Source organism: Dipteris shenzhenensis, chromosome 2 (assembly GCF_047967505.1).
Source record: "Dipteris shenzhenensis isolate YYH24624 ecotype China chromosome 2, Dip_SZ_1.0, whole genome shotgun sequence".
Classification (NCBI taxonomy): domain Eukaryota; kingdom Viridiplantae; phylum Streptophyta; class Polypodiopsida; order Gleicheniales; family Dipteridaceae; genus Dipteris; species Dipteris shenzhenensis.
In genome coordinates this window covers 32,646,551-32,715,525 of record NC_141597.1, presented here as the reverse complement: position 1 = coordinate 32,715,525, position 68,975 = coordinate 32,646,551, and the positions used below count along the sequence as shown (strand labels likewise).

General features: G+C 42.7%; 1 protein-coding gene across 1 annotated transcript; it reads left to right on the top strand.

Moving 5' to 3' along the window:
* Positions 1 to 8,355: 8,355 nt before the first annotated feature.
* On the top strand, positions 8,356 to 33,954 carry LOC147904634 (protein S-acyltransferase 21-like). Its single transcript, XM_087387720.1, has 9 exons — positions 8,356 to 8,781; positions 9,680 to 9,793; positions 9,900 to 10,316; positions 10,471 to 10,539; positions 10,650 to 10,721; positions 31,150 to 31,278; positions 31,368 to 31,448; positions 31,575 to 31,769; positions 31,977 to 33,954. Exons 1-9 carry the CDS (start codon positions 8,737 to 8,739, stop codon positions 33,249 to 33,251), a joined length of 2,397 nt encoding a protein of 798 aa, XP_087243846.1. The 5' UTR covers positions 8,356 to 8,736; the 3' UTR covers positions 33,252 to 33,954.
* The last annotated feature ends 35,021 nt before the right edge of the window (positions 33,955 to 68,975 follow it).

Genomic DNA, 68,975 nt, shown 5'->3' with positions numbered 1-68,975 from the left:
GGCGCAGGAGAGCGCTAGCCTTGCCTGTAGATGAGGGCACTCATTTGTCGGGTGGTTGCCCATTCATTTTCCACACCACATGTTGTCTTGCCTTGGAAATAAGTGCGGGTTACTTGGGCATTCTCTGCCCAGCTCACCCTTGAGCTATTGGGCTACTCAGTTCAATAGGTCCATGGCTACATCCTCTATGTTTGAGCCCTTAGTAACTTGGGCGACATCCTTGGCCTCAGCAGAGCTAATGGTCTTGCCCAAATGAGACACTATGGAGGGGGCAATAGGTGATTTCTCGGGCTGTACCTTATCCTTCATGTTGTCATATCTAGGAGCACGGTAGTCTTGCTTCATAACTTGAAGGATGTGGGATTTATGGTGAATAGATGATCATGCAACTTATCATCCCTTAATTCGATGAGGAATCGATACAACAGTTGCTCGTCATTCATTCTCTCATGTGGTTCACAACGAGAATTTAGACGTTTGATTCTTGCAATATATTCATGAAGGGTTTCGTGTTCCTTTTGCTTTAACTTCGTATAGTTGGTTGATTAGACCCTGTGGGAGCGAATCCCACTATAAAGGCCTTCCTTAAGGTCTCCCAGCTGATCTTTTCTTTAGGCCCTAGGGCTTTGTACCACTGGCTTGCCTTGCTAAAAGGCTAAGCCCAAAAGCATTCACTTTATCCAGGTCACCAATGTCTCCAAAAGTCTTGCAAATCTACTCAAACCTTTCAATGTGGGAGACATGATCTCCTTCACCTAAGAACGTGGTGTTGAGCTTAGATATCATGACTAGGGCACCTGTGTGAGGCATTAATGTCCCTCCCCATGACTGCTTGCAGTGTCGCCCCCCTTCCTAGTGCTTGCACTAGGATCCTCATTGCCTCATCAGCGACGAGTACCGTCTATGGTGCAGGCGGAGGTGCTTGAGGGATTGGCACAATACCGAATTTGGGTGGTCCCTGGGTCGATTATTAAACTTTGTCAGCCTGATAGGAATCAGGATGGATGGTTTTGGCCTCGTGGGACCTCGAGCCGGCATGCACACACTAGGCTCGGGTCTACTGGTCTTACTAGTATGGACCTTGGTACGAGTATGTTCATGTTTGGAACCAGTCTATAGGATGAAGCCGTGCAAAAGGAAGTGCTCTCCAAAGCTCCCCCGAGCCGTGAGACCAGTGTCAACAGATGTAGCAACTAAATGGGGCCAAATAGGTGGGTATCCAAGTGAAATGATTTTAGTTCTGGTGTCGATCGTTGTGGCAATCTAGCAAGAACAATTAGAGAGAACATTCCAAAAGGGTGGTTTGCGAGGTCTTTGATGAAGAAGAAGATGGAAACTCCTCCTCATATGAGATGGTGTAGATTGGCTTGTTTTTTACTTTACATTGTGACACGTGTCCGATATTCCACTTTTTTCATTTTATTGCAACATCTGTTTGGTAGTATATTTTTGGTTTTTACATTGTAATGCGACATGTCTTTGTCATTGCAAGTGATTGGGGGTGATAGTTTGCTTAAAATTGTATGTCAAGTATTGTAGCAAAAGTGAAAGTCATATGTTGAATGCGTGCTCAATGTGAGGCATATGTATAATTTTTTGGTTGAATATTTATATGTAGACAATGCTAATTGTATGATGATTCAACTCTACGTGATCGTCTTGTATTATAATGTTCATAAGATTATGTACTACACGATCGTTTTGAAATTTTTATCGCTGGCAAATGGAAAACACATGCTTTGTCAGGAAATCGGTCTGCATCCAAATTTTAGCTTTTTGTAGAAGAGGTCGTTTGCTTGAAATGGCCTTTTCCAAATGGATGGGACAATGCAATGCTATGTGAGAGGACAGGAGGTAAAGCGCTATAATGAGGGAAAGTCATAGGATTGTGCCAAATGGGTAATTGCCACCATAAGTGGCTAGCAGCTAAACATCATTGCGAGCACATGAAATTAGGCTAGTGAGAATAACATAGAAATCTCATCTAGCATGGCTCAGAGGCTCATCATGCATGGATGCATGATCAACTCAGAGATCTAGGAGACCAATGCACCAACAAATAAACCTATCAAAGCCAAAAACACATGGCTCCCACAGTACATCCCCACCTGGCTCCAAAGACTAATGAGGAACATGGAGCCACACACAAAAAATATAAAAGAAATACATCATTTTAGGAGGACTATCCAAGGTGGAGGACCTTTATTGACTCAACACACATGATTTATTGCATTCATTTTTAGGAAACACCCCTAGGGCAGAGTACCCAAATATATTATGCTTTAGAAAGCAAAATCATGATCATCATCCTCTAGATGCGGGATACTGATTGTAAGAGCATGATCCTGTGTCGGCGGGTCATCTTCGTCTGCATCATCACTAGTGGCGGACGCCACCCAACTAGCATGATCCTTCGATTGTTGTTGAGTAAGCTTCTGGTAACACCTGTCCTCCATATGACCGAGCTTGTTGCAGTAAGTGCACTTGAATGGCTTGAATGTCTTTCCTCGTGCTGTGGAGTCAATGGCCTAGGTCTCCATTTGCTGGTGGAGGCAAGTGCTTGTGTCGTATCCGCTGAATAGGATGGAGATTCTTTGTTGTGGCGATCCTTTTCAAGCAAAAGAGACACCATATCTTCAAATGTAGTCGATGCAATGCGAAGTACTTCAAGGGCATTCTTAAAGCGAGAAATCCCTTCCATACTTGTCATCCGAATAGCCATTTTGTCCTCGTCATCCGGGCAACACTTCAAATTGGAGAGTTGTTGAACTAAAGATTGAATTTTTGCTATATGCGCACTCAAAGTATCAGAGTCTTCCATTTTCAGCTTATAAAATTGCATTTTTAGAAATACCTTGGAGTTATTGATCTTGTTACCAAATATATTCTCAAGGCGTGCCCGAATCTCCTTTGCCTTGGACTTGAAGTCAATGTGATGAATCAATGAATCATCTAGGCAAAGCTCGATGATTGCAATGGCCCTCGAATTGTGTTGCTTCTAAATCTTTCGTGTTTGAAGCTCCGTTGATGCCTCAAGTGCTTCATCATCTTCGATGGCATCCCAAACATTCTCCTTCATGAGAAGGAGTTGCACTTTTGTTTGCCATGTGGGAAATCCATCCCCCTTGAATTTGTCCACAAGGAGAGAGTTGGTGGAAAGCGAACCCATAAAGCTGGCAACTCTAGGAGAGAGAAGAGTGATGGATAGAATGAAGGGCACAAGCGAGCTCAGGGAGAAATGGCAGGCTGAGGAAGAAATGGGAGAAATGGCGGGCAAAAGGAACAAAAAAGGGCGGGCACAATGGAGATGTAGGAGAGGAAAAAATGGCGGGCAGAATACGGGTAGCAGCTCCAAGAGAATGTCAGGCAGAAGGAGCAAATGGAGGGCTAGAGCAGAGTTCAATGATGAAGAGGATGGATAGCTCCATGTTGAGCTGGTTGCATCATGCTTGGGCTGTCAAATCATTGAGCTCCAGAACAAAATTCGCGCACAAAAACAAATTTCGTCACTTCTTGCAAGGGCTGTAACTTTTCACAGAAAACTCAGATTGCAATGATGTTTAAAAAAAATTTGTAGTACTCAAGATCCTCTACAACTTTGTTGAAGACACAAATCCGTGATTCTGCTTCTAGATCAGAATAGAAGCGTCACATCGTCTGCAGGTCACAAAAAGATGTAGCTGAAGGAAGGAGAAGAGAGGTGGCAAATCATGGCGTGGAGAAGAGAGCTCTAGATGGAATTGGAGAAGCCGTTCCTCCAAGGGGAATGAGGGAGAGAGGCCTCAATGTCCTCAATCTCTTACCTCAACCTCTTGAAAGATAGTCTAGCTCTGATACCATATGAAGATGCAAGACATGGAATGGAAAGGAAAAGCAAGACTAGGAAAGCATAATGGAAATGAAATAATGCGAGAAAGAAATATACAACTAAGCAAAGTACTTACATGATCAAGAAAGGCATGAGGCTTGATGAAAATGACAATGAAAGTACAATGCCTTTGTATACAAATGTACAAACGCATGTACATACATATGTAGGTACATATGTATGTACATTCGTACACACGCATGTACATACATACATGCCTACATATATAGATAGGTTCATACGTACATATGTATGCATGCACGTACATATATATGTACACATGTACATCATATGCATATACATACGTATGCATGTGTGTCGTACACATGTATGTATGTATTTATGTACATGATCTATGTACATATATACATATATATGCATAAACATGCACATATGTGTACATATGTACATGCATACATGTGTATATATGTATGTGGATACATACATATGTAAATATATATATACATATGCATATATATATGTGTGTGTGTGTGCGTGCACATATATATACATATGTGTGTGTGTGTAATGTATATATGTATGAGCACACATGCATATATACATACATATGTACCTATGTTCATACATAGATACATATGTACGTATGTATGTACATACATATGTGCGTAGAATTGTAGTGTAGTAAAACTAAACATAAGGCTGAGGAAGCATTTCAAGAATATCATTAGAGACCGGGATATAGTAGTTAGAGGTATTGAGTATCACAATTCCAATCTTACTCATGGCACACTTATATGATTTAGAGTGCATGTTGGACTATTTATATGTATGCATGTATGTCATACGCACATATGTATGTACATACAGACATAGGTATGTATGTATGTATGTATCTACATATATACATACTACATATATGCATACGCATGTCCAATACGTATATTCTAGTTTTATTATCAATCACTTCAAAATAGGCTTTGTCTCATTGTTGGATAAGGACATCCATGCCCTTGAAGCCTTGGGATTAGCAAAATTCTAAAGGGATATATCTTTTGTTATTGGGATTCAATGGGCTTTGAAGGAAAATTCTTTGGGTGGTCAAAGGCCCATAGGCAAGGTTGAGGGAGTTGTGGGAGAGAAACACTAAGACAAAGGCCCCAAGAGCATAAATGTGAGATTTTGTCCCTATGTTAAAGGATCCTCAAGTTGTACAACCTATACCAGATCACCTTGGGGCATGTCAAGGGATTGAAAGAGCACAAGAGGCAACTTGCTATGTCTTATAACCTGGTATCAATGTGGATGGCGAATAGAAAGCATTTACAGGCTATAGCTTGCAACTCAGGCTAGAAGTCCACAAATGAAGTAACCAATTGATGGTGAGTGGGTTAGAGCAGGGACGATGCATGATCAAGATTTAAGAGAGAGAGAGAGAGAGAGAGAGAGAGAGAGAGAGAGAGAGAGAGAGAGAGAGAGAGAGAGAGAGAGAGAACCCAAATAAAATGAAAGCTAAGGGGTAGGGCCACCAAACGAGCATCTATACCAAAGGTTGATATATGTGATGATACCCAAAGGGTGCATTTTCTTAGGAGTGAGAGAAAACCTAAGTAAGGGGAAGTGTGTGGCCTCAACTAATCCGTTAGCTATCCATCCAAATGACTGGACCACCATCAGATTACTGAGGATAAACAAGTTCATCTTGTTTAATAGTGGCTCTGGATCTAGTGAGTGACAATTGTGTTGAGGAAGAAAATTAGTAATGGATCAATACTGATGCTCAACATGATTAGTTTATCCAAGTAACTCCCTCCTCCTTTGTAGTCTCCTTGAGGTAGCTTGCCATCTGACAAGTGCTGCCACCACTCAAGTGGTCCTTTCATCAAATATAGAGGAGGATGTGTGCGTCCCTCATGTGAGTGGACGTCCACCCATGGTTGAGTTTGTCGAGTGATTCTCTACTACATCTAGTCCACTATTTCCCCTAGCTTGGGTCGTTGGAGAAAAGGTTTGTGATCGTCCTCTAATTAGGCTTTGACGATCCCTCTCGTGCTCTACTTTGTGTTCTCATTAGCTGATCTCTATGTCTCTAGGGCTCAAGGAGGAAAGTGGCCACACGTCACGATCGAGATATGCCAAGTACTATTTGAGAGGGCCAAAACTAATAGAGATGTCATCCACAGATCTCGTAGCACATAGGGTATATGAATGCAAGTTGCTTCTTTGTCTCTATTTCTTGCATATCACAAAAAGTGTAGACGTGGAAGCCCTCTGCCCATCCTGTCTCAACCCGTAGCTTGTGAGAAGATACTCAAAACTACCCAATCGAGATCTCAATGCATGTGAGGGGATACTTGGAACTACCTTGAGAGAAGCTTTCTTTGTATATGTCTTATGGATGCCTCTAAAAATAATGCTTTGCTATATTTTAAAAAAGGAATTGAGAAGCATACATAAAATCAAAAGACACTAAATGCACATTAATTGCTTCCTCTCCACAGCATTGAATTGTTAAGTTGTGATTTCCAATGTTTGGGGCATTGTATTGAGAAAGCATTCCTAGAACATATTGTAACTGATGATTGTTGCGAAGAACAAATTGGCATCAATCAAAGTAGAGAGGTACCTAGCCATGTCACATCTTGACATCTCCCATGATGGGCCATTCTTGGCCTATGTGAATGACGAATTGATGTGTATAGTTGATATGCCTATCCCGGTTAGCAAATGGCTAGTGCAAATAGTGGCATTAAGGGATTCTCATATTTTTATGACTTTATGACTTTAAAAGAAAAGCATTGAGTAAAATATATCTCATGGAATTCAATAAATAAGCATTACTTGCAACATATTAGAAATCATAAATAGATGATAAAATAAGAGCCTTTGTGATCAAGATTGTAAGATAGTGTGGTGCTTGCTAGTGGCATTTCGACCATGCTTGCATTGATGTTTAATGTGCCAAATTAGTCAAGGAGCATTGATACAAAAGAAGAGGCTACGTTTTATGAGAGTTGTGAACCCACTAGAGCATTTAGTTGTATATAATAGAGCTTGTAAGTTATTGTTCAAAGTGAAGTGTCTACTGAGGGGGGGTTTGTGTGTGTGTGTGAGAGAGAGAGAGATAGAGAGAGAGAGAGAGAGAGAGAGAGACGCAAGGCACTATATGAAGCCATTTGGACGGCAAGGGTGAGTTGGGAATGGCATCTTACATAAGTGGGCCTTAAAATTGAAAATTGGGATTAGTTTAAAGGGAAAAAGTGGGGCTTTGGAACATGGTGTGTGAACTTTGAGGATGGTTGACTTGAAGAATGGAATAAAGAAAGGCAATTGGATCTATGATGAGGTCTAAGATTGCGACAAATCAACGAATCCATCATCTATAAGTAGAAATGCCTTTGAAATGTAAAAGTGTTTCCCATGACCACATTTATTAACAATATTAGGGGGTTTGATATAGGAAGCACACAAAATTGCCATTTCTCCATACCTTTCCCCCATTGTTTGAAGGTGGTGGAAAATTTTCCCTCAAGTTAAAACCTTGTTGAAGATAGGAGCGTTTGGTAAGCGAACCCCCTACATTTTTTAAGCATTGGGAAAGTCATTCAAGAGTAAATGGAAGCTCCACTAGCATGGGATAATAAGCAACTATCAACTTCGAATATTTTCGGCTCAAATTTTTGGGAGTTCATGAAGCTCTCAATTGGTTATGACTTTGTGCTTTGAAGTGGGGGAGGAGAAGTTAGAGGGGGGGAAGAGAGTAATTGAACAATGTAGATTTGACTTGTGGGACATGCACTTGTGAAAGGAGTTTGCATATGTGTGTGTGTGTGTATTTGGGGGGGGGGGACTTGCAAGTACTTGGGTGGGTCAATGGGGTGTTTAGGTAGGTGTGTGCCATAAAGAGAGGTGCACTTTAGATTGGATGAGGAGTGGATAAAATAAAAAGAGTATGTTGGTGATTTGAGGAGCGCTGTTGTGGTCGTGTTCATTCAAGGGGTATGCCTTGCACCCTTCCTTGGGAGAAGATTGTTCAAAATCTTGAGAAGAACTTTGCTGGTGAAATTCATTCACCAGCATATACTTCCAACTGCTGCATGCATCTCATAGGTATAAAAAATAACAGAAAATATAAAAATAAAAGTTAGGCCACACCTGCAGACGATAGATGACATATGATAGGTGCTTTTGGAAGCGTGGGCAGATGAGAGGCATGGATTTTGAGGGTGAGCAACTCCTTTGTCAGCTATGATTTCTTTACTAGAGGAGGTTTGCCTATTGCCAAAGGAGTGAGGCTGGAGCTCGAAAGAGGGGCTAGCAACCATTTCTTAACCAGAGAAGGTTTCCCTATTGCCAGAGGAGTGAGGCACGAGCTCGAAACAGGGGCGAGCAAACAGGGCGAACGAGGGGTGCGACCCAGGGATACAACTAGCCTTGTGGGCTCCAGGAGGGAACTGGGGGGGACCAACCCAAGACAAACCCCATATCCATCCATCCTTGGATCTCTCGCAATGCGCTATTTGATTTTGTTGTCGTCACTTACATCGTGGCTCTCATGTGCACTGTTCCGCGTTTTTCAAGCCCCCGCGGCCGGCATCCAAGTTCCTCACTGCACACAATCACATGCAAACAAACAAAAAAAACCCAGCTTCAATCGCCAGATTCTCGTTCCTTTTGCTCACTCCTGTCTCCCCCATTTCAACTTCGCCAAATTTCTTCCCTGCATTTACACGAAAACAGAGCTCCCCTCGCTCCACCTCATGATCGTTGACACATGCTTCGCTTCACGCTACAAATGGTCCTCTTAATAATCTCGAATTGAAGCATTCTCGCAGTGCTTCGCATATTTATGTAGTGCCTCGTACTATTGAGTGGCCGGCCACTCCACTCTGGTAGCGGACTTTGCCCTAATGGTGCGGCGCCATGGCTGGCAACTTCCCGCTCACACGTACCAGGTAGGATCATGTCCTCTCTATGCCTCCTCTGCGTTCAAATTTATGCTTTCTATAGAGAATAATATATGCTGGAGTCGTCCTTCAGCGTCCGCTTCACGAATCCTAGCTGAACTACGTCTTACAACCAACCACCCTTTTGCAGGAAATCGTCAAATTAGAAGCGAAAGCCCTTAGCATTTCTCGTAGCCCATTTTTTCTAAACGTTGCTTGCCAGAGAATGCTCTGATGGGCTAGTGAATGAATTATAGGGTCCTCCATGGATTTGTTTCGGTCATTTTAGCGGAAGCCCAATCGATCATTGGTGGAGGGGGTATGTGTTTTCTGCTGGCACAGGGCCTGACCTGCGGCAGGCTTATTGGGCCCGCGTATCAGCCACTATGTGTACGTTTTTTGGCGGCACGTTCCTGGCATGTCTGACCATCCATATCCTGTCCAGGAGTCATCATGCCAAACATTTTTATAGGCTCCATCTTGCCTACCTCTTGATTAGTGAGAACACGATGGTCTGTACATTTTAAGAGGAAAGGATTTGACTTTTATACGTAGGTATACTGCTGTAATGAGCCATGGGGATGAGAACTTCAAGTCAAAAAGTGTGTCGTTTATAGACTTTTGGATGTTGGGATTACTGCTCTTACTATCTGTCTCTTGTCCGAGCTTTTCCTATTTAATGATGCCTGACTCTAGGAACACACTTAAACTTCTATGACCACGAATGTCATAAATGATGCAGCACTCGCAAATGTATCAAACGGCGTCATTTCCAAGCTACATCTTCTGAGCAGGGCTAACTATTTATCCTGCAAGTTTTTTCAAGACGTGAAACTTGCAAAGCATGAATCGCAAACTCGCAACAGTGGATCAGTCAATATTGATGAATGAAGCTTTTGTCTTTCAGGTTGTGGCAATTACTGTGTTTTTCCTCCTAGCAACGGCTTTCTATGTGTTCCTTGCTCCCTTTTTGGGGAATTCAGCTTTGGAGTACGCTGCCATTGCAGTTTATTCTTCAGTGGTATGCTCCTTTTCTGGAGGATTTTGGAGCACCTTTCAGATGGAATTTGTGTGGGATTTTGAAATTATCATATATTATAAAATATTAATATGGGTTTACCTTACAGGCACTTGCAGTTTTCCTCCTCTATGTGCGGTGCACAGCTATTGATCCAGCAGATCCTGGAATTCTTGATACTAGTTGGAAGTCCATGTCTAAGCAGGAAAAAGAACCTTTATCAGAGGCATCGTTGGTTCTTTCTTTAGCTCAGGGTGCGGCTGGGCAGTCTCCTCGATTGTCAACATCTGGAAGGACCTCCACTGTACCTCGGTATGGTAAACATTTGGACACAGCTGCCGGTTCTAAAGAAGGGAAAAGATGGTATATGACCAGGCTTTCAGGGGATCAAAGGAGTCTGCCTTTCTTTCCTAGTCTAGGATGTTTGCTGGGATGGCTTGTAAAAGATGATTGTAGGAAGGACAACATCCAGCATCAGTCTGCTGCAGATGAAGATGTGCTTTTTTGTACGTTGTGCAATGCAGAGGTGAAACCTCAGGCTTATTTTAGCAAAAGCTTTCTACCACCTCTTCTGTGCAGCTCCTTTCACTTGATTTATAGGAACTATGATGAGTGTGTGGAATGTTATCCCGGAAGCTTTCCCTAATAAAATATGTAAGAATTTTTTGTTGGCACTGCAGGTACGCAAGTTCAGCAAGCATTGTCGTAGCTGTGATAAATGTGTTGATGGTTTTGACCATCATTGTCGGGTATGGGCCTGCGATGCTCACATGCAGTGCTATTCATGCGTGTTTGGTTTCTTTAATTTTTAAGATGAAGATGTGTGGCTTAAATTCGTTACTCAACTAATGGTATGCAGTGGTTGAACAATTGTGTTGGAAAGAAGAACTACGTCACATTTGTTTCCCTTATGGCTACATGCCTTACTATGGTAAGCAACGAATGCCATTGTCTTCCTGTTGTGCATTCTGTAGAATTTCGACTGGAAGGAGTATGCTCACGTTTTATCGATATGCCAACTGAACATAATCAACAAACAAGTGTTTTGTGTCAATTTGGTATGGTTGGATAGTATTTAAACTTGAGAAGATGGTTAGAGCATTGTGTTTATCCCCTCATAATTTACTTGACCTGGAAGTATTGTTTTAAAATTCTCAACTTTGGAGAGGGAGAGATACTTATGTCGGGTTTAAAAAGCTGATGTAATGCTGGTTGGTGACACCCCAGTGTGAAGAAGGTTCAATTTGAAATATTGTTGAACTTGTAGAGATCTTGAATGAACCTTTGTATAAATGAATGCTCAAGTATGTGCGGGTGTGTGAATTTGTATGTGTGAGCATATACATATATAATGTTCTACACCCATCGTTGTGCGCTGATGACATCAAGGTGAATGTAACAATAGCTAGCCCCTGCTATGGGTGGAGTTTATGGTTTTCAACCTTGTGAGTGACTATCGTGAGATTGAAACTGCATCGTGTCTTGTGTTTTGAGAGGACGAGCTTGGGTATGTTCCTGGATTCATGTAGATATATATTAGTATCTGTGGCACGTTGCATTTAAACACAGGTATGCCATTTGGAATGCATTTGCTTCATGCCATGGGGCTGACTGCTCTCATATCTCCTTCCACCATTCCTTACCTCCCCGCCCATTCCACATATTACCAATATGACTTCGACCATTCCTTGGATCTCACATATGGCAGCTCCCTCGCCACTCTCTTAGAGGACATAGACAGCCAGCCCACTCTTGATGCCAAAGCCCAACTCTTCGCTTACTACATCCACACATCACATGATGTCATACTAGTGGAGTTCACAGCCCGTCCCATGCATACAGACATCTCATTCCAGGTCATCACATACCTGGATAGGGTGCAAGATTGTGACAGGCAGACAATAGCTACCATGGAGAGCCCTCTCATCCTCTATGCAGCTAGCGGCCAATGGAGATACGAGTTGTCGGTATTCACAAGCCCCCAGATGGTATGTCCATTGATCTCTCTTCGAATCAGTAATCCTCAGATGCACGCACTCTACGACCTAACATGACAGGAGATCCATTGGGTTATCAGGGATAGTCTATGGCAGGTTTACATTGAGTAGATAGGCGTCTGACGCAGCCGCATGCTACTAAGATGGACCTTCTACAGAGAATGATTTCCCCCATCTCACTCAGGATGGTTTCATCCGATGACCAAGATATTTGCAAATTCATCTATCACATGCACGGATAGCCATTGTGAGCTTCAGACATTATCCCACAGGTTCCACGTTGAGACTGGATGAGAGGTCAAGGCTCCGCAATGCCATGATAAGCTAAGACCCTATGTGACATGCAAGAGTTGGAGACGGAGGAGCACAATATGCCCTTTGTACTATGAGATACGTGGGATATCCCATTACCTCTTTGAGCATGGGTTTCAGGACATGCGACTATCCAGATCAGAGATGTGCTGCCCTCTTTGTGCTAGATGTCACATGACGTGGACACACGCTCATGCAACTGGTCATTGACTATCCAGATCAAAGATGGGTTGCTCTCTTTGTGCTAGAGGTCACAGAACTTAGAGACACACTCATGCGACTTTGTACTAGAGGTCACAGGACTTAGGTACACACACTAGCGCACGACCAGGATCACATGCAATAGTGGATCACAGACTTCTTCAGAGGAGATGAGTCTACACTCAGCAGCACCGTAGAGCACGGGATCCCAAGCTAGCTCCTCCTACACGCCAGACCCACGAGAGGACATCTATTGGTACAACAAGCAGACATCCTATTCATGACACCTACTTGCAACCTCATGGAGAGAGGCCATCTAGTGGTGTTCGAGAGTGAGACCTACAGAGTAGCTAGAGGATGGTAGACACAAATCTCAGACATGCATCAGAGGCACTCGGACTCTAATTGGGACCTCCCATGCCCATTCACATCTTCAGTCTGTCATAATAAAGCCGAGTGTTTCTGCTCCTGCACACAAGGCATAGGGTAGATCAAGGAGTGATAGTTGTACAGATATTACAGCTCATCAAATCCTAGACATTGATCAAGGGTATATATTCTCAATATTTTGAGGTTTCCAATGTTTTAGCATTATCCCTCAAATACTTCAGCTGTCTCATTTATGTTATTTGCACTTCAGGGGGCCTCTAGCTCCCCTACACGATATCCCATTATCACTAACTTTTTTGACAGGGCTTCTTGTTGGGTTTTTATCTTCATACTTGTACCTTCTATGGGAGTGCTGGTGGTTGGTAGGTGGGCCGGGGCACTTTTTACTTCCCTTATGGAAGGTTTTTTTTCCCCAGGCTAATAATAGCCCATGTGACCTCATTCTGAGGCTAGGGGCACTCTGTTTTTAGCCTAGTTAGCACTTCGTGCTTAGAGGTGTGCTTAGTAGGCACAAACCTATCCTTTGGGTTGTGTGCATATCTTTCCTTTGTACTTGCACATCTTTTATTTTCTATTGCAACACACTCCAGCAGTGAGAGCTTCACTCCCACTTGTGTACTCATTCCCTTGCTTTCTTGCTCCCGTATTTCTTACATTTGGTATCAGAGCTCAGGCTCCACACTCCCGTGAGCTCCCCCACTGCATTCCCCACGCGAGGAACACTCAGAGACGACATCGAAGTTCTGATTTTTTGCTGCAGCAGCTGCAAAACAGTTGGCCGCCCTCTTTTTCAGCACCTGGGAGCTTGCTCTCGCACTTCCGTCGCCGAAAACTTCTTCGGGGGGCCTTCTAGAACTGGTGCGCAGCCTTCTATTGCTGGTGCGCAGCAAAAACAGCGAGATCCCGCCCTGTTTCAGCCACCCGGAGGCTCCAAAGTTGGTGCGCACTGTTTTTCTTGCTGCAGCCGGCCTGTTCCAGCCCTGTTCGAGGTCGCTACTGCCCAAAACTGCTGCGCACTAGTCTTCTACAGCCCGTGGGTAACAGCAAACTCTCTTTTCAGTCGTTTCCTTCCTTCCCGAAGCTTGTGGGTACCTGCAGGTGTCCATTTCAGGCTTGGAAATTGGGGATTTCGACTCCCGTGAGGTGCTGTAACAGAAATCAGCGTGTGGACAGCTTACATGCACTCTATTTGTTGAGACATTGCCTTCCAGTCAAGGGGCTTTCTGTATTTTCTTTGTTGTATGCCCGGTTTATGCTTGGTACAGCAAGAAAAGTGCCCGTCCACTCAGGAATTGAGTGCGAAATTGGGGGATTTTATGCCTAATTCAGTTCAGAATTTTTGAGGTGCATTTGGAACAAAAAGGGGATGCTTTGATCTCAGTTTTGACACTGAGAAGGGATTTACAGATTTGGGACAGCAAGTTAATGCAGTGACATTGCTTTTGTGCAGTGGAAGGGTGAAGTACTGAGGTTGTGCCCGTCTCGGAAGAGATTTTTATTTGAGGTCTCTATTTTATTTCCTTGCAGGTGATCTTTGCAGTGACACATATTGCCATGGGGAAAGATGGTGTGCTTGATTTACTTTCAGCCGAGAACAAACTTGATGGCAGTAACAACTACCCTTTGTGGTCATACATGATGAAGCACATACTTGTAGCCAATGGGCTGAGCAAGATTGTCGAAGGTACTGAGGTTAGACCTGGTACACGTGCTACATCACAGGATGATGACTCTGCTACTACTTCTACTATCACATCTGGTAGAAGGATACCTCCTCCACCACCGGTACCATCCACTGAGGCTTAACAAAAGTGGGATGAGAAAGATGCAAAAGCACATGCGATGATTGCATTGTCTGTGAAGACTGGTATTATTCCACATATACGGTCTTGCCAGACGGCAAAGGATGCATGGGATTGTTTGGCTAATTTTTACCAGGTACGAAATGAGGCCAAAGTTGCCTATCTCAAAAGGCAACTAGAGCATCTTGTTATGCATGAGGGAGATGCTATGGATGATTTTCTCACCAAGTTCAAGGACTTGCGTGAACAGTTGATCTCTCTTGGGGAGGAGATGTCAGATGGCTCCTTGGTCACCATTATCCTTAATGGTATTCCTGATTCTTATCAGTCTCTTGCGTCCACGCTGCGTCTTATCATGAAAGGGAATCCAGACTCTTTCAAGCTTGATGACTTGGTGCAGGTGTTGTTGCAAGAAGAGCAATCAAGGGAGAACAGGAGTATCTTGAAGGAAGGGGATCAAGCCTTTTATGCAGGGCAAAAGGGGAAGGAAAAGGCTGAAAATAAATGGGCTGGAAAAGGCAAAACAGCACATAATCAGCCCTCTCCCAGTGTGGAGAAAGAGGATGCAAAGGGTAAGAAAAAGGGCAAGTGTCACTATTGCAGGAAGCCAGGGCATTACATCAGTGAATGTCGCAAGAGGCTTGCAAAGGAGAAGGAAAAGGGCACTAAATCTGAAGCTAATGTTGCAGTCATGGATACACATGCAGGTGAGAAGCAAGAAGTTGCAAATTATACTCACATTACTCATGATGACTATGATGAGGAGTGGGCATTCATGGTAATTTGCAGCTATGATCCTTCCATGCATGATGATGTTTGTCTCTCTGTGGCTAGTACTCAGGAGTGGTACTTTGACAGTGGTGCTAGTAAGCACATTACAGCGCAGAGAGAGTTATTTTCAGATCTTGTGACTACCTCACAGGGAGGTATGGTCACATGTGCCAATAACTCCAGCTATCCGGTGCAGGGAGTTGGCAAGGTTGTATTGCATTCAGCCCACGGTGGCTCCTTCACATTGAGTCACGTGTTGTATGTGCCAGGTATCAGGAAGAATCTAATATCCGTCCCTGCGGTTGCCTTGGGAGGATTAGATGTGAGATTCTCAGGACCCAAATGCACAGTGCATGATCTTGAGGATGCAAGTACCATAGTGGCATCAGGGACACTCCGCAGAGGGTTGTACAGGCTGGATCATTATGCAGCAGGTTCTCATGATGCTAGGGCAGTGGTAAGCACGGAAGAAAGGGCCAATACTGAATTGTGGCATGCATGGTTTGGTCACTTGAACTTCAAGAGCTTGCAGAGACTCCATACACATGACATGGTGGTAGACATGCCACATATACATGCCCTTGGTAGACATGTTTGTGAGGGGTGTATATTGGGAAAGATGCATCGGGCTCCATTCCCGAAAGATGCCACTGTAAGGGCTGTCCGGAAATTACAGCTTATACACAGTGATGTGTGTGGTCCCATGAGGACACGCAGTCTTGGTGGTTACTCATATTTTATCACCTTCATTGATGATTTCACATGCTTTACGTGGGTGTATCCTTTGAGGCATAAGTCAGAGGTGTGTGCCAGGTTTAAGGATTTCATTGTCATGCAGGAAAATCAAACCTCAGAGAGGGTGGGTACTTTGCGTACCGATAGAGGTGGAGAATATATGTCAGATGCCATGGTTTTTTGGCAGAAAAGGGGATTATTCATCAATGTACAGTGCCATACACCCCTCAGCAGAATGGGAAGGGGGAACGCAAGAACTGTACTAAGATGGAAATGGCACGGTGTATGATCAAGGCTAAGGGCCTGCCCCCAAGTTTTTGGTTGGAAGCAATCATTTGCAGCAATTATGTGTTGACCAGGTGTCCAACCAAAGCTCTCCAGAACATCACACCTTATGAGGCATGGACAGGCAGGAAACCTTCAGTTCAGCATTTGAGGGTGTTTGGATGCATGGCATATACACTTATCCCTGAGCACAAGCGGGGGAAGCTTGATGACAAGGCTGTAAAATGCATTTTTGTTGGCTATAGCTCTGAGAGCAAAGGCTACCGGCTGTACCACCCAGGTACACGGAAGATTATTGTGAGCAGAGATGTAGTATTTGCGGAGGATTCAATCCTGCCAATGCAGTCCATTAGGCAGCAGCCTGCAGTTTATTCACGTGACATCTTTGAGTTTTTATTGCCTCAGAGGGAGGAAAACACAGCCCCACATTTGGTGCCTGTGGAGGAGCCTGTGACAACAACAACGCAGCCCACTAATGTGCAGGAAATCAATGAACAGGAAATTACAGTTGGTTTGCAGCCAACTAATCTTGATGTGCCTGAATCTTCCAGAAGGGTACCTAGGTGGCTCACAGAGACACTAAAGGACAGCCCTCTTGATATGCCTTTGTCAAGCAGGACAAGATTGGGTGCACGCAGAGCTCAGGGTCTTTGTACTGAGTATGCTTTGGAGAGCACAAGTCATGAGGAAGAGCCTGTCTCTTTGGCTCGCACGAAGCATATAGAGGTGCATTATCATTATGTCAGAGAGAGACTCTTAGCAGGGGAGATCAGCATGTCTCATGTGTCGACACACGACAATGTAGCAGACATCTTCACCAAGGCATTACCTCGTGATAAGTTTGAGAGCTTTCGACAGCTTTTGAACTTACTTCCTTTCGGTGATTGAGGCTACATCCCTGTATATGTACATACACCACACATCACTCCAGGGGGGTTTGTTGGGTTTTTATCTTCATACTTGTACCTTCTATGGGAGTGCTGGTGGTTGGTAGGTGGGCCGGGGCAGTTTTTACTTCCCTTATGGAAGGCTTTTTTCCCCCAGGCTAATAATAGCCCATGTGACCTCATTCTGAGGCTAGGGGCACTCTGTTTTTAGCCTAGTTAGCACTTTGTGCTTAGAGGTGTGCTTAGTAGGCACAAACCTATCCTTTGGGTTGTGTGCATATCTTTCCTTTGTACTTGCACATCTTTTATTTTCTATTGCAACACACTCCAGCAGTGAGAGCTTCACTCCCACTTGTGTACTCATTCCCTTGCTTTCTTGCTCCCGTATTTCTTACACTTCTTCCCCAGGCCGCGCCTCTTCGTGGGATGTAGGGACAGCAGAGCAGCGTCATACACAGGCTGTTGAGGGAAAAAGGCTCAGGTATGAAGACTCTTATCAGGAGTTATTGGCACAGCTTGCAGAGGCCAGGAGCTTTTGCAGGTTGGAAAATTCCCCAGGAGAGAAAGAGCAAGAGAAGGCCCCTTCTGTAGCAGCTCAGAAGGAGGCAAGCAGGAAAAGATCACCCAGTCCATCTCTTTCTTTTTCATCTGGGCATGTCTCTAAAAGGAGCAAGAAATCCCATCAGGAGAGCAAGAAAAAGAAGAAGAAGAAAAACTCTTCTTCCTCCTCCAGTTCTTCTACTGCTTTAAGCTCCTCTTCTGCTAGTTCCAGTTCTTCCTCTTCTTCCTCTGAGCCTGTACGCTCCAAAGCTGGAAAGAAGACAAGGGAGAAGCAGAAGCAAGCTGCAGCAAAGGCATTTGAGGTAGGAGAGTTTAAGGAAGGAGGCAAATCAGTAAAATTTGTCACCTATAATGGCCAATATGGTCAAGGTCATGCAGCTCATCAGGCAATTTGATGTAGCTTTTGGCTCTGAGAACTTCTCTGAATCATCCAAGTTACGCATGGTTAGTGTAGCTAAACTAGCCTACAGCATGCTAGTTTAGGTCTAGTTCAACATCCTAGTAATGTAGAAATGGCAGCAAATGAATGCAAAGGTAAAGGACAGCATGTACGTTACAGAAATTCATGAGCTGAACCATCAAACCTGGACTTGTGTGCAAATCCATAGCTAGTGAGGGGCTGCACCAGCAGCAGAGCTAGGAAGGGAGATTCCTAGGCTAGGAGAAAACAACCTAGTTCAGCCTAGAGCTAGTCAAGCTCAGTTGTAAATGAGTGACCACAAGATTGCATTAAGAGTGAATGGGTACATAGTACAGCAGGGCCCCCTTTTATAGGTGTGGGCATGGCATCAATTACAAGTCTACTTATGGGATGGCCAGCCTATGATGCCACGTGGCAACTTATGGCTCCCCCTACTTAAAGAACTATTTATTTACAAGCCATTAAAAGGCCCACCATTCTAAAAACTAAGTAAGTAAATTTACCCTTTGTTAGAGTCCCCTGGGCCCAAAAGAAATTTGCCCTCGAATTTGCAATGGCTGTAACAGGGAATTACAATGATAGAAATGGAAAAGTAACTCATTTCTGGTCAAAACATGTTTGCAGCAACAATGATGGTAGTATACAGAGCATTGCACAATAAGTGTAGGATTGAGATTCCAGAAAATCCATCCATCAGGCTGAGGCTCAAATCTGTCAAGAGATCAGCTGAGTAGACGTTGTTGGAAAGGTCACCTCCCCATCTGTAAGCCCCCATATGAGGAGAGCATGGGGGGGGTGAACCTAAGCACAAAAGCATGGTACCCAGGTGCTAGTGAAGGGCCTGGCAGAGGCAGCTCAAGGCGTCTTCATGGCAGGATGCAGTCGCGGAATAGGCGACCCGGATGGCAAGGGTTGCAGGCAGGATCTCGACCTGCAGCAAGCCCTGGACAAGGCGCAATGACAGCAGGCCAGCACAGCAGGCTGGAACAGGCCTCACATGGAGGCAAACAGTGGCGCAGGGCCACGTGGCAAGGTGGGGGGAGCAGAGGCTGGGCTGGACCCTGTATATATAGGGCATCTGCCCTTGAAAGATGGGCCAAGGACCCTTGTAATGAGAGCCCCAAAAGGGCAGCCCACAGTCCCATAAATGGGGAGCTGTGGGGTCGGTTTTGGTCGGCCAGGGGCAGGTTGCTGAACCGACCAGCAGTCGGCCCTTTCTAGGGCTGCTGGGTCGGTTGGCTGGCCAGGCCCTTGGGGCCTATATAAAGAGGGCACTCAGGCCTGATTTAATCATCATCTGGAGCAGCCAGTCCACCGGCAGAAGGAGCAGCAGCAGGGCTACCTTTGGGCCTATAGTCAGGAGGAGAAAGAAGTACCTTGTGCTGCAGACTTAGCTTGCAGGAGGCTGCCCACCTAGGCTGGTTTCCAGACAGCAAGGTGGAGAGGATCATTCTGGACGGAAAGTCTACAGAAGCTCGAGGTGGAGCACGCGGACTCGAGTCTAGAGATAGCCAGCAGATAGGAGAAGGACTTTGTGGTAAGATCAGAGGACCACACCATTGGTGGGACTCTGGATCTGTCTCTTTTGTATTGTGTCCATATTTGTGGACGGAAATATATATTTAAGGTGGTTTCTCTATCTGGTTGGTTCATTGTCTATTGATGAGTCTGCACATCTATTGAATGCACATAAGTAAAGAAGTCTGTGATTCCACACCCACACCGCACACTCTGTGAGCTCCTGGGCATTACTATAAGTCTTCCGCTGCGTGTACCCTCTGTTGGGTTGATTTCTAACATGGTATTAGAGCCCAAGTAGGAGGCTCACAGGTGTGGGAGCCTGAAGGCAGGGACCTTGCTGAAGGACGACCCTGATTTAGAAGCTCTAGGGAATCGACTTCCACGACTGGAGGATTGTGCCCTTGCGAGAAGGAGGGTGACTCAGGTTCAGTTGGGTGCGTTCAGAGTTCTGGTTTACTGAAATTGAGTTTGGTTGACTTTGCTGCGTGGTATATACAGCAGAGATGTCGACCTCTACAGCCTCTTCAGCCCCTGCTTTCCCTTCCTCCTCCTTCATTTTTCTCTCTTTCACTATCCCTAACTTTGGAGAGTCTGGGAACCTGGACGGGACTAATTACCCGATCTGGAAAGTGAAGATCCGGAGTCATTTAGTGGCTTGGAAGTTGTGGAAGCTGACCACGGGAGAGGAGTCGAAGCCGGAGGACATGGTGGACAGTAAAGGGGAGGTACTCATGGCAGTAGACAGAGAGGAGCTTGAAGCTTGGGAAGAAAGAGATGCCCATGCCCTGGCAATAATCATAGGGACTACGGCGGACTCCGTTCTTCCGCATATCCAGCTGGCCGAGACGTTAGTAGAGGCGTGGGCCACCGTGAAGGATCTGTATGAGACAGACAATACCTCCCGGATTGTGCTTCTTCAGCATCAACTCTACAATCTTGATATGGAAGAAGGCGATACGGTACATAGCCATTTGACGAAGGTCAAGGTGGTGCGGGATCAGCTAGCAGCAATTGGTCAGAAGACAGACTCATGCCATCTGGCCTTGATGGTACTGAGGAGATTGCCTCGGAGTTTCAAGAGCTTTGTTACGGCTGTGACAGCAGGACAGAGGACCAAACCTCTGACATTTGAGGAGTTCTGTCCCATACTGCTACAGGAGGAAGCTCGGGAGAAGCTCTACAACGAGGATAAAGATGACAAGGCGATGCTGGTGAAGGATTCCGCTGGCAAATGAAAGGGCAAGCCTAACAGTGGCAAGTCCAATAAAGATGACTCTGACGACGAGGGGACTTCGAAGAGAAAGCACAAGAAGAAGTGTTTCTATTGTGATACGCTCGGACATTTTGCAAAGGACTGCAGAAAGAAAAAGGCGGATCTGAAAAACAAACAGGAGTCTGACCCAGATCCAGAGGGAAAGGCCAAAGCAAATGTGGTAATCGAAGAATTGTTCCTGGTGACATCACCGTGTGTTATCGAGGTTAGATATGTTGATCCAGAAATCACAGTAAGGATGTCTGACATAGAGATGTGGGTCGACGAGGAGTCAGATGCCTTTGTGAAGGTGAAGGACAGTATGGAGCGCTTGGTACCTTCCAGGTGTGTGGCTATTGACACTGACACGAGGGTGGATTCTATGGAAAGCCCTGGGGTCTCATGGTCAGATGGATGCTGGATTTCAGAAGGGGACAGTACAGGATTACACAGGATCTTGGCGGGTGCCTCATTGAGGTACAGGGTTTGCTTTCAGAGCGAACATTCAGGCAGTACAACAGTCTGGTATGTATTTGATATTCTGCATTTGAGCCTTTATAGCATGCTGTGGAGAGACTCTGCTCTTCATTTGTCTCAGGTGATAAGAGTTTGGAAGGAATTGGCCTTCTTCGAAGGCAGAAGGGAAAGTATTGGTGCTTCTTCAAATCTTGGACGCAGATTGCTAGAAGGTGATGGACAAAGAGTACTGAAGCCAGAAGAGTACCTGCTTGAGAACTTAGTGAGAGTTCATGGTCCAGGTTATCTGGAAATATTCATTGGTTGCAGACCTTGCCAAAGGAAGGACGGGTTGAAACAGACCCTCAGAGCATGGTGCCTGGAAGACTCCAGGTTGTTCACTCATTATGAGGGGGACGACTGGAAGATCGAGTCAGCTGGATTGCTCGAGTTCAGAGGCGGGAACGTGACTAAAGGAGGTGGTACCAGGAGGTGCTACCAAAGATGGACCTGTGTACCAGGATGGTGTGCGGAAGCGGAACCGGACCTGGTGGAGCAGGAGCCACTGGATGAAAAGCCAGGAAAAGATTTCGACACCAAAAGGTTCCAGAGGACTACGAGCAGGGAGTTACTGGAGCATTTTCATCGACGTGTTGGCATTGGGCCGAGATGTGTCGGTGAGAGGGGGTGTTGGAAAGGTCACCTCCCCATCTGTAAGCCCCCATATGAGGAGAGCATGGGGGGGGGGTGAACCTAAGCACACAAGCATGGTACCTAGGTGCTAGTGAAGGGCCTGGCAGAGGCAGCTCAAGGCGTCTTCATGGTAGGATGCAGTCACGGAATAGGCGACCCGGATGGCAAGGGTTGCAGGCAGGATCTAGACCTGCAGCAAGCCCTAGACAAGGCGCAATGACAGCAGGCCAGCACAGCAGGCTGGAACAGGCCTCACATGGAGGCAAACAGTGGCGCAGGGCCACGTGGCAAGGCGGGGGGAGCAGAGGCTGGGCTGGACCCTGTATATATAGGGCATCTGCCCTTGAAAGATGGGCCAAGGACCCTTGTAATGAGAGCCCCAAAAGGGCAGCCCACAGTCCCATAAATGGGAAGCTGTGGGGTCGGTTTTGGTCGGCCAGGGGCAGGGGGCTGAACCAACCAGCAGTCGGCCCTTTCTACGGCTGCTGGGTCGGTTGGCTGGCCAGGCCCTTGGGGCCTATATAAAGAGGGCATTCAGGCCTCATTTAATCATCATCTGGAGCAGCCAGTCCACCAGCAGCAGGAGCAGCAGCAGGGCTACCTTTGGGCCTATAGTCAGGAGGAGAAAGAAGTACCTTGTGCTGCAGACTTAGCTTGCAGGAGGCTGCCCACCTAGGCTGGTTTCCAGACAGCAAGGTGGAGAGGATCATTCTGGACGGAAAGTCTACAGAAGCTCGAGGTGGAGCACGCGGACTCGAGTCTAGAGATAGCCAGCAGATAGGAGGAGGACTTTGTGGTAAGATCAGAGGACCACACCATTGGTGGGACTCTGGATCTGTCTCTTTTGTATTGTGTCCATATTTGTGGACGGAAATATATATTTAAGGTGGTTTCTCTATCTGGTTGGTTCATTGTCTATTGATGAGTCTGCACATCTATTGAATGCACATAAGTAAAGAAGTCTGTGATTCCACACCCACACCGCACACTCTGTGAGCTCCTGGGCATTACTATAAGTCTTCCGCTGCGTGTACCCTCTGTTGGGTTGATTTCTAACAGACGTGGATACTGCTCTACTATTGATGATGGCTGACAGGATGACTCATCATCAGGTAAGCCCTTAAATTTAATGTAATATTCAGTATAAGATCTATTTCTGAGTATCCTGTCCCTGAATCCCATAATTCTTTCAGGTATGTACTGAATTGGACCCTGCTCATCCATTGGAGGCAACTCTTCGAAAACCTGATCTGTGGAAACCAGTGATGCACCCTTTGGAATCTCCAATTTCTTTGGATCTGTATCTGCTGGCTCATCATGAATACGAGATATTTTTTCCCTGGGATGTATCAAGGCACCTTGAGATAATGTCTCACATCCACCTGCCTCCATTGTTGTTTCTGTATCAGCAGATGCACTGAGTACAAGTCTGGACAGGCACATAAACAGTTGCATGGGTAGTACCAACGCCTGTTTTACCCTGTGAGTCAATTCTGAAAGCTCAGCACTTGAATACTGAAGAGCATGCTAGGAAAATCAGCCATAACTCAGACAGAAAACAGAAAGGTTCCCTAGTGCTGCACGCACATCTGCTGCAGTGAGACATCCACTGTCCTTTATATTCTGCCGTGATGTTGCAATAGTTGGCACAGCATCAGCATTAAGAGCATCCAAAAAAGAATTCTCATTATTATCAAGGGTAAACTTGAGCTAGAAGAAGCAATCTCCATTGGGTAGGCATCTGTATTCCTCTCTCAGCAAGATGAGTAACCATCATTGCATACCCATCAGAGTTGTGACACCAATCTGCGAATTTACAGTGAAAGAATGGACTGGTAGTCACCATTAGTTGGTTAAGCCTGGCAGAGGCAAGCCCAAGAAAGACAAGTCTGATGATGGAGTGGACGGTTCAGATGAAGAAAACAAGAAGAAAGAAAAGAAGTGCTTCTACTGTGATTTAGATGCTCGTTTGGGAGAGACTAAAATGAAATTGTTTAGACTTCACAAGCAGTTGTAGCTTGAATGAAGAGATTTGGGACTAATTTTTGATTAGCCTTCTCCTTTAGTGCTAGCCTTCGTCATGGCTGAGTTTGCCCTTCACCTCCGGAGTGATGGCAGAAACTCAATACGAAGACTTTGTATAAATGGATGCTCAAGTATGTGGGTGTGTGGATTTGTATGTGTGAGAGCATATTTTTATACTATGGTCTACACCCACTGTTGGGCGTTGATGACGTCAGTGGGGATGCCATAGTAGCTAGTCCCTGCTATGCGTGATGGAGTTTATGGTTTCCAATCTTATGAGTGACTATCGTGAGATTGAAACTGCACTATGTTGTGTTTTAAGAGGATGAGTTTGGGAATGTTCCTGGATTCATCTAGGTATAAGTGCTTCTACTGTGATGAGCCAGGACATTTTGAAGAAGGCTCATAAGAGGAAGAAGGAGGCTAGCTCAGAGCCAGAGGAGTAAAAAACTAATGTGGTGGTCACATAGGAGCCTTTCTTGGTGACATCTCGTGTTGTTCAGGTAAATTATGTAGACACCAGGATGTTTCACATTGAGAGATGGCCAAATGAGGAGTCATGAACCTTTGTGAAGATGAAGGACAGCATTGAGTGCCTGAAGCCATCTAGGTGCTTGGCTGGTATTGCTCACACAGAGGAGGATGCTGTGACTTAGAGGGGGACATCACAAGACTACACATGGAAGCTGATGGTCCAGGTAATCTAGATTTATGCTTGGGATTTGATTCCTCGTGTATGTTATTTGGTTGCAGACCTTGTCAGATGGAGGATTGATTGAAACAGACCTTGGGAGCATGGTGCCTGGAGGACTTGTATAATGAGGGGGACAGTTGGAGGATGCTAGTGTGGAGTGCTTGAGTTTGAAGGGGGGGTATGTGAGTGAAGGAGGTGGTGCTATCTAGTGTTACCAAGGATGGACTTGTGTACCATGGTGGTGTGCTTATGCGGAAGCGGACCTGGTGGAACAAGAGCCATGGGATGAAAAGCCAAGAAGTGACGTTGACATCAAAGTGTACTAGAGGGCTACGACACAAGCTACTAGAGTATCTTCATCGATGGGTTGGCATCGGGGCAAGATGTGTCGGTGAGAGGGGTGTTGGAAGTGGTCCAGTCGCCTCCCCATCTATAAGCCCCCATATGAGGAGAGTGGGGGGGGACCATAGGGCTAGGGGCTGCGGGCAGTACCAAGGCTACCATGTGGGTAGAAAACTCACAGCACATAAGAAAAATACGGGAGTGCCACATGGGCAGCAAGTAGGCTGCCATGTGGGCAACACAAAAGAAAACATACCTAGCAAGGGAGGGTCGCCTTGGAGGCCTGTGTCTGTACGGAAATGCCATGCAGGCTGTAAGGATGCTGCAGGGTAGAACAGGCTGCTACAGATTAGTGCTGAGGTGGTGCAATATGTGCGGATGTCAGACAGGACAGGTACGGATCTGCTACAAGGCTGTACGGATATGCTGCCTGGGATCTAGGGGCTGAAAGTGCCCTGGACAGAGGCGGATTTGCAGGGAATAGGCGCTCCTATGGTTGCGCATACTTGGAGGGGTGTTTGGGCCTGAAACAGGGCCGGTTTATGGGCAGGAGTGCTTGGGCCAGTGGTATCCCGACACGTGGGCAGGCAGGGCCAGCCATGCATCAAAGAATGTTCCCCCACCAGTCGGCTGTTACAGACTAAGAGCAGATTGGAGCAGAAGAAGTTCAGCCAGAAGGGCTTCCACAAGTCCAAGGGAGGTGGCAAAGGACCTGTAGACATAGCTCACAGAAAGCTACACACGCCTAGGCTGACAGATAGGCAGCAAGGTGTAGGGATCAGGAATGGAGACTAAAGTCTACAAAAGCTCGGCAAGGAGCACACGGGCCTAGGGATCTAGACGTGCCACAGAGGTAGTAGGACGACACTTTTTGGGATAAGGACAGAGGACCACGGTTTGGTAGGACTCTAGACTTCTTCTGTATTGTGTCCAGTTGGACGGAAATATATTTTGGTTGGTTTGATATCTTTTGTGAAACATTGGCTACTTGCTGGCTTGCACACAGACACATGTTTGTGGAGTACACAAGGAAACAAGTTTTGGATTCTATAGTTAAACACTTTCGCGTGTAATTCGTGGGATGCTTTATAAGTCTCCTGTTGCGGGATACCCTCTGTTTGGGTCATTTCCAACAGAATGTAGTGAAATGAGAGTCTGCGAAGGCAGCTGTTTGAGACACCTTACTTAAGTAGCAACAAAGAGCTAGTAAGGCTCTCAAAATCAGAGTTCGCAGGGTTTCCCGTACCCCATCTATTGTCGTTGATGCCATCATTTTTGTGACCACTATTCTAGGGGTACACGAGCATGGGACTGAGGGGGCCTGGGGTGTAGGATGCGACCTAATAGAGACCAGCTCTTGTTGATGTGCTTAAAAGAAACCCAAGCTCAGCTGGCGGCAATACACAAGCGCACAGCTCTCTGGCATAATCCACAACTCCATTTTGATGAGGTTTCTTAGGTGGAGAGCAAACGGGAATATCACACCATTGCGAACAAGTTCATTTCGTCCTATGATATTTCGTCAAGAGCATAAAGCATTGTTATTGGATAGTTGGTATCATAGGAATATAGACTATTGATGTGACCTACCAAATAATTTGTCGTCAGGTTGTTTTCCAATCGGGCTACTTGGATGCAAAATGGTCTCTTCAGACCAATTGAGATTTTGCGTCTTAAAAGTACTTGGGAGTTTTCTTTGTAGGAAAAACCTCAATGATGAGACCATCTATGTAGGCTTGACTGAATAGAGGGTATGTTGCGCTTGCCAGCCTTGACCGTCATTGCTTTCAATTTAGGGTACTAATGCATAACCACTCATGATCTTTGGCTTGTTCATTGTGTAGCTTTAGGGATGCGTGTTTGATATCAACGGTGGTGAAAATGGAACAAGAGGTAGGGTGAGGTAGCTATGAAAGGTCTGGTGTCGGGTGGTGAGAGATGTCATAGAGGAGGACGCGTGCATATGCGTGCCAGATGGCTGGTTCAATGAGGGGAAACGATGCCTCTACTCAAGAAACTTCTGCCAAAGGTCCTTGAATCAAATAGAATGTTTAGTAATTCCTCCTCATTTTGGCTGACCCATTGAAGGTGAACTTTTCTTGATAGACGGATATTCGAGACGTGTTAAAGATCATAGCCTTAGTTTGTCCGAGGTTGATCTTCAGGTCATGTGTCTCATAAAAAGTTTGAAGTGAATCCAAGTATTGCTGGACATCCTCGATCGAGGAGAAGAGTATACTCCTATAGAAGATTGTACCACGAGAGCTCAAGGGGGTCAAGTTTCTACATACAATATCGAAATCAAAGATCTGACTAAAAGTGAGCATGATTTGCCTATTGTCATGATGCATGACTTGAGATCATCAATGTATAGGCCAAACAAAGTCAATGATAAAGGGCAACCCTATTAGACCCCAAACTTGCTCATGAGCTCCTTTGTCCATCCAATTGTCGTCTTGACTTTGTGTGATACCCACTCATAGAGTGTCCGGACTATCCAAATGATGTCTTGGCTATTCTCTAAATCATGTAGTCACTTGAGTAGTCAAGCTTGTAGCACCATGTCAAAAGTCTGCACAAAGCAATAGTAAGCCCTCTGCTTCCGTGCCCTAACCTCCTCAATGCCACCTCTCCGTGTGAAAATGTGGTCGATCATTGCATGGTATACTTGAAATCTTAACAGCTCTGAAACCCTCCCGTTCTACTAACTTGAGTGTGTTGAGGCATAAACCTTGGGCATGACATGCCCAATCATAATGGTCGTGTAGTTTTCCAGGCTCATGGGATAGCCAAAAGATCGAGACAATGGTATTAAGGATCCAGGTGTGAGGAAATCGGTGCTAATCGCTTGTTGGATAGCTTTACTAAAATCGTGCTCTATGTTCAAGACAAAGGAATACATGATACCAACCTCCGGGTAGAGGACCCCATGGGTCTACACTACCACATGGTCATGATTGGTCATGTCATCGCCAAGGTTTATGGTGCCGTACTGGAAAGACAGATCAGCAACATTACAGAGGAAATAGGACAAATAGCGCATGGGTAGGCAAACTTCCGCTGCAACAAGTCTAGGCTGAACCACATTTTACTCTCAAAGCATCATTGAGGATGGCTAGGCAAGACTGCACATGGTGGACTATTGCCTTATGAATTTCAGGAAAGCATTGACACTGTGCCTTGTGCTTGCCTAATCAAGAGATTATTTGACTATCTGGGTAGTTGCAGCACTATATGATGTACAGATTGCAAGAGGGTGTATTGGCTAGGTTCGGACAACAGGAGTATAGATAGAGGAAATCAATATTATTATAGGGGTTAAGCTAAGTTGTGTGTGTGGAAAATTTTGTTTGGCCTCTACATTTATGAGCTGTCCAAGTTTATGGACACTTTTGGTCACAACACACTCTTGTGGAGAGGGGTCACCATTGAGCTAGACAGTGTTATTGGTTTCTCTTTACATAGGTGATCGGTTTACAGACAACATAACTTGGAGTGGTGACACTCTAGTCTCATAAGGGAGGAGTTTGCCGTGGTGGGTCTATCCTAAGCATCTGTCTCAACAAAAAGTCAAGTCCTGAAAAAGATATACATGCGATGAACTATCTCAGTTGGCTCTCCACAATATATGAAGATTTTGCTCTTGTCACTCAAAAATAGGTCAGACTTGCAGCTATGTATTGGGCTTCTTTTGGGCTCTAGATCTTCTCGAGGGCCAAGGGTATCAAGTCATTGATCAGCACACAATGTCTTAGCCACGACATGAGATCTCGGTCCTCCTTACAATCCGTTTGTCCTGAGGGGTCCATATCGATTCATGTAGGAGATTGGTGGCAACTAAAGAGCATGAGCTAGTCATAGGTGGGAGATTATTTGACTAATAGGGCTACTACCCATCCAAGACAGAGGATGACTGGGGTGATAGGCTATGAATAGTGGATCATGGATATGCTCCAGAGGTACATTCATGCCTCAGGTCCCATCTCCCATTTGGCAGTTCTATCTTTGACATACACATGAAAAGGTGTGTACTCCAAAGTGTATGTGCATGAAGAGGCATGTACCCCTTGTGAAGGGTGTGACCTTTGATGATAGGGTACATTACAATAGGAGTCTCTTCAATAGAGTGTCTCTTGTGAAGGGTTGTGCCTCATAGGAAGTGTCCCGTCGAAAGGGCATACCCTTCCACAAGTGTCCATTCATCAAACAATCCATAAGTCTAGAAATAGAGAAAGGAATACGTCACAGATCGTGACAGAATACAGGGACAATGATCTCCTTCAATGGTAAAGCTTCCCATGTATGGAATATCCCCCATCCTAAAAGCCAACTTAGGTAACAGCTGTACATGTACCAGTACTAACTACTAGACTTTCAAGCCTCTGGTGACATGTTTGAGCATTAACTTCCAGCTCACTGATGAGATGCACGAAGTGTCTCTAGAAGTCATCAACTCGACTTACATGATCATAAGGAAAGTCTTGCATTCCTCTATGGTTTCACCTTTGGAATTCCTGTTTCTTGGAGGGTGATCGAAAACCAAACAGCTATATCACTGTTCAAAACAAGGATTGCTTGTAAGAAGCTACCTTCATTTTCAACGGTACAAGCTCTGTAAAGGTAGTAGGGGTTTTGTTTCAAGTCTCTTTCAAGTAGCACAATTATGTCTGCACCTAGAACTGAAGGCCATGACAATCTGATATCTGGAAGGCAAATTTGCTCATTGGTCTGCAGATAGTATTGTGCGAGTATCCTCAATTTTGTTGGCAAACTGGCTATTGTAAAGAAATTCTCAGTGGTCAGCCAACAACCACTGTATAGGGTTCTATTGTGCTTCCATCCTCATTTTCTGGAAGACTGGCTTAATGCTTGTTTATACAAGAATTGGTGATATTAAACTTGTGCAAAATAAGGGTTGAGGACCCTATTTGTCTAAGACAGCACAAAGCTACCCCCAAATATGGTGGCTTCCAAGAATTTTCATAATATGTTCAAAATGATTAACTTGAAGGCTGCATCTACCATGATGATGATGATGCCAGGGATGTCTATGACTATGATGACCTGTATGATCATATCAGTGACTATGTCTACACATGTTTTTTCTCTAGCATGGGTTAGGATGCTCGCTTAGTAGCTCCACCATTTTGCTCATTGTATTAGGTTTTCTATCAGTCTCATAGACCCATTGTTCTTTAGCAAACCTTAATAAACTTTCTTTCTTTGTTTCTTTCTCCCTCTCCCTCTCTTTCTCACGGATGATCCATAGTAAGCCATCGGGTTCCCCATCAGATCACTTAGGCTAAGTTCGGGGCATCTCCATTGCAGTTAGATGCGGGCATTCCAGACTCTCACTTACTTATACCACGTGCTAGACTATGGCTTTGTACTGTAGGGCGACGTAGACTGCGGCACACTGGACAGAGAGGGAAGACGCATGGATCACACTAGCTGACATCTCATCCATGTTCAGATCCAGGGTACGACCGGACAGGAGTTACTGTGGTGCTTGTGAGACGTGGAGCCGTTGCCAGGAGGTCACGACAGACTACACTTCCAGACAACAGGCAACGATCTATCACGGGCTTTTTGTTGTCTCTGGGCATACTTTGACGTCTCATTCCGTGTGTGTGCTGTTTTGTATTGTATTTGGGTTAGGTTATATCTGCTGTGATGATGATGATGTTAGTGGGGACTATGACTCTGGTGATATCGATGATGATGATGATGATGATGATGTTAGGATGCTCGTTTAGTAGCTCCACTCCACCCTTTTGCTCATTGTATCAGGTTTTCTATCAGTCTCATAGACCCATTGGTCTTTAGTAGACTTTAATAAACTTTCTTGCTTTCTTTCTTTACGCCTGCCCTGAAGTTTAAAGAAAAGGGCATCTTCTTTATTGATACTCTTTTGTATGTTGTACTTTGAAATTCTTTGAAAGGCATAACTGTATTTTCTCAACAATTTTCTTGCAGATTGTAATGATTGGATTCATTCTGTTTGCAATCTGCAGCTTGTTCTAGATTGTGGTGTTGGACTGGTGGTGTTCATTCGATGCTTTGTTGACAAGAAAGGCATTGAAAGGCACATTGTGGATAGGCTTGGCAGTGGTTTCTCCAGAGCACCATTTGCTGTTGTTGTGGTAGGTTTTCATGAGCCAGATGATAGCTTTGATTTCTATTTTAGGTTATGGTCTTGGTCAGCTCAATATTTGGTTCTTATTGATTGCAGGCACTATGTACAATGGTTCCTTTATTGGCTTCTGTACCTCTAGGAGAGTTGTTCTTCTTCCACATCATACTTATCCGAAAGGTGTTTTGGTTCTAAAGTTTGCCATGGTCCGCTAGATTGCGTATAGAATGAAAAGGTTGGAGAGTTTGGGTTGATGAAAAATCTGGAATATGCAGCAGTCAATCTCAATGGCTTCTTATTTTGCAGGGAATCACAACCTATGAATATGTGGTAGCTATGCGAGCACAGAGTGAGCCTCAAGCAAATCCAGATGCAGAGCAGCAAAGTGTACCATCTTCTCCAACAAGTTCAACAGCAACAGGATTGAGTGGTTCTAGTTCACTTGGTCTACAATACAGGGGAGCCTGGTGCACTCCACCAAGGGTGTTTGTTGAGCATCCGGTGAAGTACCATTACTTATCAAGCTTATCCCAGAGTCATTTGACATCAAAGATTAGGAGGATTAAGTTTGAGTTGGGGACTGATGGGATCCAAGGATTTGAATTTGCAGTGGAGACTTCAAAAGGATGTTTTTGTTTCATTTGGATTATACTTCTTGGTTCCTGTCATTAATAACGTGTTCTTTTTTCCCCTGATGATTCAAAACAGGATGAGGTGGTTCCACACTTGGGTCTAGGTCCGGTTCCATCGACTGTTGATCCAGATGCCAGGATTGCACATGGGAGGACTGAAAACAGATCACAGAAGCGTGCAGTCAGAATCAGTGCATGGAAACTGGCAAAGCTGAACCCAAGTGTGGCTGCCCAAGCAGCGACAAAAGCCAGAGAAAGCTCATCTATACTTCGCCCTATAGGATCATGTGACTTGGGGACTACAGAAATCGAGTATATGTCTAGTAGCAATGTAAGTACTCGAAGTAGTATGAGTGCAGATTATGGACAGATGGGCAGCAGAAGGGGAGTGAGGCAGGATATAGGATACTCGCCCAAGACAGCATATCCTCCCAGCCGAGCCACCAGCAAGGATGAAGGGGATGCAGGGACATTAAGTAGAAGCAGTTTGAGCAGCCCAGGCCACACCACTGCTAATACATCAGCTGCACTGAGCCCTCTTCCATTAGAAAGACGGTTTGGGAACACAGGTGTGGTCCCACGACTGAAAGCTACAGGCAATCCTGTGGAGGGATCCTCATCAGCAATGGTTGACTCGGCTAATCCTAGGCACAGTTTACCAATATATCATACCACTAGACTCTCCGTGTCATCTATTGAGCACCCATCCTGGATTGGCACCACTCCTGTCAGCGATGGGTATGAAGGTTCAAGTGCTGGAGAGAGTGTGGATGATCTGCAAAGGAGCGATACCATTGTGGTTGATGTCCAAGCAAGGCAGGATCAGGCTAGCAGCAATACAAGGGAAAGCAGGACTGCAGTTTACTGGGATCGTGCAGCAGGTAGGTTCATCTCTGTACCCAACAGGAATCACCTCATTAGAACATCAAATCTTTTTTCAAGCCAGCCCTGGGTTAATCCTGAGGCATCATCCACGGGAGCTTTAGAGAACTCTAGCTCGGTAGAGGGAGACACTGGTCATGCCTCGCCTTCTGAAATCCTATTTAGTGCTCAGTCTAGTGGACCAGCCTCACGTATTTCATCAGAAAACCTTCTCTACACTGGTACTTCAATCTTCTTTGGGGGACCTCTCAGCATGCCAGTACCAGGGAGCACCAGAAAGGAAAATTCACCAATTTCAAACACTGATAACCCTCTGAGTCCTGCAGCTAGCAGGAGTGTTGTCTTGCCCAGGCAAGGGACTCAGGAAAACAGTTCAATACGTGGATCAGCTGTCCGGTCTCAGTCTCCTGTTTTTGCTCCTCGATCCATGCAAACAAATCCAATGTTTTCACAGTTCACTTCATCTTGACAGTGGTGTGATTGCTTGCCTGGATCGTTTGCTTACTAAGCTGGTGGTACCTTATTTCTGGTACATTCAAGTTCAACAGTGCACTTTACCAATGTTTCTCCTGTGTTGTAGCGATTGGGAAAATTTATCATGGCTTTATTGGGTTAACTGGCTGACGTTCCAAAGGAATGGATTGCGGCTGCAAGTATGCCGTAATGAGCCAAGCCTTTGGAGCCATTTGCTGAAGTGTGCAGTAAGCAGCAATCCTTGCAGATATCAATTCCCGGAACCATTTCACCTGGTTTGACATCAATGAACAAAATGAAACAGCATACCATTGTCTCCTACAGGTATTCTTTCATTCGTGAAGGGCTTGGCTGTCTGTCTTAACTTCTTCTTTACAACAGGGTAACCTGTATGATTCTTACATCTTTATATAAAGGGGGTATGGATAACTTGTGCCAAGTGATTGAACGAGCACAAGCCATAATTCGTATAAACAGGTCAAGGGACTGGCAACAGGACTGTTCACACTTTAAACTTTAGTTCAAAGGTTTAAAGAGTGGCATTTTGATCAGTTTCCGTGTTGTTTGCATTTGTTGAGGCTGCATGCACACATGCAAGAATTTCTTGCTTGTGTATTGAAACTGAGAAACATTTTAGGGCTTATTGATGAGTGAGTCATCTCACTAAGATAGATTTGGAAGATTCGAAGTCACCCATTCGAAAGCTTGTTTCACAAGTTTTCAATTACAGATAAATAAAAGATAGATTCAAAGTTTGAAGAGTCGAAAAATCAGTCTTTTGCATTTTGATTTTTGTTGGATGAAATCTAAAAAGCAAGACCTTGATTTGAAAAAGAAAGGTGTACAAAAGTTATAGATGCTGAAGATGTCCTTTGTTGGTTAAACATTCTTCTAGAGAGTTCGTAACTCTAAGAGATTCTTTATTTCAACAAAGCATTGGCTTTCTGATGGGCACGAATTGTGCTGTTTTTTGATCAAACTTCTACATTTTTACTGAAGTGTGAGTTTATGAAACAATTGATTGTGAGACTTATCCAATTGGTCTTCATAAACTTAGTCAGGTTACAAGATTCATAGATGCCTTATGTGTTCCAAACATTCCAAACTTTAAGGATTTTATGTACAAAGATCCAATTTCATTTGGTGGAGGAATGCATCCTAGAGAGTTTTGTGAACTTAATTGTACAGCCAATGGAAGCTATTGCAGTTTCTTGGATCGTCAATCTTCTTTAGGTTTAGATGTTGATAACGACAACTACTTGAGTATGCTTTGTTTAATCTTATACGAATGCCTCACATTGACTTGATGTGGAGTGATTACTTCTTAATTTTGTTAGTCGTTGCACAAGATTGCATTTATCTCGTGATTTAGTAATTTAATCCTATTACTTCTCAGAAAGGGCTATAATAAAGAAAAGTAATGAAGAAATTTCGCTTTGTCCTATGTTGGACTCGTTATATCTTTGGGGTAATCCACTCATTCTTTTGGTTGGGCCAAGATGATTCCTATGATATAATGAGAGGCATCCACATGCATACGAAAATAGCATTCCACCTCGTTGTCATAAAATGGGTGTGGTTTGAATGCAGTCCACACATAATCGGGATTTCTTTCGTGTGCGCTCAAATGAACTAACGACAGAAGCTTATAAACCTTACGAACAAGTTAACTATCAGAACTTAGTGCGCTTGGGCTTCGTTGTAATGGCCTTGATCTTTGTCTTCTCAATCGAATAAGATGACTCAATAGCCACACAAAATACACTTTTTGTAGGACATGTTTCTTGACATTCATGAAAAACTCATGTAGACGTAGCATTTGAGCGCCTTGGGTCACACAAAGTATAAGTCATCCAAGTAGATGGCCAAGAACTCAATAAGATATTTCCTAAAGGTGTCCTTCATGAACCATTGAAAGGTTTACGGTCTGCATTTTGAAGCCCCAATTGCATGCCCTTACAAGCAAACTCCCCATTTAGTGATGAGATAATATGTGGGGGTTGAAAACATGGAGCAAGGAAATAATCGTGAATTCTTGCATTCAGTGCACATGGTAGTTGTTTCAACCCATAAAGGGAATTTGGCAACTTGAAGACCTTTTTTCCATTCCTTTGATAACACACCTTGGTTGTGTCATATAGAATTTATAATCAAATATCCATTAAGAAAAGCATTCTGAACATCCATTTGATGGACAAACCAATGAAAGTGTGAAGCAAAGGAAATCATTATATTGATGATGTTCTAATAGTGGTCATCTTTGCAATTGGTGTAAAGGTCTTGTCATAGTGTTCCATATTCTTCAACATCCCTTGCCAATAATTTATGGCTTTGTAAACCCATTTGCAGCCTATGGGGGTTTTCTCTCTAGGTAAATTTGTCAAAGTTTATGTTAGATTTGATAAGAGCATTGTACTCTTCATCCAGTGCTTGTTGCCATTCTAGAACTTGTATTGCTTCTTTAAATCCTGTTGGCTGACTTCTATTTCGATTACTCTAGCCATCAATGTAAAATTTCTTTTGTAGGTCCATCTTTCTTAGTCCTTTCAATGATGAGAAAGCCTTTTGACCGTGGTGGCAGTGGATCTGGTATATCAACAATGACAAGGGTGGGTACAATATCAATTCTACTTGAGAAATTTGCTTTGGTTTTGCTCTGTATAATCGCAATGGACTAAACACTTTCTAACTGAGCTAGACAATTAGCTTTGTTAATTGTTTGAATGTTTGGATTCAAAGATAGTGCTATTAAAAGTATTGTAAGCTAATCAAAATATGATGTCTCATAAATGACAAACCTTACTTGAAATGATGAGTTTTCTTTTCGTTGGATCAAAGAGAGAGTATGCATTATTATAGCTTGGAAAGACACATTTGAGGGATTTCAAACCTAACTTTTGGAGTTCATGTGGAATGAGTGCATATGTTATAATGTACAGAAGGTCTTAAACCATGTTTGTCTACTTGAGTGAAACCAAGCTTTTGAAATTAGGATGTGCAAATCTCGTCTCATAATGTGCTTAGATAAGCATCTTGGTTTTGATGAGAAGCTATCAAATCTCTCTAAATAATGTACTTGAGTGAAACCAAGCTTTTAAAATTAAGATGTGCAAATCTCGTCTCATAATGTGCTTAAATAAGCACCTTGGTTTTGATGAGAAGCTATCAGTTTTGATGAGAAGCTATCAAAGCTCTCTAAATAATATAGAATAATGTACAGAACGTCTTGAACCATGTTTGTTTACTTGAGTGAAACTAAGCTTTTGAAATTGAGATGTGCAAATCAAATCTCATCTCATAATGTGCTTAAATAAGCACGTTGGTTTTGATGGGAAGCTATCAAAGCTCTCTAAATAGTTATTGGTGAAGAGATTTTAAACATTCTTCTTATTTTGGAACTTATTGCTATGATTTTGCTTGGATTGTACAACTCTCTTATGGTGCAACCAAACTTGTACACATTTGATAAGACATTTTGTGCCATTGTCAAAACAAAGAAAGCATCTCCAATGCTTTGTGAATTGCCTTTATAACCATGAAGAGTTTCCCCTATTGAGTCAAATACTCTTGGTGGTGCCCTTCCTTGAATTGCTTTAAGTGCAAAGTTGCTCTTATAAGTCCATCTTCTGTTCCTTTTGACCACAAGTAGATCTTCTGATATTTGGGGTGGAATCATAGATGCGTGTTACGGGTTTGTGCACATGTTAGGTTCACGTAGAGACCATAAAACAGAATCATGTTGTGGGAGCCTTAAATAGGTGCTTGAATGCCTATGGCTAGTTAGACTTGCAGATCTCGGTTGGAGCCATGCGCTCATAGAAATGTAGGGATTGTTGGAATATGAAGCCAAAGTGAGTCAAAAATGTGTGTTCTAGTGTGTCCTATGGATGCCACGTGTCATGTTGGGAGCTATCCCATATGCATAGGTGTTCATATGTGTGTGTGTGCTCTTATATAAGAGCCGTACTTGTCTAGTGTCACATCAGTCAACATCAAGCTTTATATCATGTGAGTATTTTGGTTATCATCGCCTAGCACTTGTTCTTTCATTTGCTTTCCATTTTATGATTTCCATATTTCCATTCCGTTCCTAGTTAGCTTGGCATTCTCCTACCGCGTGTCTCTTCATATGGTATCAGAGCTAGCTTTCCTCAAGGAATGAGGAGGCCTTGAAGCCCATCTCAGACCTATGGAGAGGCTAGCTCCACTCCCTCCTCCTTGGAAGGTCCTCTCCTCCACTTGACCTCTCCTCTTTTCTTCCTTGAGCACTCCCTCTTCTTCTCGAGCCTTACTGTCGAAGATGCTCTCCTTCAACGTTGGTCTCTCTGGCACTTGACTTCTCCGGGCTGTTTGACAACGTTGTACGTGCGATGATGGAGTTGCGTCCCAATCGCTTGCAGCTACTATCATTGGAGCACCAACGTTGTAGCTGCGTAGTGTAAAGAGCACATGTAGAGCTGATTTGTGGAGACCTCGTTGTTGCTGATATTGCTACGTGGAGCTACACGTCGTTGCTACGTGGAACTAGTTCGTGTGGTTGCTAAGAGGAGCTAATTCTACCTACGTGTGAAACACATCTACGCACTACTGTTACCAAGAATCAATTGTCAAATCTGCTAAGTTGCACACATGCATGGACCTGCTCCTATTAGCCGCTATAGATATTGTTTGCCTTGTGAGATTCTGAACTCCTCTGTCTTGGCATTGCGTGAGATAATCGCACACCATAGCTCTTGCAATCGCATGTTACCTTTGTCAAGAGAAGCCATGTCCAAAATCAACGTCCTATAGCAATTTCCAGCAATTTTTCATCTTCAAGGGCTTCCCTCCAGCTGGGTGACCTGCTTGGGAGTGTTTTCGGGTGCTGCTAAAGTGTTTTTGGAGCTGCATCGTCTTAAATTTCATTTTTTTGACAATTTCTGCTAAAAATCCAAAAAAATTTCAGTTTTGTTGTGATGTGAGGAATCCTAAAGATTGTTAGAACCCATTCCTGGAGAAAATTTCAAAAAGCCCCAATTAAAAAAAATAAAATAAAATAAATGAAACCCTAATTTTTTGCTAAACGCTAATTTTGCAATTTTAGGGCTTTTCTGAATTTTCTTGCCCTTTGGCATTATGGAAGTCCCCTGCATGTAAATCTTTTGGGAATTCCACCGAATTCATGTAAATCCCTCATTTTTTTGGTACTTTTATTTGGGATTTTGCTCCCTTGAGCATTATTGCTCAATTTTGAGGCTCTCCTTGCGCTCTTGGTGAGTCTCCGATCGGCACAATGAGAGTCATGCCATGATCTCCCTTTGTGGTTGCTCCCATGACCGACATCGACACATTATTCGGGGCATCCTTGCCATGCGCTTCATCGACATACTCCATTGACATGCGAGATGAGCACTCTTGTGCAGTAGCTACTTCGGGCACATGGGTTCTCTGCCCTTGCTATGCATAAAATGAATGAAATCTATATTTTACTACTTTATGTTTGTGTCTAAGGGTACTTTGCCCTGGGTTGTCCCCCAAAATGAATGAAAATATATCATGTGTGTTGGTTAATAAAGGTCCTCTGCTTTGGATTGTCCTCCTTAAATGATGTATTTCTTTTATGGTGTGTGACTCCATGTTTCTAGTTAGTCCGTGAAGTCAAGAGGGGGATGTACTGTGGGAGCCATATATTGGCATTGATAGGGTCTAGTTATCAGGCCTGGCATATGAATTCCAAGATGTTGGTGCATTGGTCTCCTAGACCTCTGAGTTGATCATGCATCCATGTGTGATGAGCCTCTGAGCCATGCTAGATGATCTTTCTATGTTATGCTCACTAGCCTCTGAGCCATGCTCACTTGCCTTTGAGATTGTGTGGGAGCCATGTCTAGTTCTAGACCGGCATGCACAATTTTGATGACTGTCATTGTCATGTTCTGTTCTTGGTTCCATTCCAGTAGTCTCTCACCTTGCCTTCATGGGGGGTGTTGGAATATGAAGCCAAAGTGAGTCAAAAATGTGTGTTCTAGTGTGTTCTAGTGTGAGTTCTAGTCTAGCGTGTCCTATAAATGCCACGTGTCATATTGGGAGTTATCCCATATGCATAGGTGTTCATATGTGTGTGTGTGCCCTTATATAAGAGCTGTACTTGTCTAGTGTCACATCAGTCAAAATCAAGCTTTATATCATGTGAGTATTTTGGTTATCATTGCCTAGCATTTGTTCTTTCATTTGCTTTCCATTTTGCCCACTTGTCTCCTTCTAGATAGAGGCCCACAGGTGGTTGATATGCTACTACTTTAGCTCCCTGAATTGTTTCTCTATTGGATGAATGAATGAAGCCCAATGGCCTCTTTATATAGGCCCAAGGATTGCTCCAAAAAACTGACCAGTAGCATCATTCTGGACGACCCAAACAGGCTAACTAGTCTATTGCAAAACCAGCCCTATAAGGGAGTCCAAAATTTGGGTTGAGTGCCCCATTTCTTCATGCAGGTTCGAGCCTTCATTGGCCCTTCAACTAGGCCTAGTTGGTTGGCTGTATCTAGCCAACCAGCTAGTCTAGTCAGGCCTGCTCCTCTGTTGTCCACCTGTCATTTGTGCTGCGCCACTTGCAAGCTCTGTGCAGGTCATATACCTGCCCACAAGCAATGCCACAGGGCTCATCTTTCAGTAGCATATCTCTTAGGTATTCTCCACCATTTGGTCCTGCTCCAAACAATCCTTTGACAAGCCAATAGGCCTCCATAGCCAACTTTCTGTCTATTTGTTGCAGCCACCATGGCTTCTTCTTTCTTTCTCTGATCTCTGTCCCCATGGGAGCCATCTTGCTGCCCACGTGGCCATCCTTGAGGCCCTCCTCATATGGGGGCTTATAGATGGGGAGGTGATGTTTCGAACAACCCCTCTCACCAGACACATCTCGGCACAATACCAACGCGTCAAAATGACGATGCTCTAGTAACTTCCCGGTCGTAGTCCTTTGAAACTCTTCGATGTCAAAATCTTTTTGTGGATTTTCATCCAGTGACTCCTGCTCCACCAAGTCTGGTTTCGCTTTTGCACACCATCCTGGTAAATAGGTCCATCTCTGGTAGCACTCTTGGCACCACCACCGAATTCGAGCAATCCATCCATCACAATCTTCAAGTTGTCCCCCTCATAATTAGTGAACAATCTTCCAGTTGTCCCCCTCATAATGAGGGAACAATCTGGAGTCTTCCAGGCACCATGCTTTGAGGGTCTGTTTCAACCCGTGTCAAGGTCCATAACCAATAAATATCTCTAGATAACCGGACCACGAACTCTCACTGAGCTCTCAAGCAAGTACTCTTCTGGCTCTAGTACACTTTGTCCATCACCTTCCAGGAATATGTGTCCAAGATTTGAAGAAGCACCCACACTTTCCCTTCTACCTTCGAAGAAGGCCAATTCCTTCCAATCTCGCATTACCTAAGACAAATGAAGAGCAAAGTCTCTCCACAGCATGCTATAAAGGCTCAAATGAAGAACATCAAGTACGTACTAGATTGTCGTACTACTTGTGTGCTTACTATGAAAGCAAACCATGCACCTCATCGAGGCACATACCAATAGCCTGTGTAATCCTATACTGTCCCCTTCTAAAAGTAGCAACCATTTGAACATGAAACCCTAGGGCACTCCATGGAATCCATCCTCGTGTGAGTATCAACAACCACACACCTAGAAGATACCAAGCACTCCATGCTATCCTTCACCTTCACAAAGGTTTCTGACTCCTCGTCGACCCACATCTCAATGTCAGACATCATCACTGTGGTTTCTAGGTTGGCATATCTGACCTTAGTAACACATGAAGATGTCACCAAGAATAACTCTTCAATTAATGCATTAGCTTTGGCTTTTGTGTCACTTTATGAATCTGAGTCGGACTCTGTCCTCTTGTTTTTCTAATCCGCCTTCTTCTTTCTGCAATCCTTCACAAAATGGCCTGGCGTGTCACAATAGAAGCACTTTTTCTTTTGCTTCTTCTTGGAAGCATCCTCGTCATCAGAGTCATCTTTCTTGGACTTGCCACCGTTAGGCTTGCCCTTTCATTTGCCAGTGTAATCGTTTGTCAACAACGCCTTGTCATCTTTGTCATTGTTATAGAGCTTCCCCCTAGCCTCTTCCTGTAGTAGTGATGGACCCAACTCCTTAAAAGTAAAAGGTTTGGTCCTCTGTCCTATTGTCATAGTCGTAACAAAGCTTTTGAAGCCCCAAGGTAGCCTCCTCAGAATCATCAAGGCCAAATGGAACAAGTCCACCTTTTGATCAACCGATGCTAGTTGATCCTTCACCACCTTGACCTTCATCAAGTGGTCATGTACCGAATCTCCCTCATCCATATAAAGGTTGTAGAGCTGATGCTGAAGAAGCAAGATCTGGGATGTGTTGTCTGTCTCATACAACACCTCTACTGACGTTTAGGCCATCTGGATGTGAGTAAGCACAGAGTCCGCCGTAGTCCCTATGATCAATGCCAGGGCATGGGCATCTCTGTCTTTCCAAGCTTCGAGCTCCTCTTCATCTACTGCCATGAGTATCTTCCCCTATTTGTCCATCATATCCTCTGGCTTCGCCTCCACTCCCGTTGTCAATTTCCTCAGTTTTTGAGTCACTAAATGACTCCAGCTCTTCACCTTCTAGATCAGGTAATTTGATCCATCTAGTTTCCTAGGAGGAAGGGAGAGTAGGGGATGAAGAGGATGAAGAGATTGACACCTCTGCTACTACTGAACCACATAGCAAAGTTGAACAAAACTCAACCTTCAATAAACTAGAACTCTAAACGCACCTCACTAAACCTGAGTCACCCTCCCTCATCGCAAGGGCACTTCCTCCATGTTGAGAGATCACACTCAACATCATGTGATCATGTGTGCATAGCACCGTCATGTGATCATATGTGCATAGCACTAACCCAATAGAGTGCTATAAAGGAAAGGGTTAGATGCCCTAACCCTAACCCTAAATGGGTTTGTATATATTCTACATTTTCAACTAAATCTAGTGTACAATTAGTCAGTTGTGCTGTGCTCTCTAGTTGTGCCCTCTCTCCTCATCTCTACTCTTCTCCTCTCCCCTCTTCATATTTTGTCATGGTATCAGAGCTCCCTTGCCTTTTGTTGAGGCATTGCGATTCTTGAGAGTGCAAGAGAGATTGTGAGATTGAGCGTTCTCTTAAGTGCTCCGTGAGAGTCCACTTTTGGTGAGAGATCTTCATCCATCCTTTGATAGAAAATTTTCGTCCACTTCGAGAGGAATTTTTGTCTATATTTCTGTCTATTCTTCTCCTTCTTCAAGAGAAAGAGAGAGAGAGAAGCTGCTCATTCCAATTCCGTTCATTCTGAGAGAAAGGCTTTGTGTGAGCTTCCTATTTTTTAGAGTCTCATAGTTATTGAAAGTCTAAGGATTGGAGACTCTGTCCATAGCATCCTTAGCTTCAAGGCGTAGCCTCCTTCAAAGGCTCAACTCGTTTTACTGCAACGAACTCCATTGAAGAGTTCTTGGACATCTGAGAGATTGTAGCAAAGGCGAATAGACATTGAGAGAAAAGCGTAGCGCTCACTCTAGTAGGTAAGCCAACATTGTCATGGAAAGGGATTCGGGGCACTTGAAGCGAATGGCAATGCAGAAGCAGGAGGAGCAGATGAAGTAGTTCTCGCCATAGCCGAAAACCTGGAGGAAGCCAACCAGCTACAACTACAAGGCAGCTCCTCCAAGGCCCTCTACAAGCTTCGAAGGCAGCTAGTCTTTGAGGTCACCTCTCCAACCAGCATGACCTCTCCAGCCAGTGCGACACCTGCCACCTCTCCAACCAGCGCGACGGAGTACAATGACTTTGCAGTAGCAGTGGTAGCTACTGGTGGCTCCTACCACTAAGGCAAAGCTCATGGGAGGCTCTAGTGAAAGCGTCTGTCTCTCCCATAGTCCTTAGAGCCATAGCTCCCTACACCAGCTCCTCCAACAAACGTCCCCGACTCAATCAAACTCTATGAGCTCCACCTACAGGCCTCTCCAATGCTCCTGGCTCCCAACTCATTGATCGATCGGGCCCACGCAAGCTAAGCTATAGCACTAGCTATCGGCCAACGCTCGCCTTGTGCCTCCACCAATGATGCCTACATGCCCACTCAATGACTACCGACCTTCTTTGCTCTAGCGCATGCATACAAGCACCCTACAACAAAGGTAGTGGTCCACGCATCAACAGTGATGCCATCAAACAATGAACTATAGTGCAAAAACAATTTGCCATAGCAATCGACTCAAGTGACCACAGCGAATATTTTTGCCATCAACCAAGTGCCCAAGTAGTCCACGGCTCCCCATCGCCTTCCACACAGAGTAACGACCATCTACGCCCCGCGACCTTCATCTGCGCCTACAGCTGCATTGCCATAGCTAGAGAGCAATTCTCTTCGATAGCGCCAAAGCTCTCGCTCCACGGATTCTCTCAATGAGCTCTCGCGACATACACTCCTCCTGTGACATAGCAGCAACTTTGTGAATGACCCTAGCTCCGTTGTCGCCTGCTCAGAATGCTCAAGCCTTCACAAGGTCTTTGGACCTTAGAAAAAGACACGTGGCAGATAAGGCTTAACCTATCCCAAGGTTAACTGTAACTGTGGTCAATTAAATGGTTGAACTAACTCAAGTTTATTAAACCTTGGGTCAACCTTCTAGATAAGGTGGGTGAGGGCAACTAGGGTTGGTTAACTAGATCGACACGTGGCATCCATCTTACCACATGGCAGATGTGACACATCATCAGGTTGCCCTGTCATCTTGACAAGTGGCAAGTGCCACATCATCATCAAAGCCACATTATCTGTGTCACCTCAGTAGTGCCACATGGCATTGCTCCCCTTGCAGGCACACACAGTGCTCCATAGGCACTTCATGTGACACATAGTTGCCACCTCATCACTGCTCCACAGGCACTATCTCTTGCTAGGCATAGTGCCACATCATCATTGCATGTGACTCACAATGCCACATCATCATTTTGCACATTTTCACTCTTTTTTGCCCCTCCACTTAGATCAAGCCGTATCTCTTGATCTAGGAGGAATTTGAGGGTGCTACAAAAAGGTGAAACAATTGATTTTTTGTGCTCTACATGCTTGTTACGTCACACACACATTTTGGTGCAATTATCACTCACTTTTGAGCCTCGCCGACAAATCCAGTTCCTACACGCACATCAACCTCTACATCGACGCATTTGACCCAGCACATAAAAAGAACCCAACACATAAAAAGAACTAAAGAAAAGAAAGTATTTGCTATTCTTTCATCTATCAATGGTTGGTATAGATCTAGATCAGAAAAGACTAGATCGCCATAGAGGGGACGCTCTAAATCTCCCTAAGTTGCCAATCTAAGCCATGTCCGAAATTCCCGACTAGTTCCTACTCAGAGTCAGTCCCTATGCTCACATACGGTTTCACATAATCACATTACGTGAAAACTGACATTCATCAGTTCAGTGAGTAGACTTCAGAGTGTTCAGAAGCATTGCCGATTGATCAGTGGGCAAATAGCACATGATTTGATTTCACACACATGCAATCATTGTAAAGCCTATTTGGCTATTTCACGGCATTGTGCACATCATTTTAGCCTTGTAAAGCTTCTTGGCTATTCCCGACATCATGTGCCACAAGCCTTGTAATTCAGATCGGATTATATATTGCAGTCTTACCTTTAGCAATAGTTTAGATTTCACTTGCCACACTCAGTGTTTTGCAGTTGATTAAGACAGTGATTTTCACAACACTTTGAGTATATTTCTTGCACCATGTCTATGACTAGCAACCTCAATCTAGAGGCATTTGCTAAGCTAGACAACTCCAATTACGGCACATGGAAATACCAAATGGAGACCATTCTTGTACTTTAGGACAAATGGGAGTATGTCGATGGATCTACACCTAGACCATTGGACGATCCAACCAACAGTAGCTCTACTCCACCTATTGTCAAAGCACCAGCAATAGGATCTACAGTGGGATCTCCAACTACACAAATAGTTTTCGCACTTGTAGCAGATCCTGCCATTGCCCGAGCACAAATAGAATGGGATAAGAAAGATAAGTATGCATATCATCTGATTAAGCAGAATGCATAAGATGTCATGCTAGGACAACTCAACACCGTCAAGACACCCAAAGAAGCATGGGATATGTTCGCAGCTCTCTATGAGTCCAAGAACACTTCCAGGATTCTCACACTAAGAAACCAAATCAACCAGAGTTTCTACAACAGCAATGAAACCGGTCATGCCTACATACTCATAATAAAAGACTACAACAATCAACTCGTAGCAGCAGGAGATATTATGACTCCAACAGAAATATTTCAAGTCATCCTGAATGGACTAGGAGAGGGATATGAGAATCTAGTACAGAGTATTGCCATACAACATCAAATTTCGACACTGGAGGAACTTAATTCAATCTTACTTGATGAAGAACTCAGAACTCGGGCCATTCATGCATGCAAAGGTCATTCTAATGATTAGGCATTCACATCTTCAGACAGAAGAAGAGGAAGAGGAAGAGGTAGAGGTAGAGGTAGATCATTCCAGCAAAGTGGTCATCATCGGTAACAATAAAGTCATCAGCAGAATCAGCATCAGCATCAGCATCAGCATCATCCTCAGCAACATCAAAATCAGCAAAGAGAAATCATTCCAACCGAGGAAGATTTCAAGGATGAGGGAATGCATCCACTAACATGTCAAACATCCAGTGCAACTATTGTCATAAGTTTGGACACTATGAAAGAGATTGTCGCAAGAAGCAGTATGACCAAGGCGGTCAATCCAGCAGTAATCGATGGAATTTTCACGGAAGAGGAATCATCGTGGTGGAAATTCAAGTCACAATCATTTTGCAAATGAACATGGGAATATGTTTCTTGCAAACGAGGAAATGTAGAAGATTGATACAGTGTATCTAGACACTGATTTTAATACAAAAGAGGACTTTAGCTATCAAGTCGACCAAGCAGATCAAGATCCTTGGTACATCGAAAGTGGTTCATCATCCCACATGACTAATCATTAGGAATGGTTCACAAAATTGAAACCATTAGAAGGTCAGAAAAATGTCATCTACACAGCAGATAATACACCAAATTGAGTTCAAGGGATATGCATTATCCCTATGAACAATTGCACTGGTACGAAAGGATTGGTGAAAGATGTACTCTATGTTCCAAAGCTCAGCACGAACCTCTTGTCAGTAGGTCAAATGATGGAACACAACTACCGAGTTATCTTTGACGGAGATGAATGCACTATGAGAGATAAATCCAAAAAATTTCAGCTAGTAGGAAAAGGTATCAAAGAAGGATGCTTGTATAGAATGCTAGCTATAGTACCAGATTTACATGCCATGTTAGCTCAACCGCAACAGATGCCACTATCTGCAAAATGGCACAAGAGATATGGTCATGTCAATTTCAAGAGCTTGTTAGATCTTAGGAATCAGAATATGGCAATTGGGATTCCTAAGCTATAGTTTCTCGGAAAGTTTGTGAAGCATGCTGCTTCGGCAAACAAAAGCGAACCAACTTCAGCAGATGTACCTCTTGAGCATGAGGTATTATTGATTTGATACATACAAATATATGAGGTTATGCCTAGACCTGCAGCATCAATGGTTCACTTTACTACTTAATTTTCATCGACGACTACAATAGATATTCTTGGGTCTACTTTATGAAAGAGTGGTAGAAAACCAGACAGGCATAAAGATCAAAGTCATGAGATTAGATAGAGGAGGTGAATACATGTCTTCATCATTCATGAACTTTTGCAGAAGTCATGGTATTCAAAGATAATTCACTTGTGCAGATACTCCTCAGTAGAATGCAAGAGCTGAAAGGAAGAATGGTACTTTAGCACACAGTGCTAGAGCAATGCTTAGTGAGAAGCATCTTACGAATCAATATTGGGTAGAAGCAATAGCCACTGCAAACTACTTGCTTAGTCGGCTTCCTACCAAACTGATATAGGGTATGACACCTTATGAAGCATTCACTAGACATAAGCCACACATTGGGCATCTCCGCATATTTGGTTGCATAGCATATGCCCACATACATGATGATCATCTCGCAAGAAATTAGATGCGAAGTCACACAAATGCATCATGGTTGGCTACAATGAAGAAAGCAAAGCATACAAGTTGTATGATCCCATTAACCGCAAGGTCATTATCTCCAGAGATGTAATCTTTGACGAGGGAATGGAAAACCTCAAATACACAGGAAATAGACGCACCGATTTCATAGTCATCTACAGAACATGTTGATGAAGAAGAGCAAGAATTGCCAGTAACACCCTAAGTAGAGCCATAGCAGTTAGACGGTCTACTAGTGAAAGCAGACCACCAGCCAAATTGACATATGCTCAGAAAGGCAAAGCAATTCAGGTTGAAACCACCAACTATGCTCTTATGACTACCATCAGGGCTACAGAAGAGCCAGTGTACTTCAAAGATGTAGTAGACAAGCTAGAATGGCAAACTGCTATGAATGAAAAGATGGATGCTTTGTATAAGAATAATACTTGAGAATTATGCGACCTTCCACCAAGAAAGAAGGCCATAGCAAAAAAATGGGTATACAAAGTGAAGTACAATCCAAATGGAAGTATTCAAAGATATAAAGCCAGACTAGTTGCAAAAGGATTTGCACAGCAATATGGTCAGGATTATGATGAGACTTATGCTCCAGTAGCAAGGATGGATTCCATACAGTTCTTGATATCACTAGCAACACTCAGCAGATGGAATGTGTACTAGCTCAATGTCAAGAATGCATTTCTCAATGGTTACCTAGATGAGGAAGTCTACATGCAGCAACCAGCAGGTTATGTTGAACCAGGAAAGGAGAATAAGGTTTGTCATCTTAAGAAAAGTCTCTACGGCTTAAAGCAAGCACCTAGAAGTTGGTACAGCAGAATCAACAAGTATTTTGTTGATTTGGGTTACATGAAATCCAATGCAAATCATACTCTCTACTGCAAAGTTCAAGGGGAAGAAATTACTATTGCACTTTTGTATGTAGATGATCCAATTGTGATAGGAAGCAAGGATATCTTCATCAAAAAGCTAAAACAAGACTTATCTGTAGAGTTTGACATAAAAGATCTTGGACTTATGCACTATTGTCTTGGTATTGAGTTCTAGAGAGATTTAGAGAGCACCTTTATGAGTCAGCTCAAGTATGTTGACAGTCTCCTAAAAAAGTTTTCAAGAGGTAGATTGCAAGATTGCAGCCACTCCCATGGAATAGAGTTTGAAACTTACTAAATATTCAGAAAAGCCCATAGTCAATGACAAGTACTACAGGCAGCTCATCGGATCTATTATATATATATATGACTATCAGTTGGCTAGATATTTGTTATGCAGTAAGCTCACTAGCACAGTTTATGGCAAATCCAAAATTGTCTCAATGGAATGCAACCAAAAGAGTCTCAAGATACATTAGAGGTACAAGACAATTTGAGATAGAATACAGAGGAATTCATCCAAGGTTGCATGGATAGTGTGACAGTGACTATGCCGGAGATCATGAGACTAGGAGATGCCAGAGATCATGAGACCAAGAGATCGACACCGGGATATGCATTTTTGCTTGGTCAAGGTGCTATATCATGGTTGTCATACAAACAGCCAACTATTTCTTTGTCTTCGACTGAAGCAGAATATAGAGCACTCACTATAGGTGCATGTGAGGCTATATGGCTCAGAAGACTATTGTTAGAAACAGATTACTTTGATGAATCAAAGCCAACAACAATATACTGTGATAATCAATCGGCTCAAGCATTGGCCAAGAATCTAGTATACCACTCCAAGACAAAGCACATTGATGTCAGAGAGCACTTTATCAAAGAAAGAGTGTTACTTGGTGACATCACACTACAGTATTGTGATAGCAAAGAGAATGCTGCAGACATCTTTACCAAACCACTTAGTAAAGAGCTTTTCGAGAAACACCGACTAGCTCTTTGTTTGACACAGAGGAAGGACATTCCCATTAAAGGGGTGTGATGGAATGTAAGGTTTAGTCCATCGTCTGGTAGCATTCCTATGTAAACCCAGAATCACCTTTAGGGATGGGAATGATAACATTTGTGATTGCTATACTGAGACAGTAAAAAGAAGTTTGTGAATGATACTTGGAAACATGTTGTCACTCTAGATAGCAATATCATTGAGAATGAATAGTTACGAGATGAAATAAAGAAAGGCCTTAACCATATCCCACAAAACGGGTTTAATATAGAAGTAGTTATTTCATCTCTATTGGATGTTTGGGAAAGACCAAGTGAGGTTTTCTCTTTCTGTAAGGATAAAATACATGCATTACATAGGGAATTTGAAACTTTTGGGAGAAATTTCATAAGAGAAATCGTGGAAAAGAAGAATCGGATGACATATGATGAAATACCTTTCATGTAGCTTCTCGTAATACAAGAAGAAGTTTCAAAAATTACAGCTTCTCTGCTTGTCACATCTATAGATAAGTCAAGTAATACACCTGCTTACATTTGCAAAAAATTTATCTTTGGCGACAGACTATTCAGCAAGGATTTTGTTCGGATCCATGATATCAATACCCTGGACCAACTGGTTAAAGGGATTACTCAATTTGATCCAAATATAGTATTGGGTCTCAATCACCCCTGTACATGATGGCGAGTTATAAATTCCATAAGAATACTTTTAGATGGATAAGCAATGCCCATTCTTGCATCTTTGCAGAATTAGCCTCTCTAATCACGCTTGCTTTCCAATTGGCTATAGAGCCAATTATGCGTGTAGCTAAAATCCTACAAGACTAGATATTTGAGGAAGTGGGCCGTGAGGTCAACACATTTTGGTTTGTTAATTCTACATTTGATGTCAAGATAAACTTGCCTCAGAATATCTACTCGATTTACACAACAGATATAGGAAAGTGTTATGAGAATACACCCTTGGAGGGAAATGATGGGATAAAATGTGTATTAAGAAATGTTATTAATATAGCATTTGATGAAGAAAAAGAAACTTTTATATGCATAAATCATGGCATGAAGAGAGCTTCTTAGAGCAATAAAAAGAAAACAATAGGGATTTTATGGTCACAGGTAGAATTTATTGAAATTAAGAAAATTGGTTATTGACCAATATGCATGTAATATTGGGAGATATGATCTTTAAGCAAGTCTCATGTATTCATATGGGATTTGCATGTGCCGCGTTATGGTGCAACTTGTACTTATTCTAGTTCGAAAATACCTTTATCTTGAAATTATGGAAGAATAGAATGCTTACAATATTGAAAATGTTTAGAAATGTTTTTAGATATATGGATGATATCCTCATGATCAATATCACGTCACCCAAATGATTCCTTACAAAGGGAGATCCCTTGCTTTATCCCCTTCATTACTTGGAAATAAAGGAAACCACCGCTACTTAATCCCAAGATAGTTGGGGCGACGATATTGGAGTAAAGGGAGATTTCATAAATATAACCATCACTATCACCCAGGTGGAAGGTGGAGTTGATAGAAAAATTTGATAAAATAGAACACTTGAATTATAATGTCTATAAATTCATCCATGCATTGAGCAATAGACCTAGATCATTGATCCTCTCACAGATCATGCCTATATTATACACGAAAAAAATTTAGTTTCAATGCCTTCCTTAAAATAAAACAAGTGATACTACACTTTGAGAGGAATGGGTTCTGTCAATTGAAATCCAGGAAACTCATTATTGCATTCCTTGGGGATGAATTCCCGGGATGCGACTTGGATCGGAGACTTCTAAGAAAATGGACCGGCAAGTATGGTAATTACTCCATCAAATCTTATATCAAGCTTTGTTTTTGAAATTAGAAATACTCCCCTTCATTTTTGTTGGGCAGTAGTCCGTCCCAATCCATTGTGATGGGCGGATTACTGCCCTCACTTGGATTGTGTGCTCCGGACCTGCAAGTTAATGGTCGGCGGGATTTAAAACACACACACACACACACACACACATGTTTCCATCCCTTGCAAACATTTGCCAAACCTTTGGTTATCTGACTGATAGTAGTCCAGTCAATATTATTATATCAAGGTCAAGGAGATTTCTCGGCATGAAATTGATGATCTACGCTAAAGAGATCTTGGGGAGCTGAGCTATGGCGATAATAATACCCATTAATGAATAGAGAAGACAAAGTAAAGACACTTGATTTATTTTGGATAAGTATGGTTGAAAAGATTTGACCTAGGCACATAAGTTGAACCACTAGAAAATTAGTTTTTTCACCTAATAATGTGCACTATATGGGCACGATATGGGTTGGAAAGTAGAAGGGGCACTACAATTTTTAACAAAAAATTTACACTGTATTTCCAGACAAAGAAAACCCATAGAGGTTAATTACAGTCCAATGGTCATATAGAAGCACTCTTAATTTACTGAGCGATTTCTTAGTAAGAAATTACTCCATAATGAAATCTGTAAGATTTCCTTACTAATGCAATACATTTTACTAAGGATGTGTTGCAATATCTACAATATTTGAAATACTGAATGGCATTCGAGATTTATTGAGAGCATTGGATCATGTATGGTTATAAATCTTTGCCATGGCAAGAGTCTTGGGAGTACAGATAGTGGTAGGATAGATTACAGCTTAGGAAACACACACACACACACACACACACACACACACACACACACACACACACACAATTTCACTATGATCTTAATCTACACATGCACATGCACCCCTCGGTAAGAAGCAACTCCTTCTGCATGATAGTTTCTCCCTTGGATTTCAATCCTATGATGCATTGGAATTTTTGGGCCAACCATTCTCAATGGATTATACTTTTACAACTCCTTTATTGAGGAATTGTTTGCATATTTTTACCTTGCTCATATTCCTAGAGTGCATTTCAGTTTCAAAGCAACCCTCTTTAATGGATTATGATGATATACTTGTACATCTTTGGATAAATCCATACCTCGAGATAATTTTGTAACCCAAGAGAAAAAAAAGGGTGTAATAGTTCCCCCTCCCTATAGGAATATATTGAAAAAATGCTCCTGTCTAAGAGTATTGAAAAAAAGAGAGATCATAGATTTCCACTTATATATATAATCTTAATAATAAAAACTGTTTATGGTTCTTATCTACACTCACACACACTTAGACCTACAAAATATACATACCCACGCACACGACTACATCACAAACACTTTTATTTTTACATTTTTCTTTTTTTAATTCTTGTAAACTAATAAGCTATTCAAATTGTGACACATATACAATGTAAACCTAACCTATAGACCGCATAAAAGCATAATTAAACCACCACCTTCCACAACACAACTAACCCCAGTTATACTCACACTTGTTTTACTCACATGCACATAACCTGGAACCCATAATTATTTCAAGTACAACCCACCCTGTTATAACTTATCTTACACCCCAAAACAAGACCTAATGGAACCAATGACTTCTTAAGGTAACTGACAACTTGTTAGTGGAAGCTCTTGTAATCCGTGTTGAATTCGCCCACCACCCACGATCCTTCTCATTCATTAAACCCCTATGAGCAAAATGTTACATGCTTGGAGATTGACAACAAAGGTCTGCGTGATCTTCCTCTCTAAAAATCATGCTTTCTCTATTGGTCCGACTCCCATACTCCACGAAATAGAACGACGCAACCCTAACAAGATCTCTTGCTTCCATGGCTTCAATCGTTCAGGTCGATAACCCCCCTTCTTAGCGTCGCTTGCCCTTCTTAGCTCATCTTTTCCTCAATGGTGCCTTGCTTCCCCAACTTGGCACCTTGCTACTACTGATCATGCCTTTCAAAGACCTCGGGTTGGCGTTGTGACTCGATTGTTTGATCAAAGCTCATAGTTGTTATGCTTCCTTTTGTTGTGTTCTTATGACTTTTGCTGCAAGCCACCTATCCACAGTTGTGCTCCTTGTTTTCACACACCTTTGGATTTCTCTCAGAGCACCCTCCCTTTGCGTTAAGTTCTCTCCATGGCAACACCGTAGCTACCTCACAGTCTCTTGCCTTCTACATGGACCTTGGGTTCTTCACGATATTGAATCCCTTTTCGGTGTGTGTTCCCATACCCCTCTTCTTTTGCGCAACTTGCTCGATCTACCCCTCAATTCCTTTACTTCATTTCCTTTTGCTACCCTGCCATTGTTCCACACTATATGGCTTGGGTAGAGCTTTTTCCTTTCATACCTAACGTTCATGCATGGGAACCTGATTTTGGCCAGCTGCCCTTCAAGGGACTTTTGCTGCCTCCTTGCTCGAAACTCCTTGCCGCTTTCCTAGAATTTTGATTCCCAGTGGTCTTTGCATAAGTGCTTCTAGTTTGGTTGCCTCTTCTCTATGCCTATAATTGCTTCTATTGTTTGCCTTTCTCTAGTCTCTATTGACTTGTAAGCTTTTCTCTCAAGTCTCGCTTTTATAGTTCCAAAGCTACTCTAGTGCTTTGTTGAGATAGTCTCTCCGACCCTTATTTTTGTTTATTTGTCTACTTTTTGTGTTTGATTTTTTCTCTTTTATATATATATATAAGTCTATAATATTTATATATTACTCTATATTTTCTCTTTGATTGGACTTGTTTTCTCTACATATATGTATTTATTTCCCTTTATTTAAATATGCGTATCCTTTGCGTATCTAGTTAGTGGTATAGTAATACCTACTTATATAATTTAATTCTAGCATTTAGTTCCTCTTTTCACCACTTAGTTCCTTTAGCTAATTCTAGCAAGACTAATTAATTAATTAATTAATTAATTATTATATCCTATATTCTAATGATTGCTTGTTGTATATTCTTCATCTCTTAAAGATCATTTTATCTTTTGATGTCAACCTCTTAATGCTCCCATTTAGGTTTTTTAATAATAGGAAAATAAAAGCTCTACTTGATTCTCTTTTAACATTAATTTAAAAATTCTTAAATGCCTATGAGCTTTGTTTATATTGGTTAATTACTAACTTGTATTTCTAGTTCATGGGTGTGGAATACCCCCCATTCTTGTTAAGCTTTGGCTGGGTTAAAACCATGGGTCATGTTGGCAAACCCTTGGCTGGGTTGCTACATGACACATGCCACATGCCATGTTGCTCGTTAAATACTTATCGGGTTGGGCGAGAACAATAGTTTTTTCATAACTTAGAATGGAGTAACCGTTCCAGGTTTATGGATTTCTCTCACTTTGCTAAGATGTATACATGAATGCTGCATTGATTTCCTATTGCATCTTGGATTCAAGGATGACACTTGTTCCCCTCTGGCCCAAGGCATCCAAACTATACTTGCATGTTTTCCAAACAATGGATTTCATAAAAACTGATCAAGTTCGAGCACGAGGCAAAAGGAAAGGACCCAACTTAGCTATCGGCATCGCTTCCATCAATGATTGGTTGCAGTTACTTTTGATCTTCCAAAAGGAACCCCACACCACCAATGTTGTGTTTGATTATTTTCTTTGGCGTCTCATTGATGTCAATACTTTTGATGAGCAAGATTGATAAGTAGGACTTAGAAATTTACCACAAGGCTCTACAGCCATTGTGAATGTCAAACTCCTATCGGTAAATAACTTACCCTTGATTTCGTTGCCTGCCCCTCTTGCGGGGTTTGCCTTCTTCATCCCTCTACTTCCCCCTAGAAAACTCGAGTTATTTTCAATTGGTCTTGTTCACAAACTATGGGCTTTTGAGACCATTAACCACCGTTCCCCCTTCACCCTTGATTCTCTCATTACCTTATGTAGTCTCTCCTTTGATGCGGTTGATCAATGCATGGTCTCTGTCTGGCAAGGCAAGCATTTCCTCTCAACTGACCTCAATTTTACCCTCCCTTTGTATTCCCTCCAAACCTTTGACCAGTCCCAATGTTCAAGCCATGGTGTGTACTTCCGTACCAAAGCTGTCCCTACTAAGAAGTCAAGCAAGAAATACCTCAAGACCCTTTGGAACATACATAGTGTTAGATATCAATGCTCCACTCTCATATAACTACGTGGGAACCAGCTAACTCTACTTGTAAGCCCCCCATATGAGGAGAAGGCATTTGAGTAGCACGGTTATCCGATAGGTCCTGGTTTGGACACCAGATGGGGGCCATGTGTGGCCTGATGGCTGGATGGCTTTAGATAGAGTTGGCACACTCCAACTAGGCTACATGCAAGTGCGGGAAGGCATCCCTTGACTAACTGCACTGAGGGTAGATGGAGCATTTCCCGGGGCAGCCCACTCTCAGGTTGCGGGGCTCGTTTGGGGCCTCAGATAATCCCGGATGGCTGTGGGCCGAACGGTGACCATAGGTCAGTTGCTCTGTTTTGCCCACTGGTTCTATCATATGGTCGGTGGCCTATTTCGGGACCGACCCCCAGTCGACCGTTTTGGGCGGACTGGGTCGGCCACCCAATTGAGCCTAACCGACTACGACTGGTGGCTATATAAGAGCAAGCCCGTGAAGCCCATTTCATCACTAGCTACAACAACCTTGATTCCTTAGCATTCAGCCTCCGTCTTCTACTGTTTCCAGCATGCCATCGAAGCTTCTTTCACAAGAGCGCACGGCTGGGAGGCAGCACCATCTATTGTATCAGTTCTACAGTAATCAAATTTTTAATTCTCCATACTATCTTGTTTTCTCTCTTGCGTACGAGATCGTGTTATCTGTTGAGCACAGACGTTGTATTATTTTCTTACATGGTATCAGAGCCTGAACTCTAGCAAGAAGATTTGGTAGTGTGTTTCTGTCTCGTTTCTGTTTGCGAGCAGATTGCGAGAGATTGCCCAGCCCGCAAGACTGCGAATCCCACCATTTAGCGAAAGCGAAAAGTTGGATGGCTCTAACTATCCTCTTTAGAAGTTCAAGATGAAGACCATCCTAAGCGCATATGAGCTTTGCGACACTGCTACTGGGGTGGACATGAGGCTGGTTCCAAGACTGGATCTAGCCAATGCAGGACAACAGATAGTACCGACTGCGGATGAGATTCTCGCGTGGACAAGAAGAAATGCAAATGTGATGTGTTCTATTGTCTGTAGTGTTAGTGATTCCGTCATGGCGTTAATTCAACATGTCACCATAGCGGAGGAGGCATGGACGGTCTTGAAAAATTAGTACGAGACCACGAATCAAACGTGGATTCAGAATCTGGAGACTAAACTCGCGAATGAGAAGTTGTCTGAGTCTGAAGCGATAGAGAAGTTCATCACCAGGATGAAGAATCTGCGCGATTAGATGATTGTGATTGGCATCACCATCACCAATGAGAATCTAGCACGAAGGTGCATATAGATTCTCCCACCAAAGTACGACGGTCTTGTTACGGCACTGAACTTGTAGAACAAAAATCTGCCCCTCAACTTTGAGGATTTCAGCGTGATGCTTCTGGAGGAGGAGATGCGTCAAAAGACGAGGACTGGAGAAGATTCGGCTTTCTGGACTGGATCAAAGAAAGGTAAGGGTAAGGACTCTGGTAACCCATCTTCTTCTGATGATAAAAAGAGAAAGAAGAAGATCAAGTGCTTCTATTGCAACAAGGCAGGGCACAAGCAGAATGAGTGCTGCAAGAAGATTGCAGATGAGAAGAACGGAGTGAAGAAAGAGTCCAGCAACAGCGCACAGACAGTACCAATAGAGCTGTTCATCGCAATTGAGGAGATTTGCATGGAGGTAGTTCATGTACCTGCAGATGAACCTTGGATCATTGACAGTGGTGCATCGCACCACATGACCAGTCAGAAGGATTGGTATACCTCTCTACAGCCGGTAGGGAATGACATCATGGTAGTAGCCAGCAATGATGCAAAATGTCCAGCAAAAGGAAAAGGTACGATTGCTCTCAAGTCAGATGGAGTTGTAAAATAGTTGTCCGATGTTCTTTATGTGCCAAATATCAAGAGGAACTTGTTGTCCGTTTCTGCGATCACAGATCGGGACCTCAAAGTTCAATTTGATAAGAATGGTGCATAGATCCTGGATCTTCAAGATGTCCCTGATGCTACCAGGTTTAAATGGGAACCGAAGATCCGGAAGTGTATTTTCTTGGGCTATAGTGAAGATGACAAAACATGTGTGCCTCAGGATCTATGGAACGCTCTAAGGTGGATGGAACCTATGTGGAAACATGATGAAGAGAGTGCTCATGACATGTATCTCAAGTCAATTAGGTTCCAAGATAGATTAGCTTGGACTCATAAAGAGAATCTTGAGATAGTGCAAAGTGCTTGATTGATATTACTTCAAATGAACCTACCTTTTATAGGTGAGGGTACTTACATCCATATGCTTGCTCACATGTGGGATATCTCCTCCATGCCATGTGGCAGCTTTCCCTTTACTCATACCTTTGCTCTACATGTGCTCATGGCACCACAACTCTCAACACCTCCCCTTGGTGCCATAATACTTTGGCTACTACAAGGTGGTCAGATGTGAGTTACATTCCATCACCTCCCCTTAGTGCTTGCATTGCTACTTAAGGTGGTAAAGTGTGGTTTACATGTCAATACCTCCCCTGGGTGCTTTCATAGCTACTCTCAGGTGGTCAGGTTTGATTACAAAATATAGGCAAGGTTGGCAAGGTTTTGGTTTCTCAATACATGTTGTTCCTATCATTTTGCTCATGGCTTGATGACGATGGCGTTTGATTCTTTGCTTGGTGTAGCTTCATGCATGATGCTTTGTTCTTCCATGTGCCTTAATGCTTTATGTGTGGATGCCATGTTCTATGCTATGGTCATCTCATGCACTTGTGCTTTTGGCATGCTTATGACAATGATGTGTGCATTCATGCATTGCTTTTTCATTTGTTGCAAAGGTCTTACCAATTGATTTCTTTCAATATTGGTAGTGTCTAATTGCATACAATGCTTTTGACTTGACAGGCATGTAGAGCTCAAAAAGACGATCATTTTTCCTTTTTTGAGCATGTGCAAATTCCTCCTGGATTGCAAGTTATGCCTTGTCGAAGGTTTTGTGAAGAAGAGGGGGCCTTGATGATGTGGAAGAGGCTGTTCATATGCTGCATACACACTATGCTCATGAAGGGACTATGTGCTTAGGTGGTTGCATGATGATGTGGCATTGACTTAACCCTAAGTCTTAAGCATGGTTTAACTTAACCACACCCACACCCACACCCAATCTTATCTGCCATGTGTCAAGTTTTTTTAACCATGGCCCTTACCTATGCTAACCAAGCGTTTACTAACCACGGTTGTGCTAGCCACATGGCCTTATCTGCCACGAGGCATCGTCTTCGTCAGATGGCTCTCAGGAGGGCATGGCGTCCTGAATGGCGATGGCGACGACGCTCTGCTGCATAGCTGAGGATGCAAGAGGCACTGGCTTTTCGGAGTTGGCTAAGCCCGGTCGTTGCAAGAGTTTATTGAAGGCATCGATTGCCTGGAGCTTCTTGGTTGCCGAGAGCGCAGAGCTCAGAGAGACTTTGCCGCAGGTGTCGAGGGAGCCGTGAAGGTCTCTACACCTTGGATGGCTGCGTAGGCTTTTGTTGCGGGTCAAGAGCAGCGGCTTGCTATAAGGTCGTATAGGAGCTACAGCCTTTGAAACCGGTGCTGGATGCACTGAACGTAGGCTGCTGGAGTCTCTGCTGGGCATAGGTTGCTGGTCGACGCTAGGCGTAGGTTGCTGGTCAGAATTCATGGTGGTCGGCACTAGAGTCTCTGAGTGCTGCAGCCCATTGTGAGCTCGGAGTTGTCGAGAGGCATTGGCGCTTAGGTCGACTGGTGGGAGGCTGCTGAACCATGCGTGCTGTTTGCTGGTGGAGAGGGTCGTGAGGATTGTAGATGGCATGCTGGGAGTCGATCGGCCATTGTAGATCTACTGCAGATGAGTCACAGAGCCGCACGAGCTTGTAGAAGGCTTTCATTGCAGTAGGTTCTAAGCCCGTGTACTGGACATGCTTTGTAGCCGCTGGCTGTGTGAAGCTATGCTGTTGATGGAGCTTGCTTGCAGATCTCTCTCTTTTTTTTTTTTTTTCTCTCACACAATGCTCTATTCATGGTGTAGAATTCCTCCAAATGAACTCTCTCTCGTAGACAAGACTCTATCTCAAAAGAAAGAATGACACTCTCTTTCTCTCAATGACGGAATTCCCTCATTGCAATGGAAGGAATCAATGGACGGAAATTTTCTCTCTCTAGGGACGGAAATTTGTTCTCAATCTAAAACTAAAACTAACCTAGGAGAAAAACATGAGCTCCTAAGACATGCCTACAACTAATCTAGGAATGGAAGCAATCCTAGTGAACTACTAATGAGCTAAACTAGGAGAGCTAAACCTACGCTCTGATACCATGACAAAACATGTGTGCCTCAGGATCTATGGAACGCTCTAAGGTGGATGGAACCTATGTGGAAACATGATGAAGAGAGTGCTCATGACATGTATCTCAAGTCAATTAGGTTACAAGATAGATTAGCTTGGACTCATAAAGAGAATCTTGAGATAGTGCAAAGTGCTTGATTGATATTACTTCAAATGAACCTACCTTTTATAGGTGAGGGTACTTACATCCATATGCTTGCTCACATGTGGGATATCTCCTCCATGCCATGTGGCAGCTTTCCCTTTACTCATACCTTTGCTCTACATGTGCTCATGGCACCACAACTCTCAACAGAAGAGGCGAAGGGTTACCGTCTCTATAACCCTGTTACCAAGAAGGTAATTGTAAGTCACGATGTGGTCTTCTCGGAACAGCCGCATCAATTGGAGGAGGATGCTTCCTTCCTAGACAACCAGGACCAGGATATCCATCCAGTACCACCACCAACAGCAGACCGAACTCCCCCAACGGTGCTTGGGAGGATTCAAGACAAAGAAGATGAAGAAGAGCCTGCAGAACCACAACGGCAATGGCCATTCCCAAAGTGGGTAAAGCAGCTTTTGGACAGCAGAGAACCTCCAGCCATTGAGGAGGAACCATCCGAACACCGCCGATCCAAGAGATTAGAGGAGCAAAGAAGGGCGCAGGAACACTTGGTCAACTATGCTTTGATGACAGAAGTGATCCATGCTGATGAACCCAAGTGTCTTGAAGAGGCACAGGGCAATGATAGGTGGATGGAGGCTATGCAGTCGGAGTATGGCTCCATAATGAAGAACAACACTTGGGACCTTGTGGATCGACCACCAAAACGTAAGGTAATCGGAACCAAGTGGGTGTACAAGATCAAGTACAAGTCCGATGGCACATTAACATCATGCAACCATAGGGTGGTTTAGCTCAATCGCCAATTATGTGATTGTCCTAAACCAGCGTGGTTAGTTGTTGTCCAACCTAGTGGCATGGTTGAGCAAAAATTAATAGCAATATATTTTGTAATATATTGTTATTTTACTGAACCGGTGGTTGGAACATCATGCAACCGTGGCTACTTCAGCTCAATCACCAGTTATGTGATGGTCTTGAACCAGCATGGTTGAACAGACATTAGTTATTGACCAGCCCGATGGTTGAAATTATTGTGTTTCTTAGTACTTTTAAATTTAATTTCCTGCTAGTCGGATCATATACCACTGTTAAATTGTGGAATTCAGAAATGAAAAGCAATTTTTTGTAATTTTCTAATGGTGAAATTCAAAAATGAAAAGCAATATACTTGTTATTGTCTAATATGTGAAGTTGAGACCATCAGGCTAAACCATCCCAGTGATTGAAACTGTGACAGTGTCCTAAACCATCCCGGTGGTTGAAATTGTGACTATCCTAAACGTGTCCTAAACCAACCCGATGGTTGATTGTCCTAAACCAGCCCGGTGATTGAAATTGTGACTGTCCTAAACTAGCGCGATGGTTGAAAATTATTTTGCTTGATTATATACTTTAATTAGACTATGTTTTGTATTCTTTTAGTAGTAGCAAAAAGGGGGCTCATTGTTCTGTTGTTCCTGCATGATGTTGGGTCAGGAGATGGAGTTGTATCTCAAGTTTGTGGATCAAAATTCATACATCTCAATTGGGCAGAGGAGCTTTGAGCATTGTAATCCCTGGTACATCATGAAACTCAAAGACAGGAATGTTTTTTGTTGCAAAACACACATAGACTTCAAATGACCTTACCCTGCAAGCTATGAATGACTTGAGATTTGGTCATGTTGGAGCATTACTCCATGGGGATCGATGCCCATGCCTCCCCACTGAATGTGCAGTCTGTAGGCCACCTGGATCCTCATCATGTGTTGCAAGGGAGGGCAAGTTTTGTAGCTTGAGGTCTCTGTGGAAGCCCGTGGTTTGTCCAAAGGGAGACCGTGAGTGGCACAGGATTGAATGCATTTGCGGCACATGAAAGCATTGCAGTTTGAAGTTGAAGAAGAAGACATTCAATGTCTATCCGAATAAAAAGAGAGAAGACAACCACATTGCTCTAAAGTGGAGGAGATTTGAAAATGTCAATGTTGAAGGATCCGATAAAAAGAGATGGCTACTATCATATAAGAGCACCCAGCCAAGGGAGCTTGTAGGTCATGTGGTCCAATCCATCCCAAAATATGTGCTTCACAATTTCACAGCTAGCTAGCAGGATAAGCAGTTCAAGACGTGCCTTGTCAAATTTTCCCACTATGACACTATTGTATCTATCATAGATTTTGCAAAAAATTATTCTTTTCAAGAACAAGATGAGATACAAAGTGCTCACTGGTACAACAAGCATATAACAATTCTTGTGCATATCATGTACAGTCATTTGCTTGATTCTTCCATGCCTGATGCCAATTTGCTTGTTGCTGACTCACAGGATTCCAGGTCAGTGCAACGCACTTACCATTTTTACATTTCAAATGATAGGGAACATGACACCCTATTTGTGCACCATGCTTTTCTATTGCATTGGGAATGGCCGAAAAAGGAAATTCCCCATGCAGAAAATATAAAATAACATTGGGTGTGGTCAGATGGTGCTTCCTCTCAATTTAAATCAGCACGTGGATTCTACTTCGTCTCAAGGTTCAAATCCCTGACCGGCGGTCTAGACATGATGTGGAATTTCTTTGGGTCTAGCCATGGCAAGGGTGAGCATGATGGATGTGGTGCTGTTATTAAGCAAGCTCTATTTAAACACCAATTAGCATGCCCTCAAGAAAAACTCAATGATGCCCATGATGGTGTAACATGGCTTACAGCCAACCTCTCCACAGGCGTGCACTCAACATACACAGTAAATAAAGCCTTAAGAATACTATAGTACGCAGAGTGTTCCATGAAGTGAAAGTGGATGAAGTGAAAAGGAGAAGCTGGCATGATTGTGATAAAATTAAAGGAGTTTGTAATCTGTACAGCATATGGGTCTTTTCAAACAACCAACTGATTAAAACGAAAAAATTTTCTTGTTTTTGCGGTGCGTGCATCATAGGGGATCATGACGATTATGAGAACATTGCAACTGCGAAGACATGGGAGCGAGTTCAAGTTTTCCCTCTACGTTCAGATGGAGTGACAAACAACTCGCCACAGTTTGGGGAGATTTTTGATGACCTCGCTGAGACTATCTAGAAGAGGGGGATAACTTTACAGTTGTCGTAGATTCTGGGGAGAACGAGGAAGATGACCCATACTTTCTGTTGTAGTGCACAAAACCTAAGTACAAGGTTGAGGAAACATTTAAGGATAATTGGGGAACAACCTATGAGAAGTGGGATGTAGTAGTCGGAGCTTTTTGGTACAAAAAAACATCCAAGAGAGGCTGCAATTATGAACTGCTACATAAGAGTTCACAAACATGTGTGTACTCTCGTTAGTAAGAGCTATTAAGTTCCAAGTGCAACCTGTGCCACAACGAAAGAAGGGCAAGAGGATCTTCAAATTTTATTTAGACACACATGAGCACATCTTAGGGTGTCTTGGAGTGGTGGACAAGGACACTCAGATAGTACTAGGAAAATGTATGTAGTCTCATTGCAGGGAAACAATATGTCCACTTGTCATACAAAATGGAATTTGTATTGAGACTGCTTCTTTTTAGTATATCCCAAACAACCACCATGCTGGTTTTATTAAATTATTTTTGTAAATCTTAAACGGTAAAACCCATGCTTGTTTTTAGTATATACCAACAACCACCATGCTGGTTTAATCCACACATCCTACAAATCCATTCATCTTGTAATAATAGAAGCAAACCACCATGCTGGTGGCTGTTTATATCCTAGTGCAAACCAATCACCGTGCTGGCGATAACTTATCCTATACTACTACCATGCTATCCCTACACTACTGCCGTGCTATCTTAAAATTTGTTGCACAGTGCTATACTTAAACAATGCCCTTTAGACTGTTTATCGTTTCGTTAACCATCAGATTTCATCCCATGCTGGCTTTTAGTATATCCCAACAACCACCACGCTGGTTTCCCATAATGAATCCATTCATCTTGTAATAATAGAAGCAAACCACCGTGCTGGTGGCTGTTCATATTCTAGTGCAACCAACCACCATGCTGGCAATAACTTATCTTGCACTACTACCGTGCTATCCCTACACTACTGCTATGCTATCCTAAAATTTGTTGCAGAGTGCTAGTGCCCTTTAGACTGGTTATAGTTACCATTAGATTTCAACCACTGGGCTACTTAAAACATTTTAAGTACTAACATGGAAGCAGGTCAATACAAAATCATGTATTACGAGCACCATGAGAATATCTACAAGTTCAAGAAATGTCTGCAAGATTTTTATTATTTCAAAACACAATGACATTTTTCTTTTTCAAGGAAATTCCAGACTCCCAACAATCTTATCAACCTCTCTATAGCAAGCATCTCCTAGTTCTTTAGGCTAGTCTGCTACACAATGGTAGACCTCTTCACACACTCGGATTACACATTGCTTGCTTGACTCTGCTGACTTATACACCCATAGTAACTCCTCCTTTTGCTGGGGGTCCTCTTCATCTTGGTCTTTGCACTCTGTACATCTTCACGCCTCTATCATGTCCTGCCAAAAGAAACCTACATCATGAGCTTGACAAGTATCTTAAAGAAGCAAGAAAAACAATAGCCAGGGAAATTAATATTCACCGTCTGTGCCAACTCCAAGTAATACACCCCACCACTGAAGCATGTCCTCCTTGTAGCTATTTTCCTCCTCCTTCTTCGGGTTTGTTTCTACGAGGATGCCATCCAACATCGTTTTCAAATAGAACAAAAGCATTCCAAAGTCTTTTGGGTATGCCATAGATTCGCAGTAGGTGGATCGGTGTATAGAGTTTTGGGGCTAGATTTAGTAATGGGCTCTTAGTTGTGTCTGCACTATAGCGAGAGAGTTCATTGAGCCCGACTTTCTCATTCTTCAGTCTAACGTTAGTTGTCTAATCTAAATGTTTCATCTCACATTAGTTGTCTAATCGAAATCTTTCGTCTCACATTAGTTCACTAATCGAAATCTTTCAATCTCACATTAGTGATCTAATCGAAATCTTTCATCTCACATTACTTGTTAAATCGAAATCTTTCGCCTCATTATTATCACTGTGCTAGCGTGGATCAAAGGACACTATGTAGTCACTTAGCTAAGAAAACATTTCCCAAGTAAACTCTGGAGAAGATTAACAATTCAATAGATTACAAACAGATTACATAAATTACGATATCAAAGACTCCTTTACTTCATATTACATTTCAAGAACTACTTGTTGAGCTCCCTGATTGCAAGCTTGGCCCTCCTTGCTCCTTTCCAGAATGGGGCTAGTTCTTTCCTATAGGGGCCCGGCCCTTCCCTTCATGCCGCTTCCTATTTCCTTGATTTGAGCTTCCTGGTTGCAGGCTCGACTCTTCTTGCTCCTTTCCTAAAGGGGGTTGGTTCCTCCCTTTAGACTCCTTTTCCTTGCAGCCAGGTTTTTGGTCTTGGCCTTCTTCAATTTGAGCTCCTTGTCTTTAAGATCTTTTGCCCAAATGGCAAATTGAGCTATAGCATCTACTTTCTTATCGTAGATAGTTGTAGCAGGTAGGCACATTTGATTTGTCCATGACCTGGGCAATGGCAAATGGCATTCTCTACATAGCGATTTTGTATGCACAAACACTACAAAGCAAAAAACATGCACAGGGTGGTAGCACGCAGGCCATCAGATACAACAGTCATCTATGATGGGGGTATGGCAGACCATGCATTTTGGACTCTGCTGCATAGCATGGGGTGGTAGCAAGCTAAGGGTGTCCACTTCCGGACCACTTTCGGGTGAGTGTGACACCCGCTCGAGTGAAAATACAAAGGTTTTGCTTCGGTCTCCAATACCTCGATCGAGGTATTAGCTCCAATGAAAATCACACACGAGGACAACCGAGCCAAGCCAATACCTCGATCGAGGTACTGGGCTTTTTTCACCGGACCGAGCCTCTACCTCGATCGAGGTTTGCTGGCAAGCCACCTATACATGCCACATCTACCTCGTTCGAGGTATTCTGGCAATCCAGCTCAACCTCGATCGAGGTAAGGTGGCATGTCCAGCATACCTCGATCGAGGTATGTGCCATCCAACAGGGCAGCCGACAGGGCAGATGACATACCTCGATCGAGGTATGCTGGACCGATGACTTGGCATCCGGCTGCTGCCGACATACCTCGATCGAGGTATCGTGGCATGTCAATACCTCCATCGACGTGGATGTACCGAGATGTATGGGCATGTCACAATACCTCGATCGAGGTATCGTGGCATGTCAATACCTCCATCGACGTGGATGTACCGAGATGTATGGGCATGTCACAATACCTCGATCGAGGTATCATGGCATGTCAATATCTCGATCGAGGTAGATGTACCGAGATGTATGGGCATGTCACAATACCTCGATCGAGGTATCGTGGCATGCATGCAGAATACCTCGATCGAGGTAGCTAAACCCTAATTTTTCTTATAAAAGGAGAGCGACCCCCCTCATTCCGCATACCTCGATCGAGCTCCTCCTCATCCACCGATTTCGGATTTGCGGGACGTCGACGGAATTGCGCGAGCGACAGAGAGCCACCAACGGACATCGACGGAGATGGACGGAGCCGGAGCGGGAGAGTCCAGGTAGGGTTTTTTTCATGTAGCATTTTCTTTTTGGTAAAATTTAATTAAATTTTAGTTTATAAGAAAAATTATAAAAAATTTCAAAATTTCAAATGTATTTTAATGTTTTTTTGAAATTTATGAATTACGACATTTTTTATTTAAAATGTGAAAATGAATTTTTTTAAAAAATAGAGCTATTTTTATTAAATAAAAAAATGTTCATAGGAAAAATTATAAAATATTTATAAATTTGAAATGCATTTGTAAATTTTTTTAAAAATTTTGAATTACGACATTTATAATTTAAAATGTGAAAATTTTAAATTTAAAAAACGTTTAATGAGGCATTTTTATTCAAAATGTGAAAATGTTAAAATTCTGTTTTTAAAAATCATCTTTGAAAAAAAAGAGATTAAAGTTATTTTTTAATTAGAGCTATTTTTAATTAAATAAAAAAACATTTAAATTTTAGTTCATAGGAATAATTATAAAATATTTTTAAATTTGAAATGCATTTAAAAGTTTTTTTAAAATTTTTGAATTACGACATTTTTAATTCAAAATGTGAAAATGTAAAAATTCTGTTTTTTAAAATCATCTTTGAAAAAAAAGAGATTTAAGTTATTTTTTTAAAAAAACGTTTAAATTTTAGTTCATAGGAATAATTATAAAATATTTCAAATTTCAAATGCATTTTAAATTTTTATTTAAAATGTGGAAATGTAAAAATTAGGTTTTTAAAAATCATCTTTGGAAAAAAAGAGATTAAAGTTATTTTTTTAAATTAGAGCTATTTTTATTGAAATAAAAAACGTTTAAATCTTAGTTTATAGGAATAATTATAAAATATTTTTAAAATTGAAATGCATTTGAAAGTTTTTTTAAATTATTTTTGGAATTACGTAATTATTTATTTAAAATGTGAAAATGTAAATATTTTGTTTTTAAAATCATCTTTAAAAAAAAAGAGATTAAAGTTATTTTTTAAATTAGTGCTATTTTTATTTAAATAAAGAAACGTTTAAATTTTAGTTTATAGGAATAATTATAAAATATTTCTAAATTTGAAATGCGATTTAAAGTTTTTTAAATTATTTTTGGAATTACGTAATTTTTTATTTAAAGCCTGAAAATGTATATATTTTGTTTTTTGAATCTTAAAAAAAAAAGAGATTAAAGATATTTTTTTTATTAGTGTTATTTATATTTAAATAAAAAAACGTTTAAATTTTATTTTTAAAAATGATCTTAAAAAAAAAAGAAAATAAGAGTTTAAGTTAGTATTTAAATGTCAAAAAGTATATAATTTGTTTTTTAAAATAATCTATTAAAAAAAATTTATAAGTGAAGTTTACAAATTACTGAAGTTTTGAATTTAATATAACGTTTAAATTTTGTTTTTAGAAATCATGTATCAAGAACAAGAAAATAAGAATTTTGTTAAAATAAGAAAATCATGTATTAAAAACAAGAAAACAAGAAAACAAGAACAAGAAAAAGAGAGATTAAAGTAGGTTCTATGCTATCTTTGAAATTGGTGCTATTTTTATTTAAATAAAAAAATGTTTAAATTTTAGTCTTCAAAACCATCTTTTAAAAAATCATCGTTTATGTGGAATATTATAGATTATATAGTTGGTTAAGAGTTGTTTCATAATTTAGGTAGAGTAAGTAGGCTGTATAAAACACCACATGGGCATTATCCCTAAAACACCACACCACATGGGCAAAGACCCCAACACTAGAGTGGTTAGATGCATAAGCATATGGCTAATTGGATCTTGTAAATGCACCAGCGCATCGAAAACACATACGTAATTTATGATTGTCCAAAGGTCTCCTCTCTCCCCAAGCATGGGAACCAAGTGATGATCTATAGGAATGGCCACTAGGTGAGGTGGATTGCCCAACCAAAATAGATAATATTGAAAAGGCTTAATTATTTTCTCAAAGTTCTCGCTTTAAAAGGTCTGTAGTGTGAACCCGCTCTCTTTTTTAATGTGTAGTCCGAGAAATACTAGATGCACCTTGCTTGTGTATCGTTCAAAGTAATGTATTAGGTATCCTTCTATCTCCTCCATATCTATTGCAAACCCAAGGCAGTAAAGCATTCAAAGAAGGTCTTATTAACCAAACCTCTCCACTATCTGTCCTTAGTATAGGGGCCATAAGTGGACAATGTGGTCCTTACACCACATGTGGAAAAGTTTCATATTGGATAAAAAGTGAAAAAAGGGAAACATATAAGGAAAAAATATTTGAGACATCTAAGTTTAAAAATGCAACAACTAGAGTTTGAAAAAATTCTAATCAAAATTAAGAATTATTAATAATATTGATTAATATTGAGCCACACATTTGGCCCATCTACCGGTAGGTGCATAGGATGATCCCAACGACATCCTACCTCATCAAGGAGTACGTACAAATAGTTTTCATTACGTAAATAGATTATAAGTCATATTGAATAGAATATTATTTTCATTACCCAAATAGAATATTAATTTCCATGTGTTTTTTTTATGCATGCGCCAGCCAGCGCACAGGTTCTAGCACCACTATTCGTATGCAGATAGAGATGCTGAGAGCTGAGATGAGGGCACTG

What these genes read in the sequence shown, in the direction of transcription:
- LOC147904634 (XM_087387720.1), top strand. Translation starts at nt 8,737, where the DNA reads ATGGTGCGGCGCCATGGCTGGCAACTTCCCGCTCACACGTACCAG. An exon ending in TTGCAGTTTATTCTTCAGTG is followed by an intron (nt 9,794 to 9,899) that starts GTATGCTCCTTT and finishes TTTACCTTACAG; the next exon opens with GCACTTGCAGTTTTCCTCCT. An exon ending in GTACGTTGTGCAATGCAGAG is followed by an intron (nt 10,317 to 10,470) that starts GTGAAACCTCAG and finishes TTGGCACTGCAG; the next exon opens with GTACGCAAGTTCAGCAAGCA.